Source organism: Glycine soja, chromosome 18, assembly GCF_004193775.1.
Source record: "Glycine soja cultivar W05 chromosome 18, ASM419377v2, whole genome shotgun sequence".
Taxonomy (NCBI): Eukaryota; Viridiplantae; Streptophyta; class Magnoliopsida; order Fabales; family Fabaceae; genus Glycine; species Glycine soja.
In genome coordinates this window covers 7338222-7410310 of record NC_041019.1, presented here as the reverse complement: position 1 = coordinate 7410310, position 72089 = coordinate 7338222, and the positions used below count along the sequence as shown (strand labels likewise).

Below are 72089 nucleotides of genomic sequence, written 5' to 3'. Positions count from 1 at the left end.
TACAGGAGACATTTGAATTGATTTTAAGATTTTTTTAATATATAAGAAATTAATAAAATTATTAATATGATTTTTTACATAATTAAAAAAAAACTCCTCCAAATTTAGTATAATTAAAAAGACATGGAGACGGAGTATCTTCATCTCTAATATGTTAGCATTTTAAAATTCATAAAATTGATACATATAGACATACTTAGACGGATTTCGTTTACATTTGTTAGACACGGGTTAATTTCGTCTCAAACATCCGTTTCTGCTTTTATTTAGCAATCCAAGATGGATATAAGAGAAAAATAAGATAGAGACGGACATTTCCGTCTCTGAATATCGTCTCTAAATTTTAAAATCCTCTCTGTTAGAGACGGATATTGTTTCATCTCAATATTCCGTATGTTTATCAAACTTTCCCGTAGTGACACTACCGAATTAATTTCCAATCGAACAATTTCAACGAAATCTTTCAATTTCTTATTTTACTATATTCAACTCTATGTATTCCTCTATCCGTAGAGTACATTGAATGTACAGAAATGATTATAACAGAGTTTTTGTTATTCATATTAACAGCTACTCTAGGAGAAATGTTTTTATGCGGTGCTAACAATTTAATAACTATCTTTATAACTCTAGAATGTTTCAGTTTATGTTCCTATCTACTATCTAGATATACCAAGAAAGATGTACGGTCTACTAAGACTACTACGCAATATTTACTCATGGATGGGCAAGCTCTTCTATATATATCATTTATTAATCTCCTTAACAGTTAACATTTCATACATTTTCCAAGTAATTAAATGAAAATTTTACTATATTCCAGAATAAAATATTTAAATAAAAAATAATAATTGTATGACATTCCCTCATTTTCATCTCACTCCTCAATGTTTATCCAAACATAACTAATGCCCAATGAAAACAAAAACGTTTTTTTTGTGTTATACAAAGCACTCATTCATGTAGGGTCCTAACTGAAACAATAATATTGAAAGAAAGCAAAATAGAGATAAAAAAAAAAAAAAACAAAACAAAAGCAAAAGGTGCAGATTGTTACACAAAAAGTGGAAGCTGTGAGTGCATACACGCGAGTGCTTATATATCATGTGGAAAGGGTGTCTTTGATATATGAATTATATTGGATTGGCTTGGCTTAGATAGAAGTAATCAGTTTAATTTACCGAGTAGTATAACTAAGCACGTGAATGTGAATGTATTAATAACAATATTGACGTGGACAGTCAATAAAAGGTTGCAATAATGCATTCTATGGCTAATAGTAAGGTGGGGTCAGTTAATTCAATACTGTGGCCTGGCCCGTTTGTAGGCAGAAGATAAATTATTTTTCAATCGAAAGCTAATAATTAATATGTGCTCAATTAATTCATAGTATATATTGTAAATAAACCTTTCTACTGTTCTACATATTGATGTCAACATATAATTAAATACACAGGTGAGGCTAAACTCCAATTAAACAATGCTAGTATTAAATAAGACAAAACTTAGATGTTTAGTTACTTTTAGTTTTAGTGTTATTATATTAGATTTTCACTTAATTCCATACACTAACTTAACGTACATCTTTCAACTCCTTGTTAGCTTTTTAATTCGATCTAATTATTTTTGAGCTTCCTAGCTATAACATAACCTAATTTTACCTATACTGATAAATTCTAGAGAAAATGATAAATGGGAGCTGCATATATATACGTGCAACTTGCTTATATTGTAGAGAATTGATATCACTAATGTGCTCAATTAATCCATAGTACATATTGTGAATAAATCTTTCTACTGTTCTACCTATTGATGTCAACGTATAATTAAGTACATAGGTAAGGTCAAACTCCAATTAAACAATGTTAATATTAAATAAGACAAAACTTAAATGTTTAATTATTTTTAATGTTATTATATTAGATTTTCACTTAATTCCATAGACTAGCTTAACGTGCACCTTTCAACTCTTGCTAGTATTTTTTTATTTCTAACGAGTTTTTCAGGTTCTAGCTATAACATAATCTAATTTTACCTAACATATATATAACCTAATTTTGCCTATACTGATTTTATAATGCCAGCATTTATTACGTGAATTAGCAAAATAAAATTCTAATTCTAATTAGATAACAATACTAATATCATATAAAAAGCTATATCTAAGTTTTATCATATTCGATTTGTGACGTGATCTAAATGAAAAAATCAACTAGCTTCTCAGTATGGATTTTGACATTGATCTTAGCCTCCATGATATATATGACCAGAACATTCAGTGAGACCCTTACAACGAGTGACAAGGATTTTTGCGTTCTTGCCACTTCCAAGTAAGCGCTTCCAGAACACAAATATGCTTTTAAGACCCACATATCCTTTTTTCTTGGCCTCTATTCTCTGACTGAGACAATAAATATCTACTGGATTTTTTTAACTTAGCACGATCTATCTGTTCAAAGAGAACTAGCCATACAGTAAAAGTGAAACATGCAGAATAATGGATAGAATAGATGTCTATGTTATAAAAAGAGTAACTCAAAAAGCTCCCACTTGGACAAGACCGTGGTTTGGGTCAATGAGTGTGTAACAAGCACAAGCATTCATCACAACTAATTGGAGGTAATTTTTTTTTCATACATCCACATATCTTCTATGAGAGACAATTAAGTTCGAACCCATTGAGTAAGACTATTATGAAAATCTTTTGTTAAACTATAACAACTCCGAGTTTATACTAATTAGTATAAGCAGCAAAAACCTAGTTGTATGACAAACACTTCTAGAAGTATTCATTAAATTCTATCAGAGGAAGTTATTAAGGTTGGTCATAAAGACTCTTATAATGAATCAATAATCACAAAGTTGAAATTATTAGGAGAAGACATATCAATGATTTACATTACATATGTCTATCTAATGTAAGTGTTGTGTATAATTAAAGAAGAAAAAATATAGATACACAAGTTTTACAAAATGAATATTGTCCATATATTTTGTTATGTATTATTTTCCCTGTACCAATAATTCAAGGTACCATACAATACAATTACATATTTCTTTCTTTTAATTCATCATGCATGTTGTGTACTACGGTTATAATACACAAAAATCACTCGCTACCAAAGAACTAAAGGCGTACGTGACTTGTAACACCTACATTATTGTGCAACATATGCTTGATGCTTTCCCCATTTCTTTTTAATTATTCCAGACGCCCATCCTCTGTAGAACTGGAGTGGCAAGGATGGCCGAAATTGTGCTAGTGGAGAGGAGGAGAAGGTGGAAACAAGCTGGAACTTGTTTCATATAATTGATGTTAAGAACATCCCCATGGTGAGTATATATATATGAAGCTATGTTGGTATATTGAATAATATAATACGGGTGATTAAAATGAAATAAAATTAATTATGATACCAGTGTTTGAATATTTTACAATATGTAAATGAGAGTACAATTTGCATTTGCCAGGAAGTATATATGTAGTAGCAGGAATAATTTGGAAATTAATTAGTAAAAAACAAAAGCCTGTTTATTCTAAGAAAATGTTTTTTTCTTATTTTTATAATTAATTGTGAAAATACCATCTTATTTTCTATTTTCAAAGATTTGTATTGAAATTTAAAATAAAAAAATACCTTTACTATTGTCTTTACAAATATTTTAAAATAAACTGATATATTTTTAATTGAAAACAATAATAAAATCTCAAGCCAAACATGTCCTGAATTCTCCATTTCATACCCAAAATTTGAAGGAGAAAAAAAAACATAAAAATAACCTTCAGATAAATACATTTTGTTAGATCACATTAATTCCAATCATCTTAGCTTAACCAATCAAAACTATAATTCTATTTGCTTGATTCCATCCGTTTCCACCATTTTAAAATATGTCATACAATAGGAAGCATATATCTATAGTCTCCGTAATATCAAGTACTTTTTACACCATCTCACTATCAAATTAACCTTAGATCCACAACTCTGCATGTCTCCCATATTTTTGTCAAGCACTCCTAATAATTCAATACTTTCGCTGTCTCTTGCCGTCCATCAAAAGGGACGGGGAAGATAAGGTTATTGCACAGACGTGGCTAAAAAGATATTTTTGTCCAGAGTAGAAAGTAATAATAACAAGTACATAACTATATATATACACCTAATACACGCATGGATTGTTAACTTGTAATAAATAAATTCACAATTTTGTGGAATTTTTTATAAGAAAAACCAATTTTCTTCACAAAATAGTTTTTATGACTTATGTCACAAAGACTGGAGGTTAAGACAGATCTCAAAAGTTAAAAAAATATTAATAAAAATTCTTATATATTACTTATCAACAAAGATCTCATTGTGCGACTAAAATATTCAAATTAATATCACAAGAGTTTAATTCTTACAAACTAGATTAGTTTTTGTTGGATTAACATTTTATTATCATGTGAATTTGTTCCTAAAATAATTTCAAATATTAAGAGTTTAAAATAATTGAAATGACTTTTCTATATGAAAATTATGTATACGTGAATCAAAGACTAAGAGCCAAGAGGAAAAATGCCAAATGCGCACAGCCAGATCTGTATTACCTTTACATTGCAATGATGCAATCTTCAGATTGGGTATTTGCTTTTAGAACCCAAGTCTTAAAAGAAAAAGAAATAGAAAAGTACCCAAATAATGATTACATTGTCATATAAAAGGTTAATCAAACTTAATATGCACAGCAGCACAAGGTAAAAGAAATCGAAAATTTTATAAATAAAAAATTACAGGAATTAAAAAATAACATATTTATAAGGATAAATAAAAACATCAATTGATTTAAATTTGAAAATAATTGTATAATTTTAATAATATTTTTAAAACAATAGAATTTCCCTGAATTTAAAATAAAATAAAATTTAATTTGAATTAAAAGATGATAAAAGCCCGCTCATTTCCAAATAATAGTAATTGTTATAATTTAAAATAAAGTATAGTTGAATTTGAGATGACAAAAATGAGAAGAAAAATCCAACACTCATAAGTTGTGTAGAGTTTAATTTATTATGTAAAAAAGGAAGAGATATAATGTGGAAAATGATTAATTTACTAGAGGATGAGAAAAAATTAGTCTCATTCTTTAAAGTTATCATTCAAATTTATAATATCATAATAAATTTTTTATTATTTGTTTATTAGTATTTAGCTGCCTTACACTATATTTGAATACGAAAAAAATAATAAATTTTTATACTTTTGTATTTGAGAGAAATGGTTAGAGAGAAAGAAAGGTTTGATTTTTCTCTGCTTGTTTAATTGGATGAAAAAGTTTTTATATGTTAAACTCTTTTTTTATTATTATTGTTTTTCATACAAAAGCCAAAAATTTATATATTCTAGTTCTAGAATAATATACTAAAGGCCCTAAGATATAACACATGCTAATTTTTTTTTAGGAAAAAATTATATCATTTTATTAAAAATAAGACTTTCAATAAGGTAGGCATATATATAATAAAAATCTGGGGACTAGCATAAAAACAAAATGCTCTTGCAATCTCCTAATTAATAAAACACGCACTGAAACGTTCGATAAATCAGAAATATATCTTCTGCATGTGTGATTGAGATCCGCATTCATAAAACATGTTAAATTATTAAGGATTATAACATGTATCCATAACTAGTAATCGAAGTCACAGACAAGACATATGATTGTTTCATGATTCTTCAGTTGAACTCTCTTTATTCTTGAATAGACCTTGATCATAATCTTTAAATGGGAAATTAAGAGGTAACTGAGATAACTGTATGACTTGATATAACTTCAATTGAAATCATAATAAGGATTTTTTTTAATTTAACACATTATGTTTCACTTTTCTTAGAATTTGAGACTAACTCAATTTTTAAAAATTGAGTTGCATGTAAGATAAAATTTATTCTTTATTTATATTTTTTATTTTGACCATATCATTATTTAATATGAAATGTTAATTTAACACACTCCCTTATGTGAAGGAACATTAAGGATATAATATCTTGCATTGAATTTATAAGATGAAATATTTGTGAATATATTTAATAACAGCCTAATAAATTCAACAACAATTGTTATGATATATTCCAATGTCATTTTATAATTAAAGTTTAATTATAATTGATTTGGAAGATAAGATTCACTTTTAACTTATATATTCTTTACCTAGGATATATTGAGAGGGTGCAAATGCACCTCTTGACATTGAGAAAACACAAGAATACATTTAGTGTACGTTGTTATGTCTTTTCTCTTTCCTATTTTTTTAATTTGATCTTGCTGCCTTTAATGTGCTAGTTTTTGTCAAATTTTTTTATTGACTAGTTTCTGTTTTATATTTTGTTCCTGTTATACCTTATTCAATTAGACATTTCATTTATTATATTTTATTTTCATATAATAAAAAATATATAATTAATTTTTTTAAAAATATTTTGTGTCCATTTAGATTATATTTGATAAAACTAGTTGAAAAATTAACTGATAAATTAATTAATACTTGAAAATTGAAAGTAAATGTTCAAAAGCTGAAACATCAGTCAACTAAATTATAAGTCATCCGTAAAATTAGTCGTCGAAGTAACTAACAAGTGTAAAATAAAAAAATAATAAAATTATGATTTATTTAAATCAGATAATTAGGAAATTAGATAAATATATTGAAAATAAAAATAAAAAAATATAAAAAAACTAAAAATTAGAAATTAATATTTTAAAAAATGTTACTTAACATTTAAAAAAAAACACTAAAAAAAATTATTTATCAATCAATTAAACAAACTTTTTAACTGATAAAACTAATTGAGATATATAATCGAATATAATCTTACTCTAAATCCTAATGAACCACTGATCACATCAATGTGGGATCTGCTATAGTTATGCTGCCCATTATGACACTTGTACACCTCTCTCTCTCTCTATTAAAGATGCAACCTCCCTTGGTTCAAACATGAAATTCAGTTTGTGGTGAAATTAGAAAAATTGGATCGTCTTCAACTACCCTAACTAATTAAATAATAACACTCGAAGAACTTGCGTTCAGAGAAAACACTTGAAAGCCCTCTTATTCAGGTCATCATCTTCTTATTAATATGGCTTCAATTCCAGTTAAATCATTAATTTATTTTATTATAAAGCAGTTTCTTATCTAGCCATTTGAATGCACTTATGGTCGTTGGTGTCTTAGATATCCATCATCTACGATCATCTGTCAATTTTGGATTTTTTTTTTTTTTTTTATATTCATGTGCGGGAAGAGGGTGGTTGAATGTTGAAGCTTTATTATGATTGCTGACATGAAATCTAATGCTGACATGAAATGGACCGCAGGTAGTTTTTTTATTATTTTTCTAACTTTCTTGCTAAGTTTATATCCGCTTTGTTAAGTCAGTTTATCCCAAAATTAATGAATCAATATTAGTATATCTAATGAGCACAGTGTAGAACCAAATAAGCACTAAATAATCTGGATAGTTGATGAGAAAGCCAAGTATCAATATTATGTAAATGTACATAATAAATCATCAATGTATTAGAAACTTAACTATATTAGTTATTCCATTAATGACTTATATTATTTAGTTTATCCCTAGTGTTTTTGGTAAGGCATTCGGTGAGTTTTCAAGCTCCTTAGCATATAAGCTAGTTTGACCAATAGAGAAACCAAATCACAGTTTTGAAGGCATCAACCCTGATTGTTTCTTTAAAAAAATGCCCAAAAGAGATAATTGAACAAGCTAAGCAACAAAAGGTAACCAAAAAAATGAATTTATTTCACTTGTTTCTTTCTCTTTTAATTTTTCCATTACTTCAGTTATTTCACTTAAGAACTAAACCTGGAGTGTAAAATAAGACAGCGCTGATGTTTATATTTTAGAACTTAAACCATTGCGTATTTGATTTTGAGGCAGGGAAATTGAGTGTTAATTTGCAAAATGGGAATTTTATGTTGATCACTAGGATTTTTGTGCATCTAGAACTTCGTATGCAAAGCCACTGTGTTTTGATGCCCAAAGGAAGAGCAAAAACAGTTCTATTAGCTGCTTTGGTGCTATTCTTGATGGTTATAGCGCTTTTGGTAATTAAGTCAAAGAAAATCCTGTTCCTTAATTGTACACAAATGTCTGAGATATTTTCCTCTACAGCTCATAAGACATGGATTCAGTTGTTGCTAGAATGGAAGAGATCTATTTAGGTTGTATTTAATTAATGATCCAAATGAATGTTTTAACATCATCCTTTTTATGTTTGTGGTAGTCATATTGGAATTTTAACATGCACTAATCTTTGATGCCTATTTTACTAGGCTTAACATACTAGTTTATTGTTTCTGTGAAGCTCTTTGAATTGACTAAATATGCAAATAAAACTATATGAAATAATGTGTTCCATGTTTTTAAGTCTTGATATTTGGAATAGTATACTTTATCTGCATTTTAGTTTTTAATTAACTGATATAGACTGCTATACATCTAAAGAAGGTCCTTATTACTGATCTTTTTTTCCTAAAAGCATCTGTAAATGAGCCATTCATTTTGTGGTCACAGGATCCTGCAGCTCAAAGGCTAAAAGTAGTTAAGAGTTATCTCCGTTCCAGAGAAGTGCTTCTCTTGCTGATCCTGCTCCTCCTAAGACCAATGGAAATGGATCAATTTCCATGTTCTGAGTCCATCCATATTTGGGAAATTGAATCTAAGTTTTTGAGAAGTGACAATGTACCTTGCAGTTTATGTAGGTTTGAAAGATTTAATCTTCTACCTTGTCAGGCACCAAAAGAAAATAGGGTGTTCTTCATGCTATGTACTTTATAATTGTGACAATAAACCTTGGGAGAATTACACCACAAAAGTTAGTTGTTATAGTTGAAGAGCTCTAGACTTTATAAACCCTACACTAAAATTTCATACTGTAATGTGAGACTAGCCTCATACCATGCAATTGGATCCTAACATCTCACCAGGTTACACAGCCCCAGGGCTCACTTGCGTTGACTGGCACTAGCCCTTTGACTAGTCTCAAATGCTACAATGTTAGTGTCACCACCCATGCCACTTGTTTGCAGCCATGCCACAATGATTAGTTGTTTTAGTTGGATAGTCTAAGGCCCTTATAAACCCTATAGCAGAATCCCATACTTCCATTGTAAGATTCAAGTCTCATCTTGCTAGTGGATATTAACACCTGTGCTTTTGTTTTCCCTTGAATGGCATGGGTTGGACTAATCATGACCTAAGCAGGAGATTATTTGGAGATATAAGGTTGATTGAATGGTTAAGAAAGAAGGAAGAAGGGAAAGGTCATACTCCTACTAACAAATTAATAATTAACATTTGTCGATAGAAAAAAGGAGACTGATTGAGAAACAAGAACTAGTTGAAGCCATATGCACATGGACCAAAAAGTTGGTCCAACTGAAATTTTAATAGGTTGAGATCAATAAACGGAGACTCAAGTTTTTTTTTCTAGTTTCTTTCCTTCTTTTGATTCTCATTGTTACAGGGATGGTTTTCTTGGTAACTGGGATATATGGTGATAGAAGTTTCTCGACTAAAGCAGGGAAAACATTTGTGGTGTTGGATATTGGCAGGTATATCTATTTGTTTAGCTCAGCTTTTCCTCTGCATTGCCGAGCTAAAACACTGAATGCAAACAGAAGGCATTTGTCAAATGAGCTTTTACTCTTAAAATAACCAATTTAGATCTGGCGGCAGAAGATCTTGATGAGGATGGAACTGTTGGTTACTTAAACATTCTTTTGTTGGCACTTTATACTATCATATGGTTTTATTATCCTTTTTGGAAACTTTCTTTCTCTGGTTGTTGCTCATAGGGCTGCTGAATTCGTTAGTCAAGAAGAAATTTCATCTGTCATACAGGAGTTTGAAGAGCTTGATGTTGATCAATCTGGTACTCTGTCAATTCTGATTTAACACTTGCTCGATCATCTTAATTAGACCAACACATTATATACATAAAGTTGTTAAAGTAGTTTGCATTTTTTTACTTCAATGATGAAATGCACACCAGATTTCTGATGAACTGGAATGCCAAATTTGGTAGGCATTAATTGATCGGGTTCCAGACACAAATTTCTCTTTGGTTTCTCTAACACGGGCTACATGCAGTTTGAAGCATTTAAGAAGTGTATAGGGAGAATGTCCAACATGTTAGATTTGCATGACAACATTAATTGTAAGTAGTTAATCAAGTCACTCATCTAATTAATAAATATTTACTAATATGACATGATCAAATCGCTTTCCAATGCCATTACTTTGCATCCATGATGGTTTAACTTACTGCTATGTTACTCCTACCATGGCAAGCCAGTCTCAATTCCAACGCCTCCAATTCCCTCAAGTTTGAAAATTTTTGTGATATCTAACTCCTACTTTTTCATACAAAGATCATTCTCAAACTCTTCATTCAGATTAATAAGGAGACTAAAACTGAACCCAAGTAGTTAAAAAACGTATTTTGAGGAGACTAAAACTGAACCTAAGTAGTCAAATTTGCAAGTAGGTGCAATGAGACGAAGGAAGAGTTCTGAGATCTCTTAGGATAAACAAGTGCTACCTATTTTGTTGCTTATCCCTAGAATCCTACAAAGTCCCCTCACAGCCCTGATTGTGATGATACGCTAAATGATCGAGAAACTTTATGTTTTTGGATAAAGACACTCTTGGTCAAAGGAGATTGATTTCAGTACGAAGAGCTTTGAGCATAATGTTTTTGGTCTAGCCCTTTCCGACCAATAACTAACAAGAGGAAACAAAATTTATTAGATGATAGACATGAAATGAAATAGTTGTTAGCTATTCGCTATGCGTACAAACACCAATCAGCCCTTTTCTTTATTTATTGCCCTACAAAAATGAAGGCGGTATAGCTAAAGTGAGTAAATTCAGATCCATCTTTAATTAGGTTGTAGAAGTTAAAACTACCCTTCTAGTCTGTTCGGAATGGTGGTGAAAAAGTGAGTGAAAAAAGAAAACTGAATGAAAAGTAAAAAGAAGAAGAAAAAAAGGAGTTTTTATGGCTAAAAGTCAACTTTTATCTCCTTTTATCTTTTTCATTTCCTCTTTAATCAAACAAAAGAAACAAAAGTATTGTTATCTGTGTTTTGTTTTCCTCTATTTTCTTTCATCCAAATGTATCATTCAGGTTGGAGAATTATAGAAAAAATGTATGCGATTGTTCATGGTTGAGCAGCATTTACAGCGATTACAAGGGAAGGACCACAAAAATGAAGGTGGTATAGCTCAATTTGAGTAAATCCAAACCTACCAATTTATTAGATTGAAGTTAAAACAACCCTACAGGTAGGAGAATACGAGAGAAAAATATGTACTATTACCATTCATGGTTGAGCAGCATTTATAGCCATTATAAAGAAAGGTAAAAAAGTCCACAACACAACTGTGATGGCTGTGATATGCTAATATGGTCTTTTAATCCCTTTATCATCTATAGTTGAGCAGCATCCTCAGTCATATGATATCTGTGATCTACCCTGGCCTATGCTATGCTAACACCATCTTCTCTTCACAATTAATCACCTACAAAGACAAGAGTACAAACTGTGATTAATTAATTTATATCTTCAATATTCAAATTCAAATTATCATGTGGATGCCTTGAAAAAATAGAGTACTAAGCACATGACAGTAATACTATGCAACCAACGTGGATGGCACATGGGGCACGTACGGTTAAATTATTAATTTCATTCTCTGCATATATTATAGTATTTAATTATGAGTTACGTTTTGAACCAACACAGCAACACGCACTAGAGGTATAAAAAGACATTAGGTTTTGGAATTATTGAGAAAATATATGTACGGTTTCAGAATAAGGGTTGAAAATTGAATTGGAAGTTTGGAACGATAAATTTGTCTAGTAAAGAGAAAAGTTAAGGAAAGAGGTAAAAAAAAATGAGAAAAAGATGTATGATAAAAATGTTGTTTGGAAAATGTTTCTATTTAGTGTTTATGGAAGAATAGACAAAGGCATTGCCGACACTGCCACGCATATATATGCGGGTGACCCTGCCAATGATGACTCATCGGTGACCTACGCATTACCCTTGAAGATTGAACACACAGCTCAGTCTCAGTGTTTTCAACTTCAAGTAAATATAGACTTTTTTATATATACATCTTTTTTATCAATTATTCTTTTGATTAGAGAATTTTTCAATCCTCACTCACAATCACACACTGTCACTGTCGCAACTCCAGAACATTCCCATTTCCCACTAACTAAATCTATCCTAAGATACTCATTCAATCAAAAACTAATAAAAAAAAACATTGAATAATTTTAAAAAAAATCCAAATTCCAAAATCACATACATATAGCAGTCTTCTTTCCCATAATCATGAATGATTTAGGACCTGTTCAGTTGCATAAATAATAAAGGAGATAAAATTTGGAAGTGGACAAAAGAAATCAAGGAAATAAATTTTTGAAATTTGAATAGTCAAAAAAGAAAAAGGAAAAATTGAATTTTTATTTTAAAAAATCAGATTTTTCCTCATTTTTCCTTCAACTTTATTTGTAAGCATACAAAAGAAAAGACATGTTTTCTTCTTTATTTTCGTTTATAGTCTTCACACGTTTGGTAAAAAATATATTTTCAAAAACCTTTTTCCTATCAGTTTGCTTAGCCGTGTTTTTCATTTAATTTACATTAAATAAATAATATATTTCTTTTACCAATTTTCTTAAAAAACTATTTCCCCTAATTCAATCCGAAGCAAATGCGACAACAATGATAAGATCTTTTCCCCAATACAAAGTAAAACAAAACAACAAATTACATTACCAATTACAGCACACTGGCAGTGACATTCAATTCAGTTGTAAAGAAATTAAAAGTAACAGCATGAAAAACACCTAATAATAATAGAAAATATAAAAACTTGAAACAAAACACCAACTACATTACAATTACAAAAAAAATAACAATACAAAAAACACCCAATAATAATAGAAAATAGTCTACATTCACTAAATTGACACATATAATAAATTTATTAACATATATAATAATTAATTGACAATGAATTAAATTTCAATAATTATTATTATTATTAGTATTAAATAAAGGTAATAAATTGAGGGTTTCAATTCTTACATAGTCGACAGACACTCTCTCTCTCTCTCTCAGATTGGGGCTTCTAATCGGACTTGTGGGCGTCGAGCGGCGGGTCGTGGTGGTGGCCGGCGACGAAGTCGAGGAGCTCCTCGGCGGGTTTGGGAAGAGAAGCGTCGGAGTTGAGCGAAGTTTGCGTCTTGGCGAAGAAGAGAACGAGGGCGAGAAAAAGCGCAGTGGAGAGAAACAGTGGCCAGAAATAGGCGAGGATGTTGAGGAACCTCGGAGCGAAGTGGAGCACGGAGAAGACCGAGAGGGACACGAGGAGTGCCACTCCGATGTGGTACCTGAACTTCAACAGTTGTTGTTGGATCTCCATGGGAAGAAGAAGGAAAGAAAGGGAAATGGTGGACAGTGATGGTGATGGGTTTGTGAGTGGAGGAGTGTGAAATGGAGAGAGGTTTATAATGTGAAGAGAGAGAGAGAGGAAAAGGTGGAAAAAAAAAAAAAAACATTGTGGGTGTGTTTTTTTTTTTTTTTTGCAGAGATTCTCTTTTTTTTAGAGACGTTTTTCACTGTGGTGTGTCTGGCGTTTGTTTTTTACTGGGGCTGGAATTACCGGAATGGCCTTTCCTTTTATGGGTTTCGCATCTGTGCCGTGCGTGGACTCTAGTGACCAGCGAGGGTTCAATTTTTCATTCCTTGGCATTGTTAAAAGTTTGTTTCAAGCGCTTTACTTTGGATGGACCCAAAGAAAAAAAAAAATACATGTTCCTTACCTTACTCTGGTTGGATTATTGAATAGTCAATGACAATCGTGATAAGGTGTAATGTAACAACCTAAATGATAAGAATAGTGTAATATAATAGGAGAAATAGGCAAATTCGTTTTTGAAGGTGCAATGCCGTAGTGATGAATTGGTCCTTAAAAAAGAAAAATATAAATTTAGTTTTTAATATAAAAAAATACATAAAAATGTAACAAATTAATTCTATTGTTAAATTTGTGAGTTTATTTTATTATTAAGTTGTAATATTTAAATATTAGTTTGATAATAAGTTATATTTTCCAATAACAAATTTGACATTAGATTATAAAATTTATGACAAATTTATCATTAAATTGACTGAAAAATTCAGTTATTACATTTTTTACACGTTTAAATATTAAATTTAAATTTTTTATCTTTCACAAATTAATTTATCAGTGTTTCATAATTTTCAGAATAAATTTAACAATTTATCCAATATAATAAGATGACTTTTGGCCGAGTACCCTATCCTTTATAGGTTATTCAAATGAGTGTATGAGGCAAGACTTTTTCAAGTTATCTAAATTTATAAAAATTGTTTGATTAAATTAAAATGGCTTGTAATGTAGAGGCAAGACTCATTCACTCAATACTAATGTCTTTGTTCCAAAAGTCATCCTTCCTAGTATTGTTATTGCTCAATGTCATTGTTGGTTGCAAAGAATTACTCGTTTCAACAATGCTTAGTTTCTTCATTCATTTCTAAGTGATGCCTTTGTTCTTGTTCATGTGGGAGAACATCAGAGAGAGAAGGAAGAGCCCTGTCTCAAGCCTCCATCAGTGTCACTCTCATAACTCTATCTAATTATAAACCTAAGATAAGTCATATAAGCACACTTCTATATATATATATGATGTACTCTGAGTACCAGTGTCCTAATTTCATGGGTCCTTTTTGTCACACCATTATGTAATTAATTCAGTCTTTTGAATCCTCTATACATAATATGGGGTGAGTAAATGGGGTATACCTAACATGTTAGGACACATAACCTCTCTAATTCTGTCCACCGAGTCTTGCCAGTACTTTCCCCGTACCAATCAGACCATTTTGGATTTCGACATATGTATATGAAAGTCTGCCACCAGAGTAGTCCTCACTGGAAGAATCCTCCGAGACAGTGTACAGTTACAATTCCCAATGGGTCCTATACACAAATTTAATGAGAATTTTATAGATTTTTTTAACTCCTAATTTATATGCCTAATTTATGTGATATTCTTTTAGTTCTTGTATAAAATCAATCACTAAATCTACATATGATGCATATTAAACAACAATTGGTTTTTTTTTATAATCGATGTTGCTTTTTGAATTTTTTTAATATGTTATCTATTTTTTTATTACCCTAAATTAACTTACAAATTGAAAATTTGAAAATATATATATATATATATATATATATATATATATAATCTAAACCATTGCCTACTAGTATTTTGTTTTTAACTTTTAATTTTTCTAAGAAGTTAGCTTTTACATTTAAAAAAAATATTACTTTTACCTTTTTTTGTTCAAAAAGTTAAATTGTAATTGAGTTTCAGTCTTACATTAAAAAACAAGTAATTCAGTTTCAAGCAAAAGAAAGAGAAGAAAAGAAAACGTGAAATGGAGTAACGGTTAAAGCATAAAAGCCCGCGGTTTTTGTTAGTCAGAGTAGTTGAAGATAAGCTCCAACACATGCATGACTCATGAGTCATGATGACGCGGTTATGGCCCATGTAACGAACGATAAATATAAAATAAAAAACACTATTCAGCCAAGATTTCATGTTCCGTTTCAACACTATGTACAAAATGTGGGTTCTTTTAACTGAATTTTTTTTTACAAATGAAAGCTTATTTTAACAAACATTGGAATGTTTTCTTTCAGAAAAAAAAATATTGGTAAGTTTTCAACCATTGGATCCAACTCACAGTACAAGGAGAAAAACTCAAAACTATATACAAGAGTGTAAATATGTGTCCTAATATTAAAAAAATTACATTATCATTTAATTACATCCAATCGCAACTCATAATATATAATAAATTTATTAATTTTTATAATAATTACTTTAAATCATATTAACAATTATTTCTCATAAAATAACAAGATAAAACTTTTTATGTGGATAACACATTAAAAAAATTGTGATGTATACAATGATTTGTCAAGGTTTTGTTGATATATTTTTATATGATAAAAACTAAAATATTATTATAAACACTGAATTTATATATATATATATATTATAAGAGAAAAGAAGTTATGTACTAAAATAATAAAATAATTTGACATTGTCATTCAATTATAATTTATTTATATAAATAAATAGTGATTTATAATTGGATAATAGTATAAAATAATAGTATATTTTCATATATTAACATTAAACTCATTATAAATCATCTTATTATCAAATAATTTTATTAAAAATGAAAGTTATTCCAAGATTAATTTTAAAAAAATTACTTATCTTTCTGAATATCTATTTTCTTTTAATCTAATGTTGAAGGCACTACCGGAATTTTTCATCTTAGATGGAGATTTTTCTACGAAATTTACATAAAAATCATAGAAAATGGGTTTATTGCATATTTTGATCCAAAGGTAATTCCCCGGTGGATAAGAAGTTTATGTGGATTTAAATTCACAGAAAATTTACCAGCGGTTTTTTTTTTGCAGGAAACTTTCTTAAAAAACCTTTTAACTATAATTCTTATTTATTCTAATATTTTCTTTAAAAAAATAATTTAAATGTTAAAAATAAAACTATTCAAATATTGTACATAGTTACACTAGTTAACATACTTCAATTTAAAAACTAATTATAAATGTTAAAGTCCCATAAGTCTAAACCAATGTCAATAAACTAAAATAATTCAATCTCATATATTCAAATTAACAAAAGTTAATTAGGTATAATACTTCCATCTTTTTTCTAAGGCCAATATCAATTGTCAATTGGTTTGTAAAGAAACTTAATACAATTTCTTTCTCCTTTCAACCATCAAATCAACTTTATAAGTCTTATAAATAAGATATTTTTAAGACAAATACTTTGATATCTCTTCATACCTAAGTTTATTAATAGGTATGGATGTACCTATTTAAATTATTGACAAGTATCTATTTATAATGAGATCATAATGAGATAATAGAATATGTGTGCAATTATGTGTAATTATTATCTCTTATTATTAACCTATGATCATGTAAATCAATTTATTTAGTCTAAATATAATCTTAGGAGTTTATTTGGAGAATCAATCTGTATAACTCAATCTTAGAAGATTTTGTTATAACTCTCTTGTATATATTTATGCCTTAACAAAGCCTGAAATACAGAACATAATTATTCTGCCATATAATCCTTTATGGTATTAAAGCTGACAGGTTTTGTTTGAAATTTAGTGGCAATGAATCATCATGAAGAGGGAATTCCTAAGAATGAGTCTCATAAGCAAGAAGAACATAAGATAGTGAAGAAGACTTATGTATGAATTGAATTCCAATGATAACCTAGAGAATTTGATTACTCAAGTGTGTGCAACTGCTGTGCACAGTGGTGAAACAAGTGCAAATACCAGGATCTCAGAAGGAGACAGTTCAGGTTTGACGAGACTAACTACAGAGCAGTGGCAAATGCTGGTAGAATTACTAAATGCTCAGAAAAATAAACTTTAATGACAAGATGAGAGGTGAGCATGATACAAATACATGAATAATTGACACATGGCTCCCAACCACATGACTAAAAACCTGAATCATATGTATGAACTGTGAGATATTTAAAGTTGTCCAATTGGACTTCCTAATGGACAACATACAACAGCGATTAAAGAAGGAAGTGTGATGTTAGATGGATGATTAAAACCTGCTAATGTTCTATATGTGCCTAAATTGAATTGTAATTTGATATCTGTTTCACAGATGATGGATGAATTGAAATGTGTTGATCAATTCACTGAAAAGTTATGTGTTGTGTAGGACCATATTTCGAGGACACTAATTGGAACAGGCGAACAGATGGATGAACTCTATTTCTTCAAAGGAGTTTGAAATGTGAGAGCTTACAAAACTGATGGTTTGCATTCCATAGACTTGTGGCACAAACAGTTGGAACATCCTTCCTTGAAGATCACCTAATTAATTCCTGGGGTTAGAATAAAACATGTGAAGTTTGTTTTAGAGCTAAACAAACTAAAGAGAAGTTTCCTTTGAGTGAACATAAAGCCAATAGTAAATTTAAATTAATTTATTGTGATTTATAACGACCATATAGAACTCCTTCTACTTGTGGTGCTTTTTATTTTCTGATAGTAGTTGATGATTATTCACATGTTGTATGTGTATACCTATTAGCTGATAAACGAGAAGTATCAACAATGCTTCACAATTTTTTTGCTCTGCTTGAGATACAGTTTCATAAACAAGTCAAAATATTCAGAAGTGATAATGGGACAAAATTTGCATACATGAAAAAGATATTTTCTTGATCATGGAATAATTTTTCAAACATCTTGCACCGGAACACCCCAACAAAACGGGAGAGTTGAACGATAACATAGACATATTTTGGATGTGGCTCGAGCACTGGGATTTCAAGGTAATATTCCTATTAAGTTCTTGGGGAAATGTATTTTAACTATAGCATATTTGATCAACCGAACTCCTTCCATTGTTTTAAATATAAAAACTCCATATGAGATGTTATATGGGCAACAACCTGCATATGAACATTTGAGAATATTTGGCTTATTATGTTACGGCCATAATCAAAGAAAGAATGGTGATAAATTTGCAAGTAGGAGTAAGAAGTGTGTGTTTATTGGCTACCCATATGGTACGAAAAGATGGAAGTTGTTTGACTTCGAAACAAAATAAATTTTTGTTTCTCGAGATGTTGAATTCGTTGAGACCAAATATCCTTTTTCTATTGATGTTACTACCAGAAAAGATGTTCCTCCTAGAAATTGGAGTTGTGAAGAAATTATTGATTTTGTGACTGATGGTGTAAAAGAAACGGATCACACAGGAGGTATTGAAGAAAATGGTGATATGACAATGAATGATAGAGGTGGTGAGCCAAATGCGGGGTTTGATAAACAATGTGTTACTCTACAAAATATGGACACACAAGATACAGTGTTTTCATCTATATCACCAATCAAGTCATTATTGGTTAGAGGACATAGAATCAAACAACCTTCTACTTGATTACAAGATTATGTGACAAATACCACCAAAAGATTGGGCCTATCCAACTGGTCACCCTTTCCAAACTCATATGCACCTTATCTCATAACTGATTATGTGAATTATGACCATTTTTCTCTTGGACATCGTGCTTTTCTTGCATCCATTTCATAGGAAAAGGAGTCTGCCACTTATACTGACGCGGTGAAAGACAATCGGTGGAAAGATGCAATGAAAGGTGAGATATAGACACTTGAGACCAATGGAACTTGGACTGTCATACATTTGCCTCTAGGAAAGAAAGCACTTGGCTGCAAGTGGGTGTACAAAATAAAGCATAAATCTAAAGGAAGTGTAGAACGGTTCAAAGCATGGTTAGTAATTATTGGCAATCATCAAATAGGGGGGATTGATTACATAGAGATTTTTGCACCCGTTGTAAAAATGGTAACGGTACGTAAAGTGTTAGCCGTAGCAACCACATGAGCTTGGGAATTAAATCAGATGGATATGCACAATGCATTTTTACACAAGGACCTTGAGGAGGTTTAGTACATGAAGCCACCTCTTGACTTTCTTCCTCAGGAATATGGCATGGTGTGTAAACTTAACCAGTCCTTATATGGACACAAATAGGAGTCTCGTTGTTGGTTTGCAAAGTTGTCTGCTACACTAAAATAATACGGATTTCAGCAATCTCTTTACGAATATTCTCTTTTTGTCTTGCAAAGACCGAGGGTACATATTGTAGTGTTGGTGTATGTTAATGACCTAATCATTTCGGGTGATAATCATGAAGTTATCACCGAATTAAAAGCTTATTTACTCAATTGCTTTCACATGAAAGACTTGGGGATCCTCAAATATTTCTTGGGTGTTGAAGTGGCGCGATCTTCCACAGGTATCTTTCTTTGTTAACGTAAATATGCTTTGGACATTATAACCGAAGTTGGACTTCTAGGAGATAAGCCATCAAATGTGTCAATTGAACAAAATCATCGTTTGGCACTTGCAACAGACTTGTATTTTCCTCATCCTGATCAGTATAGGCAGTTAATAGGTTGTCTCATTTACCTCTATTTTACCATACTCGAACTTTCATACTATGTGCATGTGTTGTCTCAATTTATGTGGGTGTCTAAAGAGGCCCATTGGGAGGCTGCTCTTTGTGTTGTTTGATACCTAAAAGGGAATCCAGGATAGGGTGTTTTGTTGCATAAGGATTGTGACCGGCAACTATCTGGTTGATGTGACTCTGATTGGGCTGGATGTCCTTTAACTCATAGGTCCCTTATCAGATAGTTTGTTCTACTTGAATTTTCTCCAATTTTATGGAAAACTAAGAAACAACAAACAATATCTTGCTACTCTGCTGAGGCTTAGTATCGATCCATGGCAGCTATAACAAGAGAATTGAAATGGTTAAAAGGTCTTCTCCATAGTCTTGGTATCTTTCATTCTCAGTCTATGAGACTTCATTGTGACAGTCAAGCAACACCTCATATTGTCTAGAACTTGGTTTTTCATGAGCGCGCCAAGCACATCAAAGTGGACTGTCACTTCATTCACAACGAGTATCTCACTAGCAATATTGCACCTACTTATGTTCTTGCACATGCACAATTAGCTAACATTTTTACCAAGGCTCTTGGTCTCACTCAGTTCACCTTTTTGTTGTGCAAGTTAGGGATATGTAATTTACATGCCCCAACCTGAAGGGAGTAATGAGATCATAATGAAATAACAGAATCTGTGTACAATTATGTGCAATTATTATCCCATATTATTAGCATGTGATCATGTAAATCAATTTGTTTAGTTTAGACGTAATCTTAAGAGTTTTATTAATCTGGAGAATCAACCTTTATAACTCAATTTTAGGAGATTTTATTGTAACTCTATTGTATATATTTATCCTTTAATTTAATTATTTATCTTCATTCTACTAAAGATTTATACCACAAAAATGGAGAAATAGAATAATTGAATATCGTATAGCTCAAAATAAAGATTTAACCAAATGTAATTCATATGAAAAAAGCCAATTAATTCTTTACAAAGAACAACAAGTAGACGAATTAAAAAAAAAATAGAAAACAATATATCCGAATTGTACTTAATTAGAAACTAACACTACTAAAAAAATGCCTTTTACATCGGTCAAAAACAAATTAGTACGACGGTGGAGGCCCGTCTTTGAATATGACATCGTTGTAGACCTTAAAACTATCTACAACAGTCGCCAAAACACCGTTTTAGAAAAATTTGATTTCTAAGTCAATGCTTACATCAGCACGGATGTAGAAATATGTGCTTTTTACGTCGATGGTGGCGTAAGCACCGACTTAGAAATCTATTTCTACAATGGAGCTTACATCAACACCGTTCTTGAAAGTTGGTTTTCAAAGACGTTGTTGACGTAATCACGAACATAGAAAGAAAGCTTTCTAAGTCGGTGCTTACGTTAGCACTGACGTAGAAATACGTGCTTTCAAAGACAGTGTTGACATAACCACCGTCTTAGAAAGCTTCATTTCTAAGTCGGTGCTTACGCCAACATCATCTTTGAAAGGGCGTATTTCTACATCGGTGCCGAACTCTAGCATTATTGAATCAATTTGAAAGTTGTTCCATTACCATGTACTAAAAATAACAATAACGTATTAAAAATTTAAGTCAAGTATGGGTCTAAATGCTTAGGACAGTGAAACTAAGCTCAATGTTATGACGGTGATATTTGAGAGCCAATTCAAAATTTGATGAACAAGTCAAAAACCAAAGCAACGGTGGTGACCAACTTCAACTGTGCGTTGTTAAGCCCTTGCAAATATGGCAAGAATGCTTTCCCTTGCAAATATGTGTGTGTGTGTGCAGCACTAGATATTTATTTAAACTTTATTAAATTTTGAATATTTCCAAAACAATCTTTTATTTTATTTTGTACTTAACTTCAGGGTGTGAAACCATAATAAAACCGAGAAAAAAAAGTGAAAAGTGAATAAAAACAAATCATGTCTATTACTTTTGCCAATAAATCCAAAATCTTCAATTACGAACTTGCTAGTAGGAAGAATCATATGATATGGAGGAAGCAAAGCTGAGAAATTCTCTGAGACATAGGTGGGGGAGTGATCGATAAGAGGCTAGATAATGTTGAAGAAGTTTGTGTTTGCTTAACAAGTCTAAAATAAATGGCTTAAAAAAAGTCTAAAGGAAACAATACTTCTAGAAGCGAGTCACACTGCTTTCATAGATTAGAAAATTGGTAATGAAAATTTGAACATAGATGCGGTAATTAATTATTGTCATGACAATTTCCACCACGTCATAATACTTTTATATGCATTTTGTCTAAAGAATCTCTTCAACAACTTTGTAGAATGACTACTATGCACTAAGAGTTAGTTCAAAACCAAATAAATGTAATGGTAGTCTTCCTTTTGTGATTGAGATTAATTTAACACGCATCCCAAATTACATTCGATTATTTAAATTCAATTATACCAGATTTAAAAACAAATAAAACACTAAGATAATACTTATTTAATATTTTTTCTTCAAATTACCCAAGACCAACAACACACAAGGAGGGAAAGGAAGAAAAGATTGCATGTTAGATCCTTCCTGCTAAAAAAACAGAGAACATATTTTACATTTTCAAAGTCAATCTCAAAGTTTAAAGTTATCAATCTAGAGATAAATCTAAGACATGGAGGCAACCTTGATGACCAAGACTGATAGTGCGACATTTAAAGTAAACACAATCCAAATGAATGGAAGAACTTTTAGTGTATTTTGTCCTAAAAAAATGTCTTCCCAACACAACTAGAGAGAATAACCTTAAAGTACATGACAAATAAAAACCATTACTTTTACACAGAGAGTAGCTGCTAGCAACCTAATGGTATTATATATACATGTTTCATCTTAAATGATCACCATTAAACGAGAAACAATTTGCAAGAGGAACCCCGACTATGCTACTTGAATAGGGTGTTGAAACTTCATTACCGAGAATAGCTACTAGCAACTTAATGGTATTATATATACAGTTTCATGTTCATTCCAAGTTGGGCACAAATGTACAAGCATAGGCAATTAAAATGCTAACAATCAAACTTGTAACCCTTATGATTTTAAGTTATTTTTTTCAATTACTTTACCCATACATTCAAACATGACTTTCTGAGGGCAACTCAACAATTCCACAAAAAATTATAACATTCCAAGTTAAGTAAACCCTTAATATTGACTTCTTCAACACCAAACAAGAAAACAAAAAGATCAACAAGCTTACCTTCAAGAACAGTACATTGCAGGACGTGTCAACACTTAAAAGGGCACGATGACCCTAGGTTGCGATGGTGTGAACAACACGCAACACAGAGGTAGCAAAGGCACGACAATGTAGGCTTCCTTTTGCGAAGCTGACGGTGGTGTGAGGGAGATTGAGCCAAATATATGAATGTAGGCTTCCTTTTGCGAAGCAGGTTAATGACGGTGGTGTGAGGGTGATTTCGAGGTATGCATATTCAATTAGTGCGCAAGGGGGAGATATATGAAAGCAGGTTAATGACGGTGTATTTGTAAACCCGTCTTTGATACTCAATATTTCTACGATAGTGTTTACAAATACACCGTCTTTGATAAGCTCCAGCCTAATCTACAAAGATGATGTTAACACAAAACGTCATTGTAGACGTCACGCGCCATGCACATGCCCCCTAAAAATGACATATATTTACAAAAATACCATTGGTCACCCTACTACGACGGATTTATTATGACCGATCTCGAATGTGCGTCATTAAAAACACTTTTTTTAGTAGTGTAAATTGCACAAAAAGCTTCAAGTGATCAAGAATTAATGTGTGTAGGGAGCTGAAAGAAACAAAATGTAGCCTTACAGCCTTAAATGACAACAAAGAACAGAGAATGAATGCTACTTAACATGGGGATGAAAAGAAAAAGTGAGTGATTCTAAAGGTTGGATCGATAGAAGAAGTTTTGGAAAATATAAACATGATCCCAACAATATTTACATTACGACCATCAATTAAAGGACTTTGGATTTTGATAGAATCTCATTTTTTATACATATTATGATGACTACATACTTTGTTTATTAATAATTGTGCATATCCAACATTATCATCAAATTTTAATTAGATTGTAATATTACAAAATAAGTGGATTTAGTTATTTTCTTATCAATGAATAAATTTGTATATCATTTATATATTATTCTTCTATAGTAATTTACTAAATTAAGATTTTTATGTTAAAAAATTAACTGATATGGAACATTTTTTTAATAATCTATAATTATATATAAAAATAATACGATATTTTAATGTACACATTTTTATACTTATTTCATGAATATAATTATATTTTTATTATTTTACTTCTATAAATACGTAAATGACTAACTTTTGTTATTTTTTTAATTTAAAAAAACATGTACCAACAGTAAACAATGAATTGCCTATTTTCTCCTAATATAAAGACATAGGGAATATCCACTTACCCCAAATAAAGATCCAGTTTAAGAGTAATTTTTTAAACTTATATACAGTAAGTGTGAATCGCCTCCCATATAAAAATCTCAACATACTTTTATTTATAGAGAAATTTAATCTCCTCCAAAATTCACTCATGGAGCACGCATATCAACGTGAGTTTTAGTTCAATAAGTAAATGTCAAGGAAGTAACAAAGAGCTTGAAAATGAGTCATTCTTTAATTACACCCAGAAAAAAGAATGACGAGATCAACAAATTATTCGAACTAGTGAAATAAAACATGACCAATTGACAACAAATGCGGATTGGGTTTAGGATAAAGGGGACATGCCCCTCGCAAGCACCCAAAGAATCACCTTTAGAGAATTTTTCCATGCCAGCTACCACTTTTCCAGAGAAATTGTCCCTAAAATTTGATTTAAACACAAATTAAGTATACCATGTAAACATAAATGTTTAAAAGCATGATCTCAATAATGAAACATCATTCTATTATGATGCCAGCTTACCATTTTTTTTTTCTAGATTGAAAGGTCAAGTCATTATTCCCCCTAACATTGAAGCAAAATTATAAGAAAATATTTTAAATCCTAAAATCTTGCACTCCTTTTTAGATCTGCAATTATTTTGCTAAAAAAGGTAAGTAGCATTTGTTTGAATTTATTTTCCAAAATAGGCATAGAAATAACATCTTAAATATAAGCATTTGACTTCTTCACAAAACATGACAAATTGGTTTAATATCGCAGTTCAGTTAATGATAGTATAAAATGGTGATTAATCCAACAATAAAATAAAAGTTTAAATATGTTTTTGTTTGTGATAAATAATTATTTTTTATTTGATCCCTAATAAATTTTTTATTCAGATCAAGTGGTTAAAAAAAATTTATATATAATTCTAGTCAAACAAAAGTAACATGTGACATGCCTGTTTGACCAATTAATAACTAGATAAACAGTTAATTGATTTCAACTAATGATTCAACAAAAGTTTTCAAATATTAAAAATTCGATCGAAAATAAATTTATTAAAAATAAAAAAAATAAATGAGTATTTATCAACAACTAAAAACATACTGAACCCTAAAATAAATATAGCAACAATTAAATTGTGTTTCAGGACTTACCATTACTATCAAGTTCATCTTTCAAGCATCAGCATTATTAAAAGTGGAAAAATGGTCATCGTTGGAGAATTCCACAAGAGGTATTTTGTTAAAAATAATCTTGCAGTCTTCACTTCGTGATTCATTTATAAATTGTTCTTGCATATCATAGAGATAAAGCTTTTGAAGACTTGTCAAGTTCTGAATATCTCTGGGAAACGTCACCATTTTCTGGCATTTCCCTATCTTCAACTCTGCAAGATAAGGAATTGCTCCTTTAGCAATCTTTATGGTCTTCAACTTTGGCAAGGACTCTAGATGCAAAACCTTTAGGCCTTTCAACCATCCATTGTTGAAATGCAACTCATCACCACCATAAGCCTCATAGAACTTAAGGTACAACAGTTTTGACAAGTCTTTAAGGTAAGGTAATGGATCTTCCTTTAGACTAGACCACTTCAAGTATAATCTGACAAGATTTGGAATTTCTTTTATCCAAATTGGAAGCTTTTCTAAACGCCCATACAGGTAAAGGCGTTGAAGGGAAGATGGAGGATTTCTTAAAGATTCCAACTTAAGCATGCCATCATTTCCCATAGCCCCGATGCTTAAGGAACATAGATGGGTCATGTTCTCTATAGCCTTGCACAGTGCATCACCATATACTTCTCTTAGCTTTATAATCCCCAGCTTCCTTAACTTCTTTAGTTGTTCCAGTTCCTTTATTATGCTACCATCACTTGCATCCAAAAATGAAAGTTTCTGCAATGATGTTAGATTTTTAAGCCCTTCATTTACCTTCACTCCTTGTAAGCGGTCCAAATCGGAATATTGATTATAGATAAAATAAGCAAGGAGATGACACAACTTGACAAGGTTCTTAATTTCCTTTGGTAGCTCATGCACTTGAGTCCGCTTTAGGTCTAGAGTTTGCAACCTCTCTAGGTTGCCAATGGACTCTGGAAGTGACTTGATGTTGGTGTCCCTCAGGCTCAAGTATTTCAAGTTCAATAGGTTCCCAACTTGTTTAGGAAGGTTATCAAGGCGTGCATTAGACAAGTCTAATTGGCTCAAAAGCATAAAACTTGAGAAAAATTCTTCTGTCACCAGCCACTTCTTAGCATCATCAAAAACAAAACAAGACCTAACCTTCTTCCAGTTTTTGACTCTTTTCATGGCAGCAGCATCACTGTTTATAATTATTGATAAACCTCTAGGATCTGACGAATCCAACTTGGAGTAATTAGATGATGATGGTGTGGTTTTATCTTTCATCTTTACTTGATCACAAAACATCTGCTCCTGGCAAATCCTGGCTATTAACTTATGCATGAGGTTATACACGTGACAAGTTTTGGGTCTTCCATCAAAATCCACCTTTGAAACATGAACCAAGCATCTACATACAAGCTCAGCTAAGTATTGTTTTGCCAATTCCTCCATTGATGTGTCTTCTTCAGAACTATCTCTTTTTTCCTCTACAAGACCCCCAGCTACCCACAAACGAATGAGTGTCATGCAACTAATGAAATAGCCCTCAGGGAAAAGGCCAAAGTACAAGATGCACCTCCTGAGGTGGGAAGGAAGATCATGGTAACTTTCTAACATTACTTGATTGACAATGTCAAGAAGATGGTTACTTTGTAATCGTGAGCCAAGTTGAATGAGTGCCTTTCTCCATTCAGTGGTAGTTTTCTCCTTAGTTGCAAGGTGAGAAGCAATAGCCAAAATAGCCAGTGGCACCCTGTTGCATTTCTCCACAAACTCTTCGGACAAACCATTCAATTCAGGGTATTCCACTTTCTCAAATTGAAATGCCTTGTGACGGAAGAGCATCAAAGCATCACTTAGAGATAGAGGTTCTACTCTATATACAGACACAAAATGATCACTTCCAATCATATTTGCAACACTTTCATCTCGTGTGGTGATAATAACCTTGCTGCTTGTGCTGCTATTTTGATTTAGGGCATACTGGATAACATTCCAAAAATTTAAATCCTGCATATCATCAAACACAATGAGATACCTCTTATCTTCGAAGTATTCTTTTAATTTTCTTATACGAGACTCCAGAGTTGTTGTTTCGCTCCGCAATGTAGCTGCACCGGGGTCCTTCTCAAGTATATTTTCTATAATCTGCCTTATCAGCATATTTTGCTCATCATCAACTTGAGACCGAGACATGGTTATCCATGCACAAAACTCGAAATAGCTTGTTCCATTCTTCTGAAGGCTTACCTGCTCTTGCTTGCTGTACACATTCTTCACAATTGCCGTTTTACCTTGATAAAAAAAATATACGAAATGTTATTGAACTATGAATAGAAATTTTCATACTCTAATAAAAAAAAGAGAGAGAGAGAAATATTTGTTTTAAGAAATGTACATTATTGATGAATCAAATGAAAAGTTATACAAGGAAAATATTAATAGAATTATGTGTTTCATTTTTTATAAAATATAAAGACCCCTTACATAATATTTTGTGTTCGACCCTAAAATGTCAAAATTGATCTTATTCTACTAGAAAACTTAATTTATCATGTTTAGTGGATCTCTCCTTTTTTAATAATTTTTTTATTCATAAAATTTGAAATTAAAATCTTACTTTAGGAGATAGAACTTAAAATCATTCGAATCAACCACTTCTTAATTAGTATCCAATGCATATAACTATCTAAAGTAGCATGAGGTGGGTTTTTGTTTTGTATATTTTAGGATTTCAGGTTTTCGTTAATTCTTGGGTGCAGTAATTAGTAAGCCTGAGATTAATTGGTGTTACTTTTTGGCACACCTAACTGTGCTATGTTTAACTACAAATTATCAATATAGTCATTTTTACTTGTAAAACATAAATTATTAAAATTTTCAATATATAAACCTTTCTCTTATCTTCAAAAGATTGGAAGTAATGTTTAATCATTTTAGATGAATATCCTTTTTAATATTTTGATTACAAGATTTACTTAAAGAAAATTAAATTAATTTAAGTATATCTTACATACTTTTTATTAAATAAATAGCATATAGTAAAAAAATCTGATTTAAACAACCCATGGTAACTAGGAAAATTTTAAAAAGGAAGAAAAAACAAGTTACTTATTTGTGTTCTATGATTTAAACTAAGAAATAAGGAATGTTCTTTTTCATTATATAAGAAGTAAAGATTACAGAAAAAATTTAAAATGAGAGTTATTTCCTCTTTATAAATAAAATATTTCTTAACCTGTGTAAAAAAAATTAAACAACCAAAGTTTTAAAATGGAGAAATTATTATTTGCCCCCTAATCGATATTAGAGAGCACGTGTAAAACTTCAGTATATTAAGGAGAAAGAAAAACTCTCTTTCCTAACAAAATTCTAACAAATAAGAAATTTAGTCATTTTTTAGTTTGCTTACTTTTTCTTCCTTAGTTATCTTCTACACATGGCATTGTTAATGTTATATAAATATTACATAACTATATACTTAAAATATTTTACACGTCAACCAATTAAATTATTATTGATATAATTTTAAAAATAATTATTTAAAAATTTAATATACTGTAAAAAGTTATAATTAAATGATCGTGTAAAATTTATTTTTACTACTAGTGCATAATTAATTGTATTTATTTATCTATCTATGTATATAGTGGTAGTTAAAATGTACACATAGTGGCAGTTTAAAAAGCACCACTATAATAATTTTAAACTTTCTAATTTTGATAACTTTATTTTAAATAAAATATAATAATATTATAATATTTATAATTTTATTAATATTATTATTATGTTATATTAACAAATACCAAAATTACTAATATATATTACATTGATATATTTTAAAAAATAATAATTTACTAAATTCTCTTATATAAAAAATTTAATAATATAAAATTTAATATCATATAACAAATTTTTCAAAAACTAAATTATTATTATTATTTCATATTATATTAAATTATTATGTTGTACTGATAATAAATTAATATTAATTAATTATAATAATTACTAGTATGTTATATTAATATATTTTAAAAAAAATTGTTATTAATAATAAGAAAATAATTTATTAAATTTTAAAATTATTTAAAAATAATTTAATATTTTTTACTTATAATATTTTAGTAAAATATTGATAACTTTATTAATATTAATATTCTAAATTTAATGAAATGCTAAATTATATTATATTGTAATTATTATTTTTCATAAAGTTTAATTATTTATTTAAAAAATATTAATATAGTGACAATTTTGTAATTAGTATGTTATTTATAGATATTTTGTTATTATTTTTATATGAAGTAGACTCTTACACTCTATGAGTTGAGTTTATGAAACTCTCACGAGTTTATAGAGTTTGATAACCTTTTATATATATATATATATATATATATATAAAAGTAACTATTTTTTGTGTGCATATTTTGATAAACATATTTGCCCCTTAAATAATATTTTGATACAGTTCATTAGTCTGTTTTATTATCACATTGAATTTTTTTATTATCTGTTTTAGCCTTTTAACTGCACAATGTAACCAACCTACTCCATGTTCCCCTTAGTATTCAACCTGAGTGCTTTCTATCCTCCTCTTATTGTACGTTATATAAGCCGTGAAATTTCTTTTCTTTGACACTGGTCCTCCCTTTCTCTCAATACAAACTCATTCCATCTTGAATTCATCCATGACCAATTAAGGTTTCATGTATATGATCCTTTATTTATTACTTGGTTTACATGACTACCACGACAATTCATGGCGGCAATTGAAATAAGTGAAAATGATAATGTTAACTCTTTTGTGTTTCATTTAATTTTGAGAGTTAGTCTATGTATTTTAACATGCATGGTTTTGATTATGGTTGAAGCAATTTCATCAGTATTGAGCCAAATCTAATTTCTGGTATGTATTTTTTCAATTTTATATTTTGTTTTTCCTCATCATACATTAAATATTTCAGAAATTCTTATATCTCACAAGGGAAGAACCATGGAACCAAAGCCAAGACTTCAAATAAGAATGCACCACCAACATAAAGTTCTGCTACGTGCTTAGTAAGCTTTTCCCTTAATTTGTTACACTAATCGCACACTTAGTAAGACGAATTAAAAAAAAAGTTGTTGAACTGCTTCCTATGTAACTGCATTATTCCATTCTTATTGGAGTACAAGTGTGAGGTGAAGTCTTACGTCGGATAGAAATGAAAAAAGTTGAGTACCATATAAGTAAAAATAAAACCCATAAACTTAAATTTTAAGATTTTAGGTTAAGGTGTGGTTTCAGGTTCACTTATGTGGTTGTTCATGACTCATTGGTTCCCCCTTGATTACATAACAATTGGTATCAGAGTCTATGGTTTTACTTGATGACCAACTCAAACGAGTAAGATGGCGACGACTGATCCATGGACATGGAGATCCCTTGTATCGAAAGTTTTCCTCACGAGTGAGTCCATGCATAGAGGTCAGGTAGTGGGTCCCACAAGTGTTGCGGTGGTACAAGATACTAGAGCATGTTGGCGATAATGGCTAGACAAGTCATGGTAGCCATAGTTAAGCTTTAAGGGTCACTATTGAATACTCGTGAATTGAAAATGACTTCCGCTCAAGGGAGAGGTTATCATGTGGAAGAGACTCACACTTGAGGGGGAGATTGTTGGAGTGCAAGTGTGAGGTGAAATCCCACATCGAATAGAAATGGAAAAAGTTGAGCACCATATAAGTGAGAAAAAGACTCATAAACTTTGAGCCTTAAGATTTTGGATTAAGTTGTGGTGTCGGGTTCACTTATATGGTTATTCATGACTCATTGGTGTAAATTTTCTCAATATTTACCCTTTCAATTTCCCAAAAATTTCAAGACAACAAAGTCTCACAATGGTTTCCGAAAAAAAACACCAAATGTTGTTTTATTTACGACATCATTGAATACTTCTTTGAATATCGAGTTTTTTGATTGTTGTGATTTCTATATTTTTATTATTTGTTTTTGAATTGCCATTCACGAGTGTTGTATTATATTTTGTTTATTGTTTTCATTTAACAGACTTTAAAGTACCGGAGTGGCATAAGGTGATGACAATGTGGTAATGAATAAGAATGTAACGGTGGTTCAAATTTTTTATTTTATTTTTTTACTAATGGAAGTTCATGGCCCACGGCAATCCACTTCTTTATTTATTTTTTTCAATTGTTAATCATACAATTATTTGTTGCTCCTAAACTTTTAAAATGCTTCCACTCTTTAACTGCACAACAGGTAGTTACTTATTTCATTATCCCATTTTTAGAGCATCTCTAATAGTAGATCCCAAAATGAGATCTTAGTTACCTTTTTTGTGGTTCCCACGGTGTCACATCACTCTCAAGATCTTTCCCATTTTTTACATCAATAATAGATCTTATTTTGAGATCTTAAACCATTTTTTGTAAGTCCCACAGGGGATCCATCTTTTTCAAAAAAACTTGAATGCTCAAACCCTATCCTTTTTCCCATTTTCCTTCTGAGTCACTTCCCCCACACCACTCTTCCTTCCCTTTTATGTTTTCTCTCATGCTCCCCCACCACTCACCCTTTCCTCCTTCTCCTTTTTGTTTTATCTCATGCTCCCCCACCCTCACCCTCTGATGAACCACCCACACCCACCCCACTACTACAAAATATAGATTTAACATCACATGATTAACATCGGTTTTTTTAAAAAACCGATGTGAAGAAAAGCACGGTCGCATTTTTGTAAAGTGGAGTTAGTTAACGTCGGTTTTGACAAAACCGATGTTAAGTACTTGAGGTTAACATCGGTTATTTAAAAAAAACCATTGTTGTTGTTTTCATAAATTAAAACATAAATTCATTTTGGCCCCCGCATGCTCAAACCCTTTTCTCCTTTCTCCTTCTTCCTGACCCTGTGACTGCCGAAAACTGCACTACTGAAGCTACCATTGCCGTTGAAGTTGTAACTACCGCAAATGAGTTCGTCTCTGCCGCAATTGAGGTACTTCACTGCAACCACATTGTGAGCATAAGGAATATGGTTTCCATTCACTCTTAGTATCGATTGTTCGAATGTTTTTGTCAAACTTGTACAGTCCGAAACTTTGAAAATAAATTAGTTCCACATGAATAGTTTTTTTTTTCTATAATTAGTTGAGGGTTTTTATAGACTGAAGGATTTCAAACAAAACACAGTGAAGACCTAAAATGTTGTTATCCCTATACATGATAATGGTTAATTATTTGTCTTTAGTCCTTTAAAAGTGAAAATACTATAATATAGTATATGTATCTTGACACTCTTCAAATCCCTCACATATATAGAAGAAAAAAATAGTAGATGTATCCTAGTTTGGTTTTTGTCTGACACCCACATTGAGGAAATATAAGATTAGTGAGTCAATAAAGTTTGAATGTATGCATATGTAATATTTTGTTGTCTTGTTCGTATATTTCATATGCTTGTCAACCTTAGCATCATTTTCTATTGCCAAACAATAATTCTTGACATAGGCCCTATAAATTGGTATAATCCCTTCCACCAAATGCTTGCATACATTTTCCCTCAAGATATCATCGGATATTACCCAATTAAATTGCTTCTTGTACCTTTCATCAAAAGCTAGATTGAAAGCATTTAGTCTGTTTGCCAAGTCTTGGCTTGTCACATTTACATTGGAGGGTGAAAGTATGCCCCTTGAAACTACAAGAATAGATAGAAGTTTTCCCCAGCTGTTCCTCAAATAAAGTGTTGCATAATAGTCCGTATATTGCTCGTGTGCTCTTAACCAAGAATCTCCCATCATATTTCCAAGCACAGTACCCCTCAAATTGCAAAAATGACCATGATCAGTCATCATAAAAATGTAGGACAATGTGATATCTTCATAGGCCTTTGACCAAGTATCCAAATTTACCACAACCTCCTTAATTGCGTTATATATTTGGCATAAAACAATACCCTCTTAGTGTGTATAGCACCATGGCAAAGGGTTTGTTGTGTCCAATGTAGTTGATTGCAGTGCAATTTCTGAAAATGCTTGATACCAAATCCTTTGTTTGGAAAAAAATAACATAAACTAAAGTATATTTGAAATATGAATGATTCAAGGAACTAGGAGACATTTAAAATTGGCAAAACTTGGTTTACTTCATTTGATAGGGAACAAGAAAAGAAAGTTAGGTTCGAGGGCCAGGGCCTCTAGATAAGGTGGGAAAGAATAGAAGCTTGTATATTTCTATATCATTGTTCATTAGAATTGCCTTATTTATACTAACTACTCACTAACTGAATTTTTTATTTTGTGCAACGAATATTTGCTAATGGAATTTGTCATTTTGATTGATAGATACCTATTGCTCATCAATTTGTGTACAAATTTTGAGATTCATACTCATCAGTTTGTGTACAAAATGGCAGGGTAGGAAGACTGGTATGGTCTATATGCTTTTTTTTGTTTCTAATTGCACAGGTATACTTCCTCCCCGGGGTGATTGTTCTTTAATTTCTATCTACAAAATCTAGATGATATGTTTCAATACTATAATTTGGATTCCTCCTTCAAATATATGGTACTATATGTTGCAGTCCTAGTGAACTGATTGCTAATTAGCAGCAGATGATACATGTTATAGTATGATGCATGCATGTGATTGTAAAAAATGTTGAAGAGGGGTTTAGTTCCTCCTCTTAAACCATGTTTGTTGAAATTCAATCTTCTAAGGAAGTTTTTGCTATTCGTTGTATATATGTCTCTCCTAAAGGGTTTTGTTTAGCCTTTTCTGTTACTATCACTTGATCTATCTTCTCATATATTGGGCTCTTATTCCAAATAAGAACTGGTTTTTGGCAGGGAGTATTGTTTTCTTTTGTCTTAAAAATATGTTGTTTCTTTTCATAGTGCATTTTGCTACCCAGAGATTCTTCCAGCTAAAGATAATTGCACAAATTATGAGATATGGCCTAATCTGGACCATTAGTCCAGTTGTCAAGGCCATATGGTCAGCAACTACTGAATATAAACCAGCCTCAATAGCAGCAGGTTCTCTTAACTCTCCTTCAACCATCTTCATCTTGTTTTCCAAGTAGTCAATCTTGTTGTCTAAAATGCCATTTCTAGCTTCCCTTGGATAAACCTTGGCATGTTTTCTGTCATTGGTTCGAATGTTTGTTCCATTATTTTGGCCAACACCATTCTCCCTACCACCCAAATCACTCAATTTATGCCCCCGACAATGAAACAGCAGCACTGTCCCTGGGGCTGCAACTTAAGAGGTTGTTTGATAGGCCTGTTAGTTAGTTAGTTAGGGGACAATAAATCCAATAGTGGGTTACTTAGTGAGTCAACTGACCGACAAACAAAAATTAGATTAAGAAGGAATAAACTAACAAAAATCAAGTTTAGTAAATAGTAGGAAAATTGGCAAGGAGAGTAAATTACCAAAGAATAGAAATAGAAGGTGTTTGATGTAATGTACTTAATAGGAAATAAAGTATAAATTTGTGAACCATGAAGAAACTAAAAGTGTTTCAAAAATAAAATGCATGTATATATGGAGTAAATGAATTTAGAAAAGAGAAGCAGAAAGGCTTTAAACACACTGTGGCTAATTAGATTACGCTTTTTTTTCCAAGTTATCATTTACTACTGGTGATTCGCATTGTTGTGGAAGCTCTTTGATTATAGCAACTCCAGGTACGTACATATGGACTACTATGTGTGTATGTATGTATGTATGTATGTATATATATATATATATATATATATATATATATATATATATGTGTGTGTACATATGGACTACTATGTATGTATGTTTGTATGTATGTATATATATATATATATATATATATATATATATATATATATATATATATATATATATATATATTATCAATGGCTGGTTTTGATTAGTTAGCTAGTTTCTCTTTTGAGATATAACTCGTCGCTCATGATAACTCGTCGGTTTTGTTAGCGACACTAACGAATTGGGGGACTTATAATGAGCGGTGCGTGTGACGAGAATGGATACCTCCACTGTCTGTTGCCCTAACTCGACAGTCATTGCTTTGTTGTTTGCTTAGGCTTCTTCTCGATCTATTGTGTTGTGTTATATGTCACTGTATTCAAATTGTATATCATTAATGTGCTTTTCTTTAGATTAAAGTTTTGTTCATAATGAGTAAGCCTTAGATTCCCGTTTGAGATTGAATACAATCATTCTTGCAGAAAGTTTGTATTAATCATTGTATTCAATCTTGAATTATCCGTTTGGACAGTTTGGGGAGACTCTCATTTTTATGGTAGATTCATGTGTTAAGGTTAACATTATTTTGTTTAATTTGATGAAATTACGGTACAATGCATTTTTAGTTGTTCTCTGAGTGCATACTTGATTATCGGCAAATTAATGTCATTAATTTCATGTCGTGTACTTGGAGACCAATGCGAAATGCTACCGAAATTTCATCAAATTTAACAAAATAAGATTAATCTTGACGCCTAAATCTACCATAAAAATGTGTCTTCCTGAATAGGATAGGGCTACACCTTAAATGAAAAAGTGAGATATCATGCATTGAAAGAGTTACGGAGCATGAAGGAGCTATTATTCAGATGGATCAAAGTTGGATGAATGAAAGCCATTTGAGCCCTGCGTATGAGGAAGGTGAGGAACAGTTCCTACAATTTACTTCAAAAAGAAGTCGACCGGATGAAAACGGGAAGTTTTTTGTCCGTGCATAAATTTTTTGAACGGGAGACAGCAAGGAGTCAGCAACATACGAGACCATCTTTTGTGTGATGAAATTAAGAGGAATTATACGAGGTGGATATGGCATGGTGAAATGATAGACATGCAGAGTGGGCCCCAATCTAAACCGTTTGATGTAGAAATGGGAGATCACTTGGAGGATATGATTTGTGACCTTGGAAAAGAGTCTTTTTAGCAAGCACATGCCCCTATGTATGATACATTGCAAAGTGATTCAAAGAAGCCTTTGTATCCAGGGTGCAAGAATTCATTGACAAAATCACATGTCGGCGGTGTTAAGTCTGATTAATGTCAAGGCCAGATATGGGTGGAGTGACAAAAGCTTTAGTTCACTGCTTCAAGTAGTGCACAATATGCTTCCAAAGGAAAACATGTTGCCTAAAAGTTACTATCACGCAAAGAAGGTACTATGTCAGATGGGTATGGAGTATCAGAAGATTCATGCTTGCCCAAATGATTGCATACTATACAAACATGAATTTGAAGAAATATCCAAATGCCCTAGGTGTGGGGTATCACGGTACAAAGTTAAGGATGATGAGGAGTGTAGTAGTGATGAAAACTCAAAGAAGCACCCCCCAGCGAAGGTGTTGTGGTATCTACCGATCGTTCCAAGGTTTAAGCGTCTTTTTGCTAATGGAGATGATGCTAAAGACCTTACATGGCATGCAAATGAGAGAAACTGTGATGGAATGATCTATCATCTGGCTGATTGCTCGCAGTGGAAGAAGATAGATCATTCGTTTCCGGATTTCGGCAAAGAGGCAAGAAATCTTAGGCTTGGTCTAGCCAGTGATGGAATGAATCCATATGGCAATTTAAGAACTCAACATAGTTCATGGCCAGTTCTACTAGTAATTTACAATTTGCCTCCTTGGTTGTGCATGAAGCAAAAATACATGATGTTGTCTATGACGATATCGGGCCCAAGACTGTCAGAAAATGACATTGATGTTTATCTAAGTCCGTTGATTGAAGACCTGACAAAGTTGTGGGATGAGGGGATTTTAGTGTTTGATGGGTTTCGAAATGAGACTTTTCAAATGCGTGCAATGCTTTTTTGTACCATTAATGACTTTTCAGCATATGAGAATTTGATTGGTTACAGTGTTAAGGGTCATCATGCATGCCCCGTCTGTGAAGAAGACACAAGCTACATACAACTGAAACATGGTAGAAAAACAGTCTACACTAGGCATCGACGTTTTCTAAAACCTCATCACCCTTACAGGCGATTGAAAAAAACATTTAATGGAAGTCAAGAGAATGAAACTGTGTCGATATCGATGATTGGTGAGCAGTCTTCTAGTGTGTTGAACACCTGAATACTATATTTCGAAAGACCTAAACGAAGGAAAAAAGTAAAAGAGGTCGATTTTGTTTGATCTTTCGTACTAGTTTGATATAGATATTAGAATTTGTATTGATGTTATGCATGTGGAGAAAAATGTATGTGATAGTGTCATTGGGATGCTCCTTAAAATTCAAGACAAGACGAAAGATGGTTTGAATACTTGTCAAGATCTAGCTAAGATGGGTATACGATCGTAGTTGCATCCAAGGTCTGATGGTAAAAAAATATACTTGCCTCCAGCTTGTCATACTTTGTCCAGAAAGGAGAAGATGATTTTTTGTCAGTGTCTGGGTCGGGTGAAAGTCCCACAAGGATACTCTTTAAATATTAAGAACCTTGTGCAGTTGAGGGATCTTAAGTTGGTAGGGTTAAAGTCTCACGATTGTCACGTCTTGAAGCAACAATTGCTACCCGTAGCCATACGAGATATTTTGCCTAACAAAGTCAGGTTAGCCATAACTCGCCTGTGCTTTTTCTTCAATGCCATATGTAGTAAAGTCGTTGATCCTATGAAGTTAGATGAGCTAGAAAACGAGATTGTTATTATACTGTGCCAGTTGGAGATGTATTTTCCTCCTGCTTTCTTTGACATCATGGTTCTCTTAATTGTTCATCTGGTCTGAGAAATCAAATATTGTGGTTCTATTTTTTTAAGATGGATGTACCTGGTTGAGCGATACATGAAGATCTTAAAAGGGTATATGAAAGTTCTACATCGTCCAGAAGCATTTATTGTTGAAAGGTACATAGCAGAAGAAGCCATTGAATTTTTTTCAGAGTACATTGAAAAGGTTAAACCTGTTGGGCTTCCCGAGTCTCGGCATGACGATAGAGTGGGCGATAAGGGTTCAAGAGGACTACATGTTATCACTCCAAGTGTAGAAGATTTGTTACAAGCTCACTTGTATGTGTTGAATAACAATAATGAAGTATTGCCATACATACTTCAGCATGAAGGTTTAGTCAAAGAAAGTAATCCAAAAATGTCGAAGAACTGGGTCTTGAAAAGCATAACAAGACTTTCCTTGATTGGTTTAAAGATGCAATCTTTGCAGATGAAAATGCTTCTGAAACATTAAGAAAGCTAGCAAATGGGCCTAAAAGAAATGTTATAACTTGGCAAGAATCCAACATAAACAAGTATTTCTTTTATACAAAAGCACAAGACGAGAATAGTACAATGCAAAATAGTGGGGTCACCCTAAGGGCTGAATCTCAACACTTCACCAGTGCACATGATGACAATTCATATGTAGCTTTCATCCCTTACTTTGGGTTCATTGAAGAAATTTGGGAGCTAAACTATGTCAAATTTATTGTTTGTGCTTTCAAATGTAAATGGGTTGACAACAACACTGGCATGCGAACCAATGATGTGGGATTTATATTGTTAGATCTAAGAAACTAGCTTACTAGAAAGGTGGTCAGTGGTTCTACACGGGAAAACAATTGGTGTTAATGTAGAAGATGATGATTCATACATTGATACTTATGTCATTCCTTTGTCCACACAAATGTCGCCTAACGTGGTCAGAGAAGAAGAACCTGACGATGTTCATGCTAATCGTAATGATCATGATGAAGGAGAATTAATTAACATCGTCTAATGTAATTTTTTTATTATGTATTTGATTTAAGTCCATTCATTTACATGACCGGTTATAGTTTTTTTTATAATGTTAATTAACTAATGTTTTTTCTTTGCAGGCATATGGCTACTCCACCTAGCTCTCCTCCTCCTCCCACAAAAGCTATATCACAGTCACCGTCTACTTTGAAGCAGACAAGAAAAGCCACACGACTACGATCATTGGCGACTAGACCAGTTGGGGCTGACAGACCGGTGGTCCACGTCAATCCTGCTACCGGGAAGGCTAACGGTCCCCACAAGAAGAAATTAAGAACATATTTGGGGATTGTCACTCATGATAAGGTCGACATGACATACAAGACTTGGAAGCAAGTCCCTGCTGCTCAGAAGGATTTGATATGGGAGGATATTCAGGTATTTTAGTTTTCATCTTGCATATTATTTATTAGCTAAAAAATTTCATTTATTAAAAATAAAACCTAATTTATTGTTTGTAAGACTGAATTTGATATCCCTAAAGCATCTGATGTTAGGACAAAGAAGAAAATACTTCAGAATGTGGGAGAACGGTGGAGACAATTTAAGTCTGACTTGACGTCAAAATAGGCACTTGCAGCCGACAAGGACAGTGTCGATGACACTATATGCAAAAAATACGACATTAGCAAGGAGAAATGGGCCCAATTTTGTCAGAGCCGCAGAGACCCCTCGTGGGAGGTATGTACTTGTGATTTTCATTGTTTTCAAGTTTAAATTCACTTCTTTTAATACATTGTAATCATGAGTTTCATTAATGTTTAATTTTTGCAGGATGTGTGGAAAAAGACACAGGCCATCCAGAAGCAAAACATTGTCCCCCATGTGTTGTCTCGTAGGGGTTATGAATATTTAGAAAACAAGATGATGGATGAGAAGAGAAATAAAAAAACAGGAGGAAGCTGCTCAATCCGGAAGCATAGAGGCCGTGATTGATCCTTAATCTCCCATCAGACGACATGTGAAGTGGAAGATGGTTTGCACCAAAAAAACAAGCCAGATGACGTCTGAGGGAGCAAAGGAAATTGCTGAGAAGATTGTAAGTCACTTTTAATTAATAATCATAAATAGTTATGTTTATTTTGTCCCAATCTTTGGCATGCAAATGTGTTATGTACATGATTCGTTGGAAGAGCAGGTGTCACAGGGTTCATTTGTCCCCCATGGACGTCAGGATGTCCTGACTGCTGCCATTGGGCGACTAGAACACCCTGGTCGTTGCGTGCTGCTGGAGCCGGTGTGACCATCAAACAATACTTTGGACCGACTCAACGGACTTCCCGCACTTCTTCCTTCATCGCTCCTGAAGAACTAGAGCAATTGACTCAACAAATCAGGGATCAGCTGGAGGAGTCGATCACAGAAAAAGTGACTCGACAGCTAATGTTATCCTTCAGCCAGATGCAGTCCCAGTTTCAGTCACAGATGCAATCACAGGGATTTGCATTGCCTTCAGAGCCTGAGGTTGGTCCCTCAGTTGCTCATGTCAGCACAAAGGGTAGTTGTATTGATCCCTCAGCAACCGATCCAGACACGGGTGACTCAAACAAATGCGAGTTGTACATCGAAGAAAATCCTCCCCACCTGGTTGCCCTAGGAAGAGTTTATGAGGGATCCACAATCATTCACAACATCCCTTTGTTGCATGATCAAGTGAAGGTTTGTGTTGAGGAGGTTAAAGATGTAGATGCTCTCATTCCTGTACCCACTGACGAGGTTATTTTAGTGGGGCAGACACTTAACACCTTCCTTGCTTGGCTGACACATCTCGTCAAGTGTTTATCAGAACATGTATTTTACTCTTATTATATGCTTGTTTTTTTCAATTCAATTTTTCATTGTAATTAAATTATGTCAATTAACTATGTTGGATAAGCAGGGAGTTGTGGGACCAATAAAACCTGCAGATAGGTCGGATCTTGAGGTCAAGGATCCCCTACATCTGATGACATTGACCATCCCACAGCTTTTTTTGAAGCCGTTGCAATTTATGTGGGATGTTTCCCTATTCGAGCTGTTTAATTCAGACTTCCCCTTATTCATGAAGTTCTGTCTGAAATAGCACACGGTGGTCAATGTCTCAGCATCTATGTTATACAGTTGTGGATTCTGTAAGTCAATTTAGATTATTGTTAATTACCTAAGTTATTGTTTTAAATTCATACATAATTTACTTTGTGTTAACAACAATAGGCATCTAACTGAGACAAGTATGCGATTGGGGAATTTCAATGTGTATGGATTCCTCGAGCCACAGTCCATCTAGAAATTTTGGCAATCACAGTTTGAATCTGAAAGTTACATCAAGAACTAGATGCAAAGTTCAAAACGGGATGTCTACCTAGGAGCCTACCTTAATGGGTAAGTAAAACTGAACAAATGAATTTAAATAATGTATAATACTACAATAACCTATATTAGTCTCCACTGCAATGCACACTGACAAATGGTCGTCATTTTACCTAAGGAAAATCTTGTTGTTTGGTTTTGTTCCTTGCATAATAGGTCAGACAACTATCTAAAAGGAATAATTAATAGGTTAGTGTTGTTTTTCAATATATTTGCATTAGCATTAGTCAGCAACATCAATATTTTAATGTTCTTTGTATTCAACAGTGCTTTGAAAGGACTTGATGATACTCCACAACCAAAATCCAAGGCTGCAAATGCTAGGTGGATTGTTGTTTAAAGTAAGTAATTTAAACAATGTTTTTAGTGATATATATTTTATGTCTGTGTACACTAATTTGTAGTTAACATTATATATTTAAATTTCATTATGTATTTAGTGTAATAAACAAAAAGGAAGCACTGACTGTGGCTATTACATGATGCATTGGATGTCAACTATAATCTTAGGAAGTTTCAGGAATAATTGGGAAATGATAATTGTTTATTTCGAACAAATTTGATTTTCTTATCATTGGTATTATATTGTTAACTTATGTTTTATTTTATCATGCAATATTTTAATGATGTTAGACCATTGGAATCAGACACATTGAAGGCGCTTCGCATCCAGTGGGCAAACTATTATCTCAAAGTTAGAAATAAAGCTTAGTTTACTAGCTTGTAATTTTAGTTAGGATGTTAGGCAACTTAGGATGTTAGGCAACTTTGTAATTTTAGTTTTATTAATTAGTTTATTATCTTGCTTTACATTTTTTACAATTGATGTAACCTTTTAACATTAATTGAATATTCTTTATTCATAGTTATTAATAAATTCTTTATTGATATATAGTTATCAATTGATTTTTTACAATTGATAATTTACTAGCTAGCTTTCAGCTAAAAATTGCTTAAAAACAGAATGCAAATGATATATATGTTTTGCTTTGTGGTCTGATTTCAAATTTGCAAATTAATTTTTGGGTTTAATGAAAAAACAGACAGTGTATTAAAAAAAAATTCCTAATAACAACATCGATTTTTTAAAAAAGCTGATGTTAACCTACGAAAACAACATCGATTTTTCCAAAAACCGATGTTAATTATTAACGTTAACATCAGTTTTCAACAAAAACCGATGTTAACTTCCAAAATGTTAACATCGATTTTCTACAAAAACTGATGTCAATTTCCAACGTTGCTATGAACATTGATACCTTTTTTTTGTATAATTCTTATTATATAACATCGGTTATTTAAATAACCAATGTTATCATTTTTACGTTAACATCGATTTTCAAAAATCGATGTTAGCGTTAATACTTTCAACATTGGTTTTCAATAACCGATGTTGAAAGTCCTAAATAACCGATGTAAAAAGCATATTTTCTAGTAGTGCCCTCACCTCCCTCTATCACAAACCCTACCCCCATCATGCGACAAACCCTCACCCTCTCCTCCCTCCAACACAACCCTCCAAAATATCCTCCCTCCCTTTCGCGACCACTATCTCCATTCTCATCAACAACATGCAGAGATAGATCTAGTGCTCATAAACCCAAATCTATCTTTTTTTAAAAAATGATTTCATTTTTACTACGTTTTGTTGTTTATCTCCTCTCTTCCTTTTCCTTTGAATTTTGTCCACTTCGTGGCAATTGCATCCTGTGGGTCTTTGTTGGGGAGAGAGAGAAAACAAAATTTTGGAAAACAATGCAAATCTTGGTGTTTCTTGTTGAAGAACCAGATCTCCACGAGGAGATCTAGCTGCCAACTCCAATAATGGATCTTAGGAAGATCAAATCTTGAAGCTAAGATCTCCTTCCTACCATTGTTGAAGATACTCTTAATATACTCTTCCCTATATTGCTCTTTTTTAAATTCCCTTTTTTCGTAGTTCCAAACCCTTACTTTTTCCCCTTCTCTGGAAAATTCACAAATAAAAAAAATAGATTCAAGTTTTTTTACACATAAACACTCATCTCCCTCTCTTATTAAAATTTTAGGTATTCAACATTGACTTCTCTAAGTCAAAGTGCAACAACTGGTTGTCATGCTGGGATTGATTGTGTACTGCCATGTTGGGATGGATTGTGTGCTTCAAAGGAGGATGGAGGTGTGGGATTCTAAAATGTTAATGCTTTTAATCTTGTCATGTTAGAAAAGTAGGGATGGAAAATTGCAACGATCCCTAATGCTTTGTCGTCATGAGTTCTCAAAGCCAAATAACGCTTTCACTTGGTGAAGTGTTGTCTCTTCTAAGGTGGTGTTGAAAGAGGGGTTTCTGTGGAGGTTAAGGGATGGGGTTAGCATTGATGTTTGGAAGCAACCTGTTATGGTCCACCACTAATGCTTTTATTGAGACTCCCATGTACCCAAGTATGGAGACCTTGAAGGTAAGTGACCTTATTGACAGTTTGGGCTCTTCGAACGTCCCTCTTATTGACCATTTATTCTATCATGGTGATGTGCAATCTATCCGGTGTGTCCCTATTATGGATAGGTCTAGGAGGGATAAGTGTATTTGGGGCCATTAAAATTGTGGCATGTATACTATTAAGAGTGCCTATAGATTTGCTTTGTATAAGCTCGATGATTATGATACAATAAGGGTGCAGGGAAATTGGAAGCTCATATGGAATTTGGAGATCCCCCCAAGAGTGAAAGTGTCCATGTGGAGGTTGTGTAGAGACTGCCCACCAACCAAAGCTACCATTCATGGATGATTCTGAGTTTAACATTATCCAAGACTGTAGAAGTGTCTTTAGCCATAATCCAACCTTCTCTATAGGTATGGTTTTGTATAGAGACAAGCCAATGGATTTGCCCATGAGCTTGCTAGGATGACACCATTTTTTCTTGGTCTCTATAGTTTTTATCATACAATTCCTTGTATAGCGTAAAATGAGATGAGTATGTTTCTGTAAAAAAAAAGTCGACTTCTTTATAGGTAACATCCTCCTCATCATTGAAATTGAGTAATCACGTCTATGTCTTTATCAAAAAAGTGGCCTATGCATTGGCTGTGGTTTTTGGTTCCTTTTCACATGGTCCAACTTTGAAAAGAACTAACATAAACATCAAGTATTTATTTACATAAAATGATTTATTTAGTAAGAATATAAAAATTATTTTAGTTAAATTTAATTTTAATTATTATTTTTAAATGTATAGTTAAGTTCATTCCAAGGGAAATTAACCCTTTGTAACCATTTAAAACGAACAAATAAAAAATAAAGTTTAATTTAATTAAAAGACATTATAATGTTAACTTATTAAATAATATAAACTCAAAGCATTATTTCTCACTTAATCATGCAAAGAAGAATTTATGACTTCTATTACAGCACCCCAAACTGATTAAAACCTTAAAAAAAAGAGATTAACCCCAAAAATAATAATTTAATTCAATCAAGGTATACAAAAGGCAGAGATCATGAAAAATATAAATAAAATAAAATAAAATTCAACGCTACTTGCATTTCTTCAGTTACAACTTTTATGGTACACATTACTTGATTCATATTTTACCCTTCAATTGGCAAAATTACCAATAACTTTTTATTGTAAACAGTAAATGCATAAGTGAAAAAATCGATTAGTTATATATCTAGAAAAATAAAAACGTATACACACACGTATCAGATAAGTGTAAAATAAATTATTAGATTAAAATTAATAAACAAATTAATTTTAACACAATAAAAATGTAAACACGCAAACATGATAGTGCATATATTTCCACTAGTATTCTTGAAATAAATATTATTAAACTATTATAATGGTGGTTTCATAATTGTCTTTATATGCAAATTAGGAGTGACAAATGAATTTATTTATTCACTATCCATCAAATCTATCTCCAATAAATCTATAAAATCCATCAATTACAAAAAAAAAATATAACAAATGAATGGATCCAAATTCATCCACTTAATTTTATGGATAGTTAATGATTCATCCACTAATTCTTAAAATCCAATGGATTCTGTAATCAATACTTAATGGATCAAAATTGATCCAACTTAATAATAAAATAATTTGAGTAATTTTCGGTCAACAATGACTAGATTTTTTTTTGTCATCACCGATCGAGACTACTTTTTGGCAGACATTAGCCCAGACATTAACCCAGGTTTTTTGGTTGATGACGATGACCGAAGTTATTTTTTGGCTGACATCGATTAGGGTTATTTTTTATAAATGTCGACTAATATTTTTTCAGAAGATGTTGGACGATGCTATTTTTTAGACGATGTTGACTAGGGTTTTTCTTTGCCAACTTTGGTCAAGGTTATCTTTTTGCCATTGACATCCAGAGTTGTTTTGGCCAATGTTAACTAATAATTTTTTAAGCCAATGTTGACCGATACTATTCTTCAGACAATGTTGGCTAAAGTTTTTTTAGCCGACTTGGGTCGGGACTATTTTTTGGCCAATATCTTCCATAGTTTTTTTGGCCAACATTGGTTGATGATGTTTTGAGGTCGACATCAGTCGAAGCTATTTTTGGTTGACGTTCGCTAGGGTTGTATTTCGGTCAATATCTGTCGAAGCCATTTTTGGCCGAAGTTGGCTAGTGTTTTTGGTCGACATCAATTATGACTATTTTTTTGCTCACATCAGCTATGTTTTTTTGTCGTCGTCGATCTAGTCTTTTTATGGTTGACTCAACTAGGATTTTCTTTGTTGACATTAGTTGGCCCAATTTTTTTGCTGACATCGATCTAAAAATATCACTGACTGACATCGTCCAGAAAAACCTACCTAAAATCAACCAAAACATTTCTCCAGTTGACAATTGATCGAAAAATCTTAGTCGACATCAGTCAAAAAATAGCCTTTGTCAATGTTGACCGGAAAAACCCTAGTCAATGTTGATAAAGAAAATAACCATGTCTGATATCCTCCAAAAATCATCATCGACTAACGTCGGCCAAAAAATCCTAGCTAATGACGGCCAAAAAATAACCTTAACTAACATCGATCAAAAAAACTCTAGCCAATACTAGCAAAAAAATTGTCCTGGTCAACATCAGCAAAAAAAACCTAGTTGAAATTGACCAAGAAAATAGTTATAGCCGATGTCAGTCAACAAACATCATCGGTTGATATCGATCAAAAAATAACCTTAGCTAATGTCAACCAAAAAACTCTAGTCGATGTCTGCCAAAAAACCATAGTCGATATCAACCAAAAATAGTTGCTATTGACATGCATTAACTGAAAAAACTAGCTAATGTCAGTAAAAAAACATCACAAACCGACATTGATAAAAAAAACTCTAGTCGATCTCGACCAAAAAAAAATATTTATGGCCGACATAAGCCGAAAAATAGCTTAGGCCGATGTCACCTAAAAAAACTTGGTCATTATCAAGCAAAAAACATCATTGGTTGGCGTTGGCCGAAAAATAGTCTCATCTTATGTTAGCTAAAAATTAGCCTTAATCAAGGTCGGTCCAAAATAACTTCAGTCGCTTTTTGTTTGAGTTATTATTATTTTAGAAAATATTGTGAGTTTTTTTTAATATATTATTTTTAAACTAAAAATAATTATGTTTTTAAAAAAATTGTGGATGGATTGGATGGACATCCATCCATGAAAAAAGTGTTAATGGATGGATCAAATGAATTTTTTTTATTAAATGAATCACATTGGATTGCATCCATTAAATAATGTTTCATGGATAAAAATGGATTAATGGATTGTTTTGATCCAATCCATTAGGATATGAATTAGGATTGATCTGATCCATACATTTGTCACTTCTAATGCAAATCACTTAGTGGTTGTTTTAAACTTTCACAAAGTAGATGACATGAATATGATACATGTATTTTTTAACACCGTCAATTTAAATGACAAAACTAAATTGAATTAATTTTAAATTAAAGAATCAAATCAATAAAAATAACTATTTTGTAGTAGCCCAAATCTACATTAGAGAACAAAAATAATAATTAGAGAACAAAAAATAACTATTTTAAAGTAGCCCAAATCTAAATTGAATTAATTTTAAGAGATCAAATCAATAAAAATAACTATTTTGCAAACATAAAAAATAAATTAGAGAATAAAAATAATAATTTAGCCTATTAAAAAACACACAGGTATACCATTTTGTAGTAGCCCAAATCTACATTCGATCACTTCAAAACAACTATTTCACATTCGATCATTTTAATAATTTATTGGGAACAGAAACTGCAAGAAAATTAATATATATAAATTACCTATCCCTGGTGGGCCAACCACCACCCTGATTGGAACTCCCCTTTCTGTTAGCCAATTTGTGAGTTGCTGCTTGTGACGATCAATACCAACAAGTTGAGGTTCCATGACAAAATGAGCGCCTAACCTGAACAGTAATACATCAAGTAAGCCTCTAAAATTATAAACACTAATTAGTTTAGATCTTAAACTAAATAGAATATTATTTTAATCCTTCAATTATTCAATGACGCTTATATTTACACGTAATATTATTAAATTATAGTTATTTTAATTCCTAAAATTATAATAACAAAAAAACTAAAATGACTAAAATTTTGTAATTTTAAAAGCTAAAATAAGATTTTATATAAATTTAGGGATTAAATTGATTGATACTCATCATCTTAAAAACCCAAGTGGCTCATGAGACAATTCAACTATGAGTGTCAACAGATTTTTCAAAAAAAATTAAAAATCTCAATGACCAATCAGGATACTCATTCACAATCATATGTGCAGAAAAAAAAAAAAAAAAAACTCATTCTCTATAGCAAAGGCTTCTAGGTTTCATGCTAGCATTCCTTTTGAAAGTATATTCCAAATAGTATTTTTGCTCTTATTATGAACAAAATGAAATAAGTTGGATTTTCCTTAAAAAAATAAAATAAAGAACTCATTAATTAACTTTAGAGAAAAAGTTATATGTTTCCACTATTAATTAGAGAGAATTTAATAGTTACATGCAGAGTAAAACAATTTTTCATTATTATCTAATCACGGATAACTATTGCAATGATCTTTAAGATAAAGTATTAAAAAATAAGTTGATAAACTTATTATATGTAGGGATATTTATAATTAAACAAGATGTATAAAAGTAAAACTAGAAAATGAAAATGAGAAATGAAATAGAAGATGCCAAAAACTAGTTCAGACGTAGGACCTTGGAGTTGCACGATAAGGAGCACGAGAAGATGGCTCGAGTTTCAAGACCATTCCTTCACTGTAGAGACCGTCTAGGGTTTTTCTGACTTTTTTAATATCAGATGCAATATCATGACGATGTGTTAAAGTTTTGACCTTCTCTATTAATTCAGTGGCTGCACCATGGATACCATGCCTCTGACCACGTTCTTCCACTTTGAGCAAATAGTGATCAACCACATCCTCCATCTCAAACGCCACGTTCCTCAATGATTTCAACCAACTTTTGACACTTGATTGATCATCTGACAACTGCTTCTTTTCTGCATCCCTAATGTAAGAGTTTATTCGTTCTAGCTGATTCTTGATCTCCTCAACCTCCTTGTGCACCTTTCCTAAGATTGTTGCTTCCTCACTCAGTAACTTAACCAAATGGTCAAGTAGAAAGGCCACTGCAGTTTCAGCCATTAATTTCTTCCCCTTCTTTTCCTGATTTCACCTCTAAATTATGATGAATCCACCACACACACACACACACCATATATATGCATAAAACAAGGGGCCTCTCTCATTACCATACGTTTTTTAAAGTGTTGATGTACCAACAACCGTGGACCAAAAGATGAATTAAAAAAAAAAAAAAAAAAAGCGCGTCAACTAAAATATTAAAGTTCACAAATTAAGGACAATGATTGGAGAGGTTCTACACTTGAAAAACAAAAAATATTACTTAATGGTCAATCAATTTGGGATAGAAAAGTCATTTTTGGTGTATTAAAAAGAAGGAAAAAAAAACAATACCAACTAGGGTTTGATTTATCATCATATGGTATATATGTATAAAAAAAATCTGTATTTATGATCTTAAGCTGGTACGATTTCACAATGTAAAAGTAAATGTTGAGAGAATTGGCCGGTCTCCCTTTGTCATGAATAATGCATGTTTTCATATCACTATATATCTCTAGTAATTGGTATACTTTATTATTATTATTATTATTATTATTATTATTATTATTATTATTATTATTATTATTATTATATTATAAATGAAGGCCGTATAACTTGCAAGTTGCAATAGTCGCCGGGTCCTGCTCTTTAAGACAAGATTAGAATAGAAACAAAAGCTTTTGTCCAAAAAATAGCTTTCCTTTGCCATGTGGCATACGAGTTACGACGAATTGTAAAACGAAACAGCTTGGAATAGTTAATTGCATCTATCAGTGTGCAATGAAAAAAAAAATAGGAAAGACCCAGATGGAGAAAAAGGAAATAATCCTGTTAGCACTTATCCACAAATGATGGAGCAAAGAAAAGGAATGAGAAATCCCATGACTAGCACCAAGCTCACGGACTACATCTGTAATTGAGCTGGTATATAAAAAATAATTGATGATATTATTATTTTTATGTAAGTTATGAGAATTATTTTGATTCTATTCTCTCTCATACTCTCTCATTTCCAGGATAATTTCCTTCCAGAACTCAAGTTGGAAGTGATTTTTAATTTTAATCAACACACACCTAGCATTTTCCGTCTCATAAATTTTTTTGAATATTATACAGTGGGCCTCTCTTTAGAAGAAGACTCCATAGAGAAAAGTAGCCTGACCTGTTTTTTCTTCGGCAACACACGCAAACGACCTAGACTTTTATATATAGTGTTTCTTTAAAGTACATGTGGATGGTGGGGGGTGAGAAAACAAAGAGGTAACAATCTCTCCTTTTATTTTTTGCTTTCCTTTTTTTCTGAACATTATTTTCTTACATTTTATGTTTAGAAAAATTAGACATGGAGGAGAAATACTTAAAATGTTGAAACAAACTTAATCAATTATTATTAACTTTAACAAACGAGCTTAATGACTATATATATATATACTTGTATGAGAATAAAGTGTTTCTTATTTTTCTTATTCCTCTTACAAATTAAATAAGGTATGTTTCCTCTAAATTCCTCCACTCTTCGATCTCTTTAGAATCCGTTGTTTAATTTTATGAATATAATAAGGTTGGTATTATAATCTTCAATTATATCCAAGTGGATTACAATTTGCTTTTTTTTAGAAGACAAAATAGTGAATTTTATTTGTTACGTACCAAGGTAAGGTGCAAGTAGCCCTTAAACAAATTATGTTCTCGTTTTAGCTTTTACTTTTTTGTTAAGTAAGTTGGGTTTTCTTTATTTATTGAATTCAAAAGGCAGATTTTAACAAATAAATGCAATGCTAAAAAAAGTTAAAAAGTTGATTCTAAAAAAATTATTTAATTTGTTTGGCTACAAAAAAATTAATTAGAACTAAAATTTGAAAAAAAAAACAAGATTATCTTTCCTTTTAATTTTTTTATTAAATCGAAAGATAAAAATCAAAAACTAGAAAAGTTCAAAATTAAAAAGAAAGACTAAAAAAACAAATGAATGATTGAAAATGATACTTTTATTTCCTATTATCAGTTCGCTTAGATATTTGATTGAATGAATAAAATTTGAGGGGGGGAAGCAATTTAGCTTCGTTTAATTTTTTAAAATTTTAATAAAATTTAGTAACAAGAAATAAATAAAAAAATACTCATAAACACCATCGGATGGTAACCAAGGCCAATCACAACCCCATTCTCCACTCCTAAAATCAATTGTAGCCGTGCATCAACCACTACATATTCTACAGGACAAAAAGTTGTATTTTTTTTTTCTTACTGGAAGTTGTATTATAATCCACCTTACTAATTTTCTTATTTTTGTTACATTCACATTATTATAGTATGCATCCTTGCACGCTATCTATACTATATTTTTGTCTACTTTTTTAGTAGCAAATAATGGGCCTTTGTAGCATCTACATAATGGCTTTTATTTCCTATGCTCCCTTTTTTGTTTCCCACCTCCAAAAGAACTCCAAAGAGACAAAATTATCCGTCACCCAGACACCCCTATTATATAATGACCATTTTAGAATAATGTCCTATTCTAGAAATGTTATTTTGGAATATGATTTTCATATCCTAGAATAGATATTTTGGAATATGTTTTCAAATTACTAATTTGGAAACATGTTCTACAATATGAAAATCAAATTCCAGAAATAACTATTTTGAAATAGGATAACAAAATATTGAGATTTTTTTTTTAATCAATAAATGTTAGTTGTTAACAAAATGCTACGTATTGGTTCAACATAACATTCCCTTGGACCCGCTCCACTCACTTACCCAACATCGAGCCTCTTCTTAACCCTCACCAAGTACCTATTCCACTCACTTTTGCTTAAGACTCTCACAAAGCATTCAAAAAGAAAGATAGAAAAGACCCTCTCATTCTCACATCATTCAAATGTTCTTTGTTATTTTAGGCATCATTCTCACATCCTCCACCCTTCCTAAATCAAAAATACCATTACACAAACAGTTTTAAGTGACAAGATTAGGTTGCACATTTTGTTCCTTCATCCTCTCCTTGAAACCAAAAGCTTCCTCTAAATCAGGGAAGGGTGGAGGATCTGATGATGATGATGTGTGTGTGTCAATACTACAAAAAAAGGGATTTGATATCGATTTTCTAAGAATCATCGCTAATGTGCATAAAACAATATTGGTCATGATCAAAACCGTTGTTAACAAGCATTAAACAACATCGGTTTAGATTAAAACTGAAGTTAAGAGCAATACACAAAAAAATCAATGTTAACAAAATCTTTTTATTTGCAAAAATGTCACTGCACTTTTGTTAACATCAATTTTATGAAAACTGATGTTAAACTAGTAATGTTAAAAACATATTTTCTAGTAATGTGTGAAGTTTGGAGAGAGAACAAATAATGGGGTTTTATTCTTAAGGTGGAGTCGTTGGTGGCCACGACGTCATTGTGGGTTCAATGAAGGATCGGTGTCGCAATATGGGTCATGATAGAACGACAATAATAAAAAGATAGTTTCCCAAAAAAAAGAAAAACTAAGGGAGTTGTCACCAATGCTTATTTAAGGAAAATGTCAAGAAAACTAAAAAGGATAAAGAATGATCTACGGTTTGAGAAAAAGGATTTGAAAGTCGTTTACGCACGGGGAAAGTGTTAGCACCCCACGCATCCTTCATGAAGGCAACAACCTTTAATTGAGTGTGCTAAAAATAAAGTGATTTTTTAATCATTTATCTTCCCTTGAGAACATGAGTTATGTTAGTTATATTTTTATTTATTTAGAAGAAAAAAAAAAGCAATTTTATATTTTTAGGAGAAAAAAAGAATTTTATGTTTTTTTAGTTTTTTTAGGTCGACAAGAGGTTTGTCTTCGCTCCTACGTCTCATCAGGTGTAATGAGAAAATTAGACTTAAGTAATTCTTTGAGTAGAAAACAACTTGTGTGTTGGGTTGATTTTTTTTTTTGAAAGATTTGTTTTAATTGCATGACAAAGAGTCGTTAAGACGTTAGACCTTAAAACAACGTTGAATTTTAAGAAAATAGTGGAGACAATCACTTAAGGCATTGGACCTTGAAGCGATCTCAAGTAATGTACAATTTTGTGGAATAAAAAGGAGAATTGAGTGATTATTGTTTGTGGAGAAAAAGGTAGAATCTCGAGTATATTTTGTAAAGTCAAGTAAGCCGGAGACCCAACATGGAGTGCACAGAATGTGAAAAAAAATTTCGGGTTTGCGGTAAACTTTGCGAAGTCAAGTAAGTTAGAGACCCAGCATGACATTTACAAAATTTACTCGCATGCCATTGAAACACCACCAAGCAAGTCAGGAACCCAGAATGGAGTGCATAAAATGTGAAAAAGATTTTAGGTTTGCAGTAAACTTTGTGAAGTCAAACAAGTCAGAGATCATGCATGACATTCGCTAAATTTACTCACACGTTGATTAAAGCACCACTAAACAAGTCAAAGACCCAACATGTAGTACAAGAAATGTAAGCGCGTACTAAAAAATACTAACATAGAATTTCAAAATGATTAACATAGTGTTAAGTAATCAATAGACGAAATATGCACAAATAAATCAAATGAGAATAGAAAGAGATAAAATAACAGTGAGGAATACACTTAGTAATTAAGGGTGTAGGGTTAAAACATGGGAAAAATAAATAAGTGATGAAATATTTTACAATACATTACGAGCTAACTAGATAATGATAAATACAAAATGAATAATAAAGCCAAACCGGAAAAAAAGGGAGTAAATAACAGTTTTTGCTTTATTTGGGCTATGTCCGAAAGGAGTGCGATGTGCATATAATGGAGGTGTGACTAACGATATTTATTTTATGTACAATTATTATTTGAAAACGGGTCAAGTTCAAACTATATATGTGAAAAAGGTGGTGTTGATAAAAAAATTATTTTGTTTTTTTGTTTTTTATTATAAAGAAAGATAGGGAAAACATTTATAAAAAAATTCTAAGAGTCTCACCCGTGGCCAAGGATTCCCCCATGAGTTGAAATGAATCAAACATAAGACCAAACGAAATAGGATAAAGGAAAGGAAAAGTGAAGGAAAGAAAAGGAAAAATAAAAAAAGAGAAAGAGATAGAAAGGGATGAGAAGGAAGGAATATGAGATATCTAGAGGCTCCTCCTTTTCTGACTCTAGTGTCAAACCATGCAATGTAGTGAACTTCTTTTTTCTCCTCAAGATTTGTTACCTTTTCTAATTTTTTGTGTGTTTTTTATGTGTTTTTTTTGTTGTGTTTCTGTTTTTTCTGTTTAATTATGTTCATACCTTATTCGTTTATAGTATTCCTTTACCTCCATTCTCATTATTATTACTTTCCTTTTTTCATTTTTTTCTTATTTACGTTTGCTTTATTTTCTTTTTCCTTTTATTTCCGTTTTTGGTTTTGTTTTTACTTTCCCTTTTTTATTTTTCCCGTCTCTTTTTATTCTTTCTTTCCTTTTTTATTTTTTATTTTCTTTTTCTGTTCTTTCTTTCTTTTTTCTTTTCTTTTTCTTTTTTTCGTTTTTTTTTTTCCATTTTTTCATTTTTTGTTGCTTTTTTTTAATAATATGTCTGGACGAATTAGGGTCTGACAATCAGACCTCGCTTGAAAAAGAGAAGGACAAGGGTACTTGGACAGTGGAAGAATTGGCAGGGAATAGGAGGTGCTAGTGTTGAGAGGTATTTTTTTACCATCAGAGACTTTTTAGGGGTGCAGAAAACAAAATAGGGGGTGGAGGAAGTAATTCCTCTACATAATGTGGAGGGGACATGATGGTAATGGAGACTAGCAGACAATATCACTAAGTGATCTCTTCCAGGATGGACCTTCATGACATGCTGAAGCATAAATGGACCATAGAAATTATTTACTTCCCTCAAGGCAGACAATAGAAAATGGGTCATCATTACTTCCGACTCTATATCTTCTTTTAAATATTTTTTTTTAAAATCTTGCTAATATTTTATTTAATAAGTATTAAATAAAAAACAATCATTCTATATTTTCATTTTTAACAAATAAGAGGATTATTGAAGAAATGTTGCAAGAAGATTTAAAATTATTGTTTTAGTTCTTTCAATTCTCTAAAAGTAGCGTGAGCAGAGTTGTTGACTGTCCTTAATTGTTGCAAAAGGTTGTCCTGGATTTTAAGGGTGTTTATTATGCATTAGTTGACATCTTGTCGGAAAAAAAATAAAAGTCATAACAGTGCTCAACTTGTGCTTGATTCCAGGAAAATATTTGCACACTTTTGAGGGGGGAGGAGTACTCTCTTGAGAGTTTTCTTGTTGCCAATTTTGGCATGATGATATTTTGTAACGTGTAACTGGATGAGTATTTGTAAAATTTATTTCGAATAACATTGATTTTGTAAGGAAGTGATTTATATTTAGATATTTTTATTCTAAAATTAAGTCAATAGATAGATTTAATATAAATTTTATATCTAATATAAAAATTACCTAAAAAATTGCTTCATTCAATTAATTTTAAACTCAGAATAATTTTTTTAACTTAAAATCAAACATATAATTATGTAAATATTTACTTACAATTGTGTTAACCAATATTCAATATGATTTTAAATGATTCAACGTCAAATCAAACTTATAAATAGATAACTTATTTTATCAATGAATCTAACTTAATTAGTTAAGTGGAATGTATGAGTTGTTATATAATCTTCTATACTTATTTTTTATTTCTATAAATAAATAAAAATTGATAGCTTATTTTTGGTTGGAGATAAAGAAGAGAAAAAATCAAGATACTAAGTACATTATAGATTTCCCTCACTTAAATTTGTTTAAAAAGGTCTGATAGAGTGCCATCTGAGAGGTCAGATATGTTTGGCACATGCATTCAGCAAATTCAAGACTGTCTTTAAATGTTGGTGCAAAACAAACAGCTTTGCTACCTCCAAGAGAATCAATTGCGGATAACAATGATAACAAAAGGTCTGGTCAGCAAACAATAGTATAGCAGTTGCAGATTAGATTTCTCAGCAGTGTAAGCAAATTGAGCTTTCAACAATGACAATACCAAATCTCACCCATTTCAGGTAACGGTGAATAAGAAACAATTTGGTTTAATTTTGGAGCTGAAGTGATGATAAGAGTTTCTTTGTCGCATTGATGAGGTAAAACTTTCCCTCCTTAGCTACTACCTTTTTGGCATTTTGGCAACCATTTACAAATTGAGCATAAAGGAAAGAGCTGAAAGTGTGCCAACTTTTTTCCTTAAAGATTCCTTTGGTATCCCACCCTTCAAAATACCTTTGTAGTTTATGAGAGAAAAAAGTGCAGATTGAACAAAACTTGAGGTATTTGCCTGCAGTTTTTTCCCCATAGATCTAATCTAAGTATCTTCTTTCATCAGTTCTTGCATTTATTTTTGGCCTTGAGGCAGTAAGTATATTCTGAGTCAATGATCATGGATAAAGCAAGTAAGCATCAAATTTGTTCCAAGCTATGTTCCAATTTAAGCACTTTCCCATCTATCATTATGGTTCTTGTTCTGGTCTCATTTTATATTTTCTTTTCAATTCCTAAATCCTTCCCTTTCCTTCTTACAATACCAATTGCCCTTTTATCTACCATGTTTATTGTCACACTGACAAAGACAAAAGGGTTTCAAAATGAAAATCAATTCCAAGATGAGCAGCAGAAAGAGGAGCTGCACCCTTCGCTTGATGTCACTCACACTGAGGTAAATCAACAAAGTGAACCTGATGAGAATCATGAGCAGCAAGCTGAACCACATTCAGACTATTCATTTCCAACAGATAGTGAAAGCAGCAATTTCTCAATCATGGATGGAACTTTTGAGCTCAATGTTCAAGAGCATAGGCTACAAGAAGATTTGCAATCAGATTATTCACTTCCATCAGATAGTGAAAGCAGTGATGGCTCAATAATGGGGGGAAGTTTTGAGATGGATCACATTGGAAATCAAAATGAGGATATTATATCTGCTAGCTTGGATTCTGATGATGATTATGAGGAAGATGAGGATGAGGAAGAGGATAGCTTGATTGAAATCAACCTTCCAAGCAGCCACTTCTCTGACTTGATTGAAGATCCTAAGCAAAAATTGCAATCCAAGTTGTCAGATTCCATTTTCAAGCAGCAAGGCCTAATGGAGTTCTTAGCAGATATTAATGACATGATTGAGGATGAAAACTTGATTGAGATTGATATTTCCATGGGATCCATCAATAATCCAGATTTCAGATTGAAGCAGGAGTTGGCATATTTTCAAGATGAATGAGCTCTTAGTATTTTAACTCTTTTTCTTCTTGATGTTGATGAAGATTTTGTGCTCACCTATATTAACTTGGCATTTTTATTCAATGGACTTGCTAGACGCAAGATTATGTTGTGTTCCTTATCATTTTGTCTCTTAAGTCCAAAGTAACTATGAGATGCTTTATTGAGTCTAATTTAGTGTATGTTAGGCAAAGTGCTATTGTTAAATAGTCTACACATAATAATATAGTAAAACTAAATAATTAAATAAAGGACTCGATATACAATAATATAACTATCTTAAAAAAAATATACAATAATATAACCAATAGGTTGAAAAATTAACAGGGCCCAAATCAGGATTTTTTTAAATTATGATAAAAAGTATTGACCAATTTTATCAATTTTTTAAAAAGGCTTAAATATTTTTTTATCTCTAATAAATATTCGATTTTGCATTTGTTCCCTAATAAATTTTTATTTTGTGATGAATTTCTAATAAAATATTTTTATTTTTTATCCTTAACACTTATTTTTAGTCTCTAATAAATTAATAAATTTTGTATCTGTTCCATAATAAATATTTTTTATTTATTATTAATACATACTAAAACAAAATTTGTTTATTTATTAAAAAGCAAACATAATTTTTTAATTTATCAGGACTAAAACAAAATATCAAAAATAAAAAATAAAAATTTTATTTTATTAAGAATTCAACACAAAATAAAATTTTTTTAAAGAATAAACAAAAAAAGTATTTATTAAGAATCAAAACATATTTAAGTGTTTTAGAGATCTAACTGACTATTTTCGGACAGATCTCTCATCTCAAATTAGGATTTGGGATGATCAAAAGAATCTAATACATATATTCTATGCCTCAAGAGTGAAAATGGATGATATATTTAATATTTTAAATGCCTTTAGCACGGCTTGGAATCCACAAAGGAGCTTTTCAAAGTGCTAGTCATGAATTTGTGTTAAGAAAATGGGATCTGGTGATTTTCATTGATATGAAATAGTGAATAAATACATAATCTTTTTTACCATCTTTCCATGATTATTGAGGATAAAATATCAAAATAGAATCACAAATAAAAAAGGAGGAAATATACAGGAATTTGAATCAATTACAATTTAAATTCAAATCATATCTAATTCCTACAACTAATGGATTCTAACATCCCCTCTCAAGTTGGTGCATGGATGTCACACATTCTCAACTTGTCAAGAGAATTACTAAGGACCTTTAAATCTCCATGTAAAAAAGCATTTGTTACATCGAATTGAAGAAGTGACCAATCTTGATTTGCTTCTAGTGATAATATCACCCTCACTGTATTGAGCTTTACAACTAGTGCAAAGGTTTCTTGGTAATCAACTGCAACAAGTGTAGAGGTTTCTTGGTAATCAACCACAAAGGATTGAGTGTAATCCTTTGCAATTGGTGCAAAGGTTTCTTGGAAATCAACCCCAAAGGATTGAGTGTAACCCCAACACTTACGACCTCTGATCTTCTTCTCTGCATTTAGGATCCATTCAGTATAATCTGTATCATCAAGACGCTCAAGTGTGGAGATTGGAGACAGATCCTCCATATGTGGAGCAAAATTTGATTTATTTGCCTTATCCTCCATTTTCATACTCAAAATCTAATTTTCAATTCCTAAAAAAGAGGGGTAATAGGAGTTGGCTCTGATACCATGTTAAAAAAATGAAATCTGATAATTTTTATTGATATGAAATGGTGAATAAATACATGATCTTTTTTCATCTTTCCATGATTATTGAGGACAAAATATCAACATAAAATCACAAATAAAAAAAAAAGAAAATATATAAGAGTTTGGATCAATTACAATTATAATTTAAATTCAAATCATATTTAATCCCTACAAATGGATTCTAACAATTTGTTTGTTCTTTTCTTTTTCAAATCTCCCTTTCAACTTTGTTTTGACAGATAAAAATATATAAAGAATATATGGAGTTGCTATGTCAAATAATGGCACTAATAAAATAGCATGAGGCTTTCCAATTGGAATTGATTAATTGAACACCAACAATGAGGAGCCAAGCAAAGCAAGCAGATGTGCTAGCTAGTATAGGTATGGCTATGCAGTTTGCAGAAAACTGAACAAACAAAGTGAATTTTTAACCTTAAGAAGCAGACAAAATGTATATTCTATAAAGTTAATTTTTAGCCTCAGCTATAATCTAAGTATGGGGGAGCTCTTTTTCAATGTTTTTTCCTATTCAATGTATTGGTGACAATAGGAAATTATCTCGAAAACTTTGTTGAGTTAGAAGGCATTCCCTTAAATTATTCCAATATTGAAAAATATATATGTTTAAAATTCCGATTTTCTATATATGATTGTTTAGAAACCAAGAAAACAATATGATATTTAGAGTCCATTACTCCATTTGTTTTAAAGTTAAGTAGAATTAATTTCAACAAAATTACAATTAATTAAACGTAATTGAAAGAGAGAGAAACGATATATGGAAGAAAAAAAGCGCAGAAATGGGCTTTTCAATTAACACAAACAACTAAACATCAGGGCAAAAATTGAAAACTTCAGAATTATAATGGTAAAAATCAACCGTAACAGTTGCCCGCTTCATGTTCAGTACAGTGGAAAGGCAAGAAACACTACTTTGGAGAGCTTATACGCTCCTTTGATGAATGAAGCTTAGCCCAAGGAAGAAAAGTTCTTAATACCTTTATGAAACTGTTGAGCAAGAAGTAATTAGTGCATAAATAAAAATTATTAATCTATTAATATTCACGTGTTAGTACTTAGTAGAGTTTCTTTTTAAAAAAAAATACTTAATAGAGATAGACATGCACGGAAGCTCGTCTGCAAAGCCCACAATTCGTGAAATCTGCGTTTCAAACTGGCTCATTTTTAGCTAGACTGCACCTTAGCGAGCCAGTTTGCATTTGACAAAAATAATTAAAAAAATAGAAAATTAGATTTTAATATACAACAGACTATCTTAAGTCACCTTGTAAAAAATATTTGTTCTAAATGATAAAATAATTTGCATCACCTTAAAAATATTTATTTATATCATGTTTATATATTTAATCTATAATTTTATACTAAATCAAAATATTATATCATCATTCACCAACCATTAAACTATATAAAAAAACTTAAATTTTATACTTTTTTAATTTTATTTTAGCTCAATTTACATCCTTTATTTATAAGTATTATATTTTCTTATATTACACTATAAAACCCACAAGCCCCATGGATAAAACCTATTTCACCGGGCGGACTAGTTTAAAAAATCCACAATTCAATAAGGCTCAAAAAATCAAGAATCAAGACACCTATATTATGTGGGGAGTTACTACGTGCACCCAGCAATATTGTTGGGACACCCAACAAACAGTAAATGGGCAATATTACCCTTCTACGAAACCTGTTCCGGAAAAATTTCTGGAAGACGTCACTCCGGAAAATATCCGGAAGAACCTTCTTCCAAAAGAAGAATGTGGGCTTCAAGAAGAACTCCGGAATACGTTCTGGAAGGATGTGTTTCGGAATTTTTCCAGAAGAAGGGTCTTTCGAAAGACCACTTTCTTCTTCCGAAAGAACCTTCTTCCGGAAGTTATTTTATTAGCTTTATATTTTTCAAATTATTTAATTTTAATAACAAAATTACCTTATAAAATAAATAATATTATTATACATAAATTATTAGTGAATATAATTATGAGTAATATTTGTAATTCCTTTTTTACGCGCATGTAAATGTAAATAATAATTTGTGTGACACTTTAGTATAATTTAAATCATAAAAATTAATTAATTCGTATATTTTATAAAAAATTTAAAATATTTATTATGATAACATTTAATTTGTATTATAAAACTTAATATATAATAAAAAAAATAATTATTATTTTTATAACAACGTGAAGTAAAAATAAATTTCATTTTATAATAATAACTAAAAATAAAATAATATTTAATGCATATGTAATGAGGATTTTGCCCCTGTGTGTGTGTGTGTCCCTGTGTGTTTGGTATAATATTAAATGATTTAGGTAACATAATTGTATTTTGTTGTAGTAGAAAATTGTTTTATTAGTTGTTTATTATAGTGTTAAGTAAATAATGTAGTTATAAATTTAGAATGTATTTGTATTAGTTGTATAAATTTAGAATGTATTTGTATTAGTTGTTAATATGTTTGTTAGTTAATATGTTGTCAATTTGTGAATGTGGTTATATGACAATTTGAATATACTTCTGTATGATGCATATGTCCTGTTAATATATTTGTTAGTTAATATGTAGTAAATTTTTGGATGTGGTTATATGATAATTTGTATGTACTTGTGTATGATGCATATGTCCTTAAGATGTGCGAAGATCAATGGACGTATGACTATGCGATGTCACAAGAAGTTCATATGGATTATGATTATGATGATGAAGAAGAATGTGGTGTGAATGAACCACATGTCAATTGTTCAAATGCTTTTAATATGTCTCAGGTAATCATGTTGATTAGTTTGAGTCATTTGGTTGAATTGATGTTTTGTATAAAAATTAATATGTTGGGGTTGCGTTGTAGGTATTTGGTACTCGAGATGATGTTTTGCAGTGGGCTCGAACAGTTGCCCATGAAAATGGATTTGTTGCAGTGATTATGAGGTTTGACACAGATACCGGTAGCAGAGGAAGAAGTTCATTTGTCTTAATTGGGTGTGAAAGGAGTGGTACGTACAAGTGTAGGAATAAAGAATTCGTTAGAAAAGACACTGGGAGTAGGAAATGTGGTTGTCCCTTCAGGCTTCATGGGAAACCAGTGCATGGAGGGGAAGGTTGGATGGTGAAGTTGATCTGTGGGATTCACAATCATGAATTGGCCAAGTCCTTAGTTGGACATCCACACGCTGGGCGATTGACTAAGGATGAAAAGAAAATTATTGCTGATATGACAAAGTCGATGTTGAAACCAAAAAACATCTTGCTAACGTTGAAGGAACACAATGCCAACAGTTGCACCACGATAAAGCAAATTTACAATGCAAGAAGTGCATATCGTTCTTCAATAAGAGGAGCTGATACCGAAATGCAACATCTAATGAGGCTTCTCAAACGTGATCAATACATTCATTGGCATAGATTGAAGGATGAAGTTGTGGTGCATGATCTGTTTTGGTGTCACCCAGATGCAGTAAAGTTATGCAATGCATGTCATCAGGTGTTTTTTATAGACAGTACCTACAAAACAAACAAGTACAGACTCTCACTACTTGACTTTGTTGGGGTGACACCAACGGCGATGACATTCTCTGCTGGGTTTGCATATCTGGAGGCTGAGCGTGTTAATAATATTGTATAGGCTTTGGAACGATTTCGAGGCCTATTTTTAAGAAACGATCGCCTCCCTGTTGTTATTGTCACTGACAGAGACCTAGCACTTATGAATGCAGTGAAAACTGTGTTCCCGGAGTGTACAAATTTGTTGTGCAGGTTTCATATCGATAAGAATGTGAAGCGCAAAGTGCAAATCTTTAATCGGTGAAAAAAATGCCTAGGACTATGTAATGGATAATTGGGGTACTTTGGTTGATTGTCCGTCCGAACAGCAGTTCGCTGAGTCACTTCAGAAGTTTCAAGTTGCTTGTTCGCCTTGGCCGATGTTCATTGACTATGTTAACGACACATGGATTATCCCCTACAAGGAAAAATTTATTACAGCATAAACGAATAAGGTTATGCACCTAGGCAACACAACAACAAACAGGTATTAAGAACTGATTTTATTTGTTAGTAACGATTATTAATAAATGGTATTTAATTGTTGTATATTTTTCATGTTTGTTGTGTATTTTAAATGTAGGGTTAAATCAACTCATTGAGCTCTAAAAAGACTACTACAAAATAGCCTTGGAGACCTATGTAGTGTTTAGGATGCCATGAACAACATGATCACGCTGCAATACGTTGAAATTAAAGCATCCTTTGAAACCAGTACGCATGTGGTTGGACATGTATTTAAAAAAACCTTATACAAGAGGCTTTTTAGGATGGTTTCAAGGGACGCTTTAAATCAGATTGCTTCCGAGGTTGACCGTCTACGTTATCTCGGCAACAATCCCTCTTCTTGTGGTTGTGTGATGAGAAGCATGCACGGTCTTCCCTGTGCATGTGAGCTTTCTAGGTATATTGCTGGCAACATCCCAGTGGAGTCAGTCCACATTTTCTGGAGGAGACTTTGCTTTACAGACCAAGGATTGTGCGAGGCTGAAGTCAGCATCAAGGAAGAGATTGAAACCATATCTAAAAGGTTTGACGAACTTGATGTGTCTGGCAAAGTAAATCTGAAGAGTAAACTTCGAGAAATTGCATACCCTGATCACAACTCTATGTGCCCTCCTCCATCAAAGGTCAACACTAAAGGTGCACTGAAGAAACCGATGAAAAGAAGTCAAAGATCCAAAAAGCGTGATCCGTCTTACTGGGAGTATGTTGATGCTTTTCATTCTGTTCAAAGCAGCAACTCTCCAATCAAACGTAGTGCATCATGTTCTGAACTGCCTCAGCCAACAAGGATCATCCCGATGTTGGATCAATTTGCGCCATTCATTCAAGGTTTCATTCGTGACGTTATGGATGTGAAAGCGGATGGTAACTGTGAATATCGGTCCATTGCCGCTTTATTAGGTATGGGGGAAGATTCGTGGTCGTTAGTGCGTAATGAATTGATTAAAGAACTTGGCAGGTGGTCGCATGAGTACATGAACCTCTTCGGTGGCACATAGAGATTTGAACAATTAAAGTTATCCCTACTTGTTGATGGGTTTTCGAAGGTATGTTTTTAGGTTAATTTTTTAAATAACAAACTTTAAATTACTTACATGTGTATGTTTGGTTGATTCAGGTTAGTGTGGACAAGTGGATGGATATAGCGGAGATGGGATATGTGATTGCATCACGGTATAACATAATCCTTGTATCGTTGTCCCAACAACAAAGCATGACATTTTTTCCTCTTAGAAGTCAACCACCACCTGATTCTTCTGGGCACCGCATGATATATGTCGGTCACATGTTTGAAAATCATTTTGTTCAGGTACATTGAATATAGTTAGTATAACAATTATGCAATGACTTTGCTAGTTTATTTGAGTCGGTCACCGCATGATATAATCTTTGTTCATGTACAACAGGTTTATTTGAAAGACCATTGTCCCTTACCACCTCCAGCGTTGTTGTGGTCAAGCAATTGTTATTCTCAGGCAAAGCAGTGGACAACTCCATATATTAGTAGAATGCAACAATACACAAGCTTGATGTCATTCAAAAGACACTATGTCGACCTAAATGAAGACTAAACATGCATTGTTTATGTAATTGTATTCATTATGCGATATAATTTGTTGTAAGCCATTAATAACCAATTAATATTATTAAGTACTCGTTTCGTTAAGCAAAAAAATTGTTGGTCCAACAAAAATCATTTACGCGTGTAGCATACATCATTGTCATAATTGACAACACATAATGACATGCATGCATATTAAAGTTTGAGTGCGACAACACATTGACTAACTTGACTACACATTCTAAAGGAAACATAACATGTTCCCGCGTGTCTATTTTTTTGTAAACAAAGTGAAGCAATCTGTCGGTCACAACCATATATATATATATAGCAAACACGGCTAATAAATCACGCATTATCTTGCTTTCACATAGTCTCCCAATTGATACACAAAGTATGGCATTTTAGGAGAAACTAGCAGTCAGACGATTGTCAACTCAAGGTTGGCTTTCATTTTTCCAAATGGATCGATTATTCACAATGATATTGGGGTTTACTTTCAAACTTCAACTCCGGTGCCCATTCGAGTACCAAACAGCTGTGATTTTGCAAGCTAAAAAATCAGAATACACAATACCCTCCAGCTATCCGACAACAATTTTTGGATGAAATTTACTACCGGAAGCCATTCACCCATACAGGTAACCAAATTCGCTTTCAGTGTATGAAATTGATAAATGATGACGATGTCAACACAATGTTAATGTGTAATGATCAATTTTCTTGTGTTGGTCTGATTGAGTTATTATGCACCGTTGGAAGAACACCAGATGGAATAATAAACTTACTGCAACGCACTATGCCCCATACTCATGATGCGATCCTGTATTACAACAGAAAATGGAACATGCCACCGCAGAACAAATTTTTTGGATGTGTGTTCACAAGAAAAAATCCTAAGAAATTTCAAATTCCTTCAGCATGTACCATCGATGAACTGAAGGATTTAATAAAGCAAGTTGCACCTAAAGGGATTCCCCCTCTTGCAATTCACGAATCACAAACGGTAAGACAATTGTTTTTTCGCCAACCAGGTCGCTTTGAGTATTCAGATACGCTTATAAAATATGAAATTAATGAGCTGAAGACCAACGAAGAACTGTTTAAGGTGTTAGTACAATCTAACTACTAGAAAAAATATGGACCAATGGAAATTTTAGTTGTCTTTACTAAATATGTTGTGAAATTCGAATACGAGGTCACTGTGACATCACTAAACAACTGAATGCAATGTTTATTTTTTTGCTTTTTCGTTGATGTAACCTTTATCTGTTTACGGCGTGTTTAAATCCAATAATAAAGTTCATTGTGTTATTTCAATGGCCCAAAGATAATTTATTTTAATTGTTTGACCTTCAAACCTTACGTATACTTAAAAGGGTCCGATTTCTATTTTTTTGGATTTTTTGCCTCTTTTTTTAGGTGTTATTTGATGGAACCAGGGAACGAAAATAATTTTTTTGGGTTCTTTGACATCCAAACATGACAAATAGTGCCCCTCCAATGTCTTACGCCACTCGCACACCCACGAAAAAACCCCCAAACATACGTACTGAAACATCAAAAAAAGGATTTGATTCCTATCTTTTTGGATTTCCTGCCTCTTTTCTAAAAAAATTTATTTTTAATGTAATTCTTACGAACAAAACTCATGATTTTAGCTTCACTTTTTTAAAAAAAAAATTAAAACAGTCCAAAACTTCGCTTAAGGACCACGATCGAAATCAGAATCGATTCGTCAGTTAATATCATAAAATAATAAACTGTGCAAAACAAGTCAACTGTATTAAACTAAAAAGTGTAACAAATACAAAAAATCATGTCAACTACAAAACAAAAAATAAATACAATAATCAATGCTCTGTGCGTCGTCTCTGTCGAGCCCTGACACTTCTATCAGCACTGGCTCCCCTTCTAGCGATCATCAGGTAATCCTGCATAATATCATATAACTTTGTGCCTGCAGTGACCATCCTAAGGTTGAGCACACGCTCCAACCTCAGTGCAATCGCCTCATAGCCGTCGTAATCATCCTGTGATAGTCATTAAAAACATTTATTATAAAATTTAAAATAAATAACAACTCATCAAACATTAAATGCGCAAAAAATCTTACCACTGCATGTGGAGGGGGGTCAAATGCCACTGGAACCTGGGGGCTGGGCGGCTGCATGTACTCCTCAGGGTCTGCGGCAGGTGCATCTCTAGGCTGGTCACCTGCCTGGGTCGATATCATGAATGGGTGAGATATCCGAGAAACCACTCCATGTAATCCGCAGATACCTGCCCAGGCACTAGACAGAGCTCACCCACAGCTAGTACGTGGTCCGCAAAATGCATCCACCTATAATCTATATCATCATGTGACAATCAAGCACTAACAGGCGACAGAGGGATGCTCTGAATGTAACCAAACTGTCGTAGCACCCTCTCCGGTTGAGCTGTGACCACCATAGGACCCCATCTCAGCTGACCCTGGAATTATGAAATAAGCTCAAAGGCCTTAACCCCCCGATGCTTAGTGTAAGGCAACCAGGACACATCTGTGATGGTCAAAGCATCACAACGTGCCCTGTACGGTGCTCCTGTGATTCCATTCATATGCGTCTTCGACGTCAGCCACCGGGAAGCACGTGGGGACGTCTCCTGGTATGTATCATCTGTGACGCACTGATTCACACTAGGAAAGTGCTCATAGATCCAGCACTACAAAAAAAATAAGGTTAACATAACATAAAAACAAGTTTAAATCATAATCGAACGTAACATAATTAAAAACACAAAATTTACCTGTAATAGAGTCAGGTACCCCGCAATCTGTCGTGTGGTGGTCTTAGAAGCCTCATCTAATTGGTCATACATATGAACCAGCGCGGCAACTCACCAAGCATAACCACCACTCTGACCTAGGTCGCGAAAAGCGTCTAGGTACACCACATGAACATATGTTGCACTCTTATTATCAAAAAGAGTGCAACCGATCAGGTGCAGCAGATAAGTACGAGCTGCTACAATCCATCGCCGGGCCTGACATCTCATCTCATAAATGTCTCGAACATATCCCAACCGTACATATGCCCCACGTGATTGTGTTGTCTCGGCTCTAGCCTCCTCAGTAGACACCTCAAGCAACTCGGTCAACAAAAATATCGCCTCCTCCGCAGAAAGAGCATGAAAGTTGTGCAACGCGCTAGTGATAGGCAAATGGGGGAGTGACAACACATCATCCAATGTGATCGTCAACTCTCCTACCGGAAGGTGGAAGGTGCTGGTCTCGCTGTGCTACCTCTCCACAAATGCGGATATAAGTCCAGGATCACCAGTAACAACTGAACAATCGACCAATGGACTTAATCCTATGGCACCAACCAGTCCTTCAATCTCAGGCACTGGCCTCTCAATCAATGTCACCTTCCTCCCATGTGACACCAACTTCAAATCAGGACGTTCCTGATTTGAAGTACAAATTATACAATTATAAAAAAAAAGTTAATGACAAACAAATCAACAATGATAAATAATTAACAAATTAAAATACCTGTCCACTCCAAACAGCGTGTGCAACATGGTTCGCAAATGATGTCAGCACTGATGGGTCATGTGGCCTACCTGGGAATCCCTCAGCATCATCAACATGTGACCCCTCAGCACCATCGTCACCCTGTACGTCCGCAGTCATCTCAGGTGCATCCTCAGTCATATCATGGACATCCTCAGTCATGTCAGGAACATCCTCAGCCATATCATGTGCATCCACAATCATCTGATGAACCTGTTGCCTACGGGCTGATGCAGTAGGCCTATGCCTCTCGGAAACATCAACTGCATCATGGTCATCCTGTCTATCTCTGCTTATAAGTCTACCTACAGCACGACCTAAACCTCGTGTTCTAGCCATGATCTGCAAAACATGTGGAACACGTATTTTTTTCGGTCAAAACATACACAACTTTTTTTATAAAATAAAACAAGTTTATTTATAAAAAAAAAATAAGACTAATTTAAATCAAATTATTTGAAAACACACACAACATAATTTTAAAAAAAATAAACAACTTCATTAATAAAAAAACACAACTAATGTAAAAATAATTAATTATCCGCAACTTAATTTAAAAAAAAAACAAATTCATTTATAAAAAAAATACAACTAATGTAAAAATAATTAATTAGTAAACATCCACAATTTAATTTAAAAAAATAAACAACTTCATTTATAAAAAAAACAACTAATGTAATAATAATTAATTAGTAAACATCCACAACTTAATTTAAAAAAAATAAACAACTTCATTTATAAAAAAAACAACTAATGTAAAAATAATTAATTAGTAAACATCCAAAAATTAATTTTAAAAAAATAAACAAATTCATTTATAAAAAAAACACAACTAATGTAAAAATAATTAATTAGTAAACATCCACAAATTAATTTATAAAAAAAATACTTCATTTATAATAAAATAAACAACTTTATTTATAAACAAAAAAACACAACTAATTTAAAAATATATAATTAGTAAAGATACACAACTAAAATTATATATAAAAATAAAAATAAATGGGAAAAATATTTTCAAAACATACACAACTTAATTTATATCATTTATAAAAAAAATTAGTATTTAAAAAAAATTCCAAAACACACACAACTTTTTTTATAAAAATAAACAACTTCATTTATAAACAAAAAAAATAACTAATTTAAAATTAAATAATTAGTAAAATACTCAACTAAAATCATATAAAAAATAAAAAAAACCAATTAACAAAAATAACCAACTTAATTTATACAAAGAACCAACTTTATTTATAAATAAAATACACTAATTTTAAAAAATAAACAAAACAATATTTTAAAAAAAAATAAAACAATATTTTTAAAAAAAACAAACTTCGAGAAGAAGTAGTTCTTCCGGAAACTTTCCGGAAGAAGTGGTTCTTCCGGAAAGTGCTTTCGGAAAACTCAAAGGTCATCCGGAAGAACCCTTCTTCCGGAAGAGGTGTTCCGGAAGACCTGTTCTTCCGGATGACCTTTCAGTACTTCCGGAAGAACCCTTCTTCTCAAAATCTTTTAGAACACCTTCTTTCGGAAGTTCCGGAAGAACCCTACACGGATCTTCCGGAAGCCGCCACCGTAACCACCCTTTCCCCATTTTTTTCGGCATCTTCTACCCTAAGGTTCCACTATCTTAGCCTAAATGTTACAACTATATTGCATAATAAAAGCAAAGGAAGGTTAGGGACACCTACCTCGAAGGCAAATGGTGTGTCTGATCCAATGAAAACAAGCAGTCGGGCTCGCGGAGAAGAAGACGCACGAGGATCGCGGAGAAGAAGAGAAGCAGCAGCGAAGAAGGAGTGAATGGTTCCGAAAGAGGGAAAGAAAGTTTTTTAAAAATTTTAAATGAAGGGCAAAATGGTACATTCAATAAATTGCTGGGTGCACCAGCAATATTGCTTAGTGCACCTAGCATATCCCTATTATGTGTGTTGATGGTTTCATGGATGACCTAAATGCCTAAATCCAAATACCCGACTCTAGTCTTAGTAGAATAGATATATAAATACAAGAGTTTAATGTTTATGCATTTTTACACTATCAATTAATAAAAAAAATTATTATTAGTATAACTTTTAAGATAATTATTATAAAATTCAATAAATTTATAATACATAATAATTTATAATTAAATGATAACATAAATTTGATTTTGCATTCATACATAACATTTTATTCTAAATACAATGCCCCAGAAACAGCAAATTGAAACTAACTTGGTTGTAATAGCCACTTCAATTGTCATGACAATTGCCTCCAATAACGCCATGAAACATATTTCAATTTTTTTAACTATCTTGAAAGCTTATGTCTAAAATAGACATGTTTGATTATTTTTTTATATATAAAGAAAATAGATATGTTTGATAAAAGAACTTAATTCAATGGTTTGTAGCATTTATACAAGCCCTGACTTATTGTTTTTTTTAAAGCTTAAATGTAATTTTGGTTTTTTTATTTTTTTAAATTTATAATTTTAGTCTTTTTAATTTTAAAATAGAAACATTTAGTCCTCATATTTTTTTAATTTCATTATTCTAGTCCTTCTATTTTAAAATAAAGATATTTATTTCTTTAATTATAAAAAATATATAATTTTAGTTCTTTCATCAAATTTAAAAAATATTGATTAGTAAAAAATTAAGTTGATTTAACCCAAATTTAATGATGTGATATGAAATTATTTATTTAATATATATTATAATTAATGTTAATATCTTAACCATTAATTTTTTTAGTTTGCTAGATACTATTATCACTTTCTAATACTCTCATTCTAACTGTCTTACTATTATTGGATAGTAGCGGAAATACAAACTGTCTACATTCGTATTGTGCTAAAGTTTATATAATTTATTTTATTATTATTGGTTATAGTATAAAAAAAATGTAATTATTATATACATAAATATAAAAAATGATATAAATATTAGATAAATTACTTGTTCCTTAATTTATTTACTGTAATAAGAATTGAGGTTGGGTACATGAGCAATGGAAGAGAAGGAACTAATAATTTTTTAATTAATTTTGGAACAAAATCGATTAAATAAAAATGGACACCAAAAGTAAATGCCCCATTTATATATTTTTATATAGATATATAATTTTTACAATACAAAACCAATAAATTATAGTATAAATTCATTTATTTAATTAATTTCATAAAAAATTAAAATTAGAAGTAAAAAAGTTTACAATTCTAATTTTTAGGATAAAATAATTATCTTCTAAAAATATGTACAGTAACGAATTCTGAAATTCAGTAAGAAAATTAAAAATATTTTCATTTCATTTTATATTTATAAACTATTAAATTTTCAATTATCATCTAACTTATCCACTATTTTTAATTATTTTTTATCACTAATTTTAAACCTTTTGTATTATACATGGAGGAGCAGTATTCTAGTGTCGGCACATTCAATTATTCTTTGCAACTAATTTCATCTGAC

The 72089-nt window shown here is 32.0% G+C and overlaps 3 protein-coding genes across 5 annotated transcripts; 1 reads left to right on the top strand and 2 right to left on the bottom strand.

The window, feature by feature from the left end:
• Positions 1-11205: 11205 nt before the first annotated feature.
• On the bottom strand, positions 11206-13621 carry LOC114395368. The gene is made up of 2 exons (XM_028357129.1): positions 13172-13621; positions 11206-11588 (listed from the first exon to the last, which is right to left on the bottom strand). Exon 1 carries the CDS (start codon positions 13506-13508, stop codon positions 13215-13217), a length of 294 nt encoding a protein of 97 aa, XP_028212930.1. The 5' UTR covers positions 13509-13621; the 3' UTR covers positions 11206-11588; positions 13172-13214.
• An 11101-nt stretch (positions 13622-24722) lies between these two features.
• On the bottom strand, positions 24723-49622 carry LOC114395656 (disease resistance protein RPM1-like). 3 transcript variants are annotated; one of them, XR_003663080.1, is made up of 5 exons: positions 49050-49622; positions 48127-48251; positions 25778-28041; positions 25158-25264; positions 24723-25054 (listed from the first exon to the last, which is right to left on the bottom strand). XR_003663080.1 is itself a non-coding variant. In XM_028357489.1 (4 exons), exons 1-3 carry the CDS (start codon positions 49496-49498, stop codon positions 25799-25801), a joined length of 2817 nt encoding a protein of 938 aa, XP_028213290.1. In that variant the 5' UTR covers positions 49499-49621; the 3' UTR covers positions 24723-25054; positions 25778-25798. The 3 variants fall into 3 exon arrangements, 1 of the variants encoding a protein (XP_028213290.1); XR_003663079.1 differs by having other exon boundaries at positions 25158-25199; XM_028357489.1 differs by lacking the exon at positions 25158-25264 and having other exon boundaries at positions 49050-49621.
• Positions 49623-56282: 6660 nt separating this feature from the next.
• Positions 56283-57850, top strand: LOC114395961. Its single transcript, XM_028357829.1, has 2 exons — positions 56283-56420; positions 56525-57850. The coding sequence occupies exon 2, from the start codon at positions 56890-56892 to the stop codon at positions 57730-57732; it is 843 nt and encodes a 280-aa protein (XP_028213630.1). The 5' UTR covers positions 56283-56420; positions 56525-56889; the 3' UTR covers positions 57733-57850.
• Positions 57851-72089: the final 14239 nt, after the last annotated feature.

Excerpts from the sequence above, each read along its gene's own strand:
- LOC114395368 (XM_028357129.1), bottom strand. The coding sequence starts at position 13,508 with ATGGAGATCCAACAACAACTGTTGAAGTTCAGGTACCACATCGGAGTG.
- LOC114395656 (XM_028357489.1), bottom strand. The coding sequence starts at position 49,498 with ATGGCTGAAACTGCAGTGGCCTTTCTACTTGACCATTTGGTTAAGTTA. Across the intron at positions 48,252-49,049 it reads CCTTATCGTGCAACTCCAAG|GTTAGGCGCTCATTTTGTCA; the intron begins GTCCTACGTCTG and ends ATTACTGTTCAG. Across the intron at positions 28,042-48,126 it reads GGTTGGCCCACCAGGGATAG|GTAAAACGGCAATTGTGAAG; the intron begins GTAATTTATATA and ends TTTTTTATCAAG.
- LOC114395961 (XM_028357829.1), top strand. The coding sequence starts at position 56,890 with ATGATCATGGATAAAGCAAGTAAGCATCAAATTTGTTCCAAGCTATGT.